The sequence below is a fragment of a genome, unplaced genomic scaffold, assembly GCF_019419815.1.
Source record: "Pyrus x bretschneideri cultivar Hongxiangsu unplaced genomic scaffold, Pyrus_bretschneideri_v1 Contig14, whole genome shotgun sequence".
NCBI lineage: Eukaryota > Viridiplantae > Streptophyta > Magnoliopsida > Rosales > Rosaceae > Pyrus > Pyrus x bretschneideri.
This window is the reverse complement of record NW_025999435.1, coordinates 1,298,333-1,369,971: the sequence shown is the minus strand read 5'-3', so window position 1 is coordinate 1,369,971 and position 71,639 is coordinate 1,298,333. Positions and strand designations below refer to the sequence as shown.

Below are 71,639 nucleotides of genomic sequence, written 5' to 3'. Positions count from 1 at the left end.
AAAAAGAAAAGAAGATTGATAAAAGAAATAAAAAGTAAAAAAATAAAAAAAGACGAAAACCTAAGGCTTCAACAGCCGTAGCGATCAGAGGCAGCATCCTTCCTTTCGTCGTCTTCCTGCACAAAACGCCTCCCTCTCTAAACCAAAACCAGAAACACCAAACCAAAAAAGCAGCCTCCCCCTCTCTCTCTTTCTCTCTCTAGAAACCCAGAAATGGGTAAGCAGAAAATCCTACAAGCTCTCATTCTTGCTTTCTCTCTCCTTCTCCTGGTCGCCACCGCCCCCACCGCCGCCGACGACTCCGACGTCATGTCAAAACTCGCAGCAGGCCTCAGACCCGCACCCAAAGGCTGGTCCACAAGCACCGCCTACTGCAGCTGGGACGGTGTCAACTGCGACACTTCAAAGAGAGTCACCTCCATCAACTTAGCCTCCAAAGGTCTCTCCGGCTCTCTGCCTTCAAATCTCAACTCTCTCTCTCAGCTCACCACCCTCTCTCTCCAGAGCAACTCTCTTTCCGGCGCCTTTCCTTCTTTGGCCAACCTCTCTTCCCTCCAAGAAGTCTACCTCGACACCAACAACTTCACCTCCATTCCCGCCGGCTGCTTCACGGGCCTCTCGAGCTTGCAGATTTTGAGCATGAGCCAGAACATCAATCTCGACTCTTGGGTTTTCCCCTCGGAACTCACTGAAGCTTCCAGCTTGGTCACTTTTGCTGCAAGTAATGTGAATTTATATGGGTCGTTGCCTGATGTGTTCGATTCGTTTCCGAACTTGCAAAACCTAAGGCTTTCTTACAATAACTTTACTGGTCCTTTGTCCAAAACGTTTTCTGGATCTGGGATTCAGAACCTCTGGGTTAACAATCAGGTACTTGGGTTGTCTGGCACCGTTGAAGTCTTAGCAAACATGACCCAGTTGTCCCAGGTTTGGCTTCAAAAAAACCAATTCACTGGTCCGATCCCAGACCTCTCAAAGTGTGAAACTTTGTTCGATCTTCAGCTCCGCGATAACCAGTTTACCGGCATTGTGCCCGCCACATTGATGTCCATATCTTCTTTGAAGAACGTTTCTTTGGACAACAACAAGCTGCAGGGTCCAATGCCGGCTTTCGGATCCACTGTGGAGAAATCCACAGTTGATGGTAATAGCTTTTGTCAAACGACTCCAGGGACTTGTGATCCGCTGGTCACCACGCTGCTTGAGGTTGCAGGGGCTTTCGGATACCCGGTTTTGCTTGCTGATTCGTGGACAGGAAACAAGCCTTGCAGTGGATGGAGCTTCATTGTTTGTGATCCACAGGGAAAGGTTTTCACAGTGAATTTTGACAACAAGCATTTCAATGGGACCATTTCTCCTGCTTTTGCCAATCTGACATCTTTGAAAAATTTGGTGTTGAGTCGTAACAATTTGGTTGGGTCGATACCGGATAGCTTGTTAAGCTTGACTCAGCTTCAGCTTCTTGATGTTTCCAACAACAATCTAAGTGGGGCAATTCCGAAATTTCCATCTACGGTGAAGTTAGTTACAACTGGTAATGTGTTGATTGGGACAACTCCGAGCACTGGAGGTGGAGGAGGTACTCCTTCGGGTACTGGTTCTAATGGAACTACACCTAGTGGGAGTCCGGCTCAGGCATCAAATGGTCCTTCGGTATCCCCTGGTATGATTGCTGGTATAGTTATTGCCGTTGTTATTTTCGTTGTGGTAGTATTGTTTGTGTCCTACAAATGTTATGCTAGTAAAAAGCATAAGAAATTTGGAAGGGTGGCTAATCCATTAACTGGGATAGAAATTGCTAAGAGTGATGTTATGAGTAGCGCAAATGGGTACAATGGAGTTACAAGTGAACTGCAAAGCCAGAGCAGTGGTGACCTTCATGTTTTTGAGGGTGGAAATGTTGCGATTTCGATCCAAGTTCTAAGACAAGTGACAAACAATTTTAGCGAGGACAACATATTAGGCAGAGGAGGATTTGGAATTGTTTATAAAGGCGAATTGCATGATGGGACCAAAATTGCCGTCAAACGGATGGAATCTGTGGCAGTAGGCACTAAGGGATTGAACGAGTTTCAGGCAGAAATCGCAGGTCCTTACTAAGGTCAGGCATAGGCATTTGGTTGCGCTTTTGGGATCCTGTATCAATGGCAATGAGAGACTTTTGGTCTACGAGTACATGCCACAAGGGACTTTAACACAGCATTTATGTGAATGGCGCGAGATTGGAGTGCCTCCACTGACTTGGAAGCAGAGAGTAACAATAGCATTGGATGTGGCACGAGGAGTGGAATATTTGCACAGCTTGGCTCAACAAAGTTTCATTCACAGAGATTTAAAGCCCTCAAACATACTTCTGGGCGATGACATGAGGGCCAAGGTTGCTGACTTCGGACTGGTTAAAAACGCGCCCGACGGGAAGTATTCTGTTGAGACAAGGTTGGCAGGGACATTCGGGTATCTCGCACCAGAATATGCAGGTAAGAGAAACCCTCTAACTTTAGATATTCATCAATTAATTGAACAATCGTGCATTTACCTAAGCTTCAATCATTCCAGATTTCCAGCTTATCAAGCTAACTTATATATGTACGCAGACCTGCAAGTTAATATTGCCACTGAATTGCATTGAACATGTCAACCAATTCCTTTGGAGGAGGAAATAGTATTTGTCTCCACTGCATGTTTTGTTTTGTTTTGACTAGATTCTAGAACTCAAAAAGAGTAAGGAAAAGAGACAATATAATACCCTTACGTAATTTGTTGACTGGACTTTTGAATTCACTGGGAACAGATGCTACGATTTTGAGAGTTTTGTAAATTTGTTGTTCACTTTTGAAATTGTGAATTACGTTTTTCTCTATGATTTAATTGTCGTTGTGTCGTTATTCTAGAACATTGATGTTATTTGTGTTCCTATAATCAGCTACTGGCAGAGTCACTACAAAAGTAGATGTTTATGCTTTCGGAGTGGTTTTGATGGAGTTGATAAGCGGTAGAAAAGCTCTAGATGATACAATGCCAGATGAGCGGTCTCATTTGGTCTCATGGTTCCGCAGAGTCCTTGTCAACAAAGAAAACATTCCAAAGGCTATTGACCAAACTCTTGACCCCGATGAGGAGACAATGGAGAGCATATACAAAGTTGCTGAGCTGGCAGGATACTGCACTGCTCGTGAGCCGTACCAGAGACCAGACATGGGACATGCTGTCAACATCCTGGGTCCTCTTGTTGAGCACTGGAAGCCTACCACCCATGAAGAAGAAAACTCTGGCATCGACCTGCACATGAGCCTTCCGCAAGCGTTGCAAAGATGGCAAGCCAATGAAGGTACTTCTAGGATGTTTGATGATATGTCCTTCTCTCAAACTCAATCAAGCATCCCTTCAAAACCTTCCGGATTTGCTGACTCATTTGATTCAATGGATTGTCGATGATAAAAAAAGAAATAGACTATAACATTTTGGAACCAAGAAAAAGAAACTCGAAAGAGTTGGGATGGGGAAGATATGATCAAGTAAAGCAGCAGGTATCACAAATTTATTGTATTTATTGTTTTTTTTTTTCTCGTTCTTTCCGCGATCTTTGTGTCACTAAATCTCATGCGTGCCTGAACCTTCAGTTATTGATCCTTCTATTGCTAACAGCTTGATTGAGTTGCTACTGATCGTGAGAAAGAAAAAAATTAAAGAAATTAAAGAAAGTTTGTTGTATGATATTTCACATACTCATTAGTGATTGTTTAATGATATTCCTCATTCCGTTTTGCTTTCTTCTTTTGACAATTCATTCATTGTGTTTGGTATAAGGCTTTGTTGGCGTTCTGGGATTCATAAGCCCTGACGCTATTAAGTGGGATAAGACTTTGTTGACGTTGCATTCATTGTGTTGGGTATATCTGTTTAGATGATGCCCGAGGTTTCTGGCCATTATGCTTGCAAGATTTCATCAAAATAAACAAAGATTTTGGTTATTAATGGGGTAGGTTGATATGATTGGATTTAAAGCTGGAAGAGAGAGAGAGAGAAAGAGAGACAATTGCACATGGAAGAGAGCACGTTAGATGGAAACATGTTAGGTTGGTTGTAAGGGTGGACCTTTTGTTTGAAAATGACTTTTGTAGTGCTGCACATGCATACGGACCTTATATATACATGCATGTGTACAGAGCCTTAAAGAAAAGTGACCGGAATGAGTAGTGGAGTCCAACGACATCTAACTTCATCGATTTGAACTATCCATTTTTCAAATTGCCCCATTTAGACCATTCTTGCAAAATATTAGTCAAATCAGAAATATTCGAAGCATTTAATTGAGTTTAAAAAAAATTGACAATCAGTGTGATCTAAGAAACATTGAAATTTTATCGTGAAAATTGAATGAGTAAATGGTTTCGGATTGAATTAATTTTTGCAAGGATGATCTATGAATTGAGATTTATAATATAAACGGTTTGAATCATTGACATTCGATGTGGAGTGGGTCCTGTAATTAATCCTTATTCTTTTTTTTTTTTTTTGAGTAATGTTATTCATATCATGTTTTTATATCATATTTCTATACCAACTTAGGTGGCATCTGATGTGGATAGCCACATCATTTGAAAGATTTGCAAAACCCATGGAAAGAAAGGAGAAAGACCTTTCGTATACCACAATCATCATTTATTAACTAGTTTTTCTTAATTATTAGTTTATTAAATAATGAACTAAATTTAAAAATATGATTAATTGAAATGATGTGGTTGTCCACATCAAATGTTACTAAAGGTAGTATGAAAATGTGGTAAAAAACATGATATGAATAACATTACTCTTTTTTTTTTTTTTTTTTCAAAAATGTAGATCCCTTCCCTAAAAGGCTTGTACACACACATACACATGTGTGTGTGTGTGTGTGTGTATTCTTTCATGTCTATCAATTGTTAATAATTTAGAAACGTAAGGAGGAGACAGACCATGAAACCAATCTGATTGATTGTTTACGCGGAAAGATAGTGAACGATTTTATATACGGTTGAATGTCAAAGCCGAATTAGGAGGTCATGTAATTCAAATTGCAGTGGTTACAGCTAGATGATAGGCTGGGCAAGGTGCCTCCTTCTATATTCTTGCTCAAGTTGTAATAATTAGTGTTAGGTGCTTTGAGTGGTAGTGTTGTCCTTGAGTGTAATGCCCCGCTCGAAAAAAGCAACCACTTTGACGATGTGAAAAAGTGCACACATACTGAAGAAAAACCGGCTGTTGGGTAGTATGAGTTGATGAGCAAACAGAGAGATGCGAAAAATCACTTCAAACACTACTACAAGTAGGTTCGTGCTCTTATCATGTCCCTTCATGACTAACGTCTCTCTAAGTCAAACACATAATTAAGCAACCATCACGGGTGACTCAGTGGTTTGCGACTGAATTTCTGATCATATCCCACAAGCTATATTATGGGCTTGATTTCTGATGCTGATGAAGCACACGATGGTGGCCAGGGGATGAAATGCCTCTGTGAGTCTTTCAACTACCTGAATAGTGGAGCGCTATGACAAAGTCACCAGCTAGTCTTTTAAAAAAAATATAATTAAGCAACCCATGCATAATAGCATGCTTCATTAGGTGATGTTGAAGCACGTACGGTGTGGTCCCTCAATACGTAAATAGCATATTAGAACATGATCATCCGACTCAAACCCTAACATGTTTTTAAAACTATAATGCAAGACTTAATTTCCGTTATGTAGAGGTTACTAGTGTGGACATGTATCGAAGAAAAATTGTACAACAGCGGATAACAGCTCATAGAGTTAGTTTATTCAGTAGTTAGGATTGTTAATTTATTGGTTAGATTGGTAAGCTAAGTTGATAAGCTGTCACAATTAATTAGTACTTGTGTGGTGAATAATGTAAACGTCTATGCTTTATTTTATACTAATACATAATAATCGTTCCATTTACTGACCTGATAATTGATTTTGGATTAGATACAAATCTAATAAGGGAAGTGTTATTGGCACTCCAAAAATCTTATTCTACACTCCTCACAAGTATTTTTTTTCCTTCCAAATATAGAAAGTTTAGAGTGCAGAATGAGAATTTTGGAGTGTCAATAACAATTCACTCTAATAATAAGAGTTTGGTTTGGAGTGCTCTTAAAATAGCTAAAAGCGCTTCTCGTGAAAATATTTTTAAAATCAATTCTTAATAAAATGGAAGTGAATTTTGGAAAAAAAAAAAAAAAAAAAAAACACTTAAAGTGCTTCTGGTAAGAAGCATCAACTATGTACTTCTTATATGAAGCACTTTAAGTGCTTTTCAAAACCAAAATTTTTTTTTTGACTAGTGCTTCTTGCAATAAGCACTTTAAATGCTTTTTAGAACCTAAAAATATATTTGCTAAAAGAAATTTCAATCATTTTAGAATGACTTCCAAAGGAGTTCTAAATCAACATCATAACCACCGACACATTATTATGGATAATACTTAAGTACGCACTAGTGAGTACCATATATATGCACTTTTTATTTGACTTGATCAAAAGATGACACGTGTTTCTTGTTTTAAAAATCTAAGAAAAATTAAATAACACGTGAACTATTTTTTAAAACAATAAAGCATATGTAAAATATCTTTGGGTCAAATCTAAAAAGTGAGTATATAAGATACTCACTAGTAAGTATATAAGTATTATCATGTTATTATTGATAGAGCATATTTATGCGACTTTGTTAGCTTGTTTCTTTGCATTTAGTAAGTTAGTTTCTATTTATTATAGTGTTTTAAGCTATTTTCGTATGTTTGTAGGTTTAAATGACAAAGTTGGCAAGAAAGTGCAATTTGGAGCATTTTAGAGTAGTTTTGGGCTTGGAATGGATTGCACATGCATGGAGCAAGGTGGATGGACGAATTTGAAGATCAAGAAAGGCTAGGAATGTGATTAACATATGGAAGAATTAAATTGAAGACTTGGAAGATAAGGAATCAGCTATAAAGAAGGAATATTATCCAAATTTCCTTATCATATCCAAACCTTATCCAACCTTATTTTATCTTTTCCTATCCTAATCTTTTCCTACCTTAATTCAACTTCAAAGAGGACTCCTTTTCACATTAAATCACCTAAATATCAAGTTCTAGAAGCCCTATTTTCGTGCATTAAGTTTATGTCACATGTAACCCTTCTAGAAGTTCTAGAATCTGCCATAAGGACCATTCCTTATCCTCCTTGGAATTTAATTGAAAGTGTCCTTGTTCTTTGGTGATTTGGAGTCCTAATTCCTCTCATTTTCAGCCCAATTTTGTGCCTCCCCTTCAGCCCTATAAATACATGATGCCACAACACTCAAAAACCACCACCCTCTACCCCAAATTCACACCACACCATCCACCACACCTCAGGAGCCTAAATTCACACAAATCCCCATTGTTGGCAGCAAGGAAGAAGGAGGTGCCACTTCGAGTGTTTTAAGGTGTATTCTATCTTTGTTTGTAATGTTTAAGTTTAATTATCTTTGTTTTGTGAACATGTGGAACTAACTTCTTTTTAGTTAGAGGTGAATTCGAAGCCATGATTATATGTTTTATATGAATTGATTACGTCCAATTATTATTTCTTAAGGCATGAATGTGATTTGCTTATTTAAGTTATTAAAACTTGTTTATGTATGTGGGTCGGGGGTCGACACTTAATTTGCATGCATAAATTTGATGCTAGAGTATAAGGGGGTTTCACGTAATAGTTATTCACTTATATTCACAAGTAGTGGAGGTTGCTAGTCACAATTATGTTAAGTAAATCATTGGTATGAGTCTCATGCGTTTCATAGTGATGAATGTCTTGTCAATGCTTATGATTTTCATAGAACTTAATGACTTTTGACATGTATCTCTATCATGCATTTCATATAGGGAACTTGAGAAAGATAATTTGGTTTAGATGCGTATTCTATCTAATTCAATGAAATAAGGAAAATCTGATGGTTAGTTGTGCGATGCAACTAACTTAGGGTGTTGTTATTCATGGTTTAAAGAATAATAACTGGAAATCAATTTGTATGCATGTGTGTCATGTGTGGAGATAAACCCTCTAGCTAGCCATTCACCCATATTTGTCCCCAATTTCGTCCAAGTTGTTTAAGAGTCTTTAATCTGCTTGTCTTTACTTTAATTTCGTCCAAAATCCAATCCCCCTTTACTTGGTTGTGTCTTTTAGTTAGAATCTATCCAAATTTATGTTGTTAAGTGTTTTGAGTCCAGTTAAAAGTAATTTTCGTCCAAATCACCCTTTAGAGTCTAGTTTGAGTCTATTTGATTGTTTTGTGTTGCTTTGAGTCTTTGTAGTTTGTTTTGAGTCATATAAGTCTAGTTAAGTGTTTTTAAGTTTTGTTTTGTGTTTTTAAGTCAGTTTAGAGTAGATTAGCATCCCTTCTAATCCCCGGCCTAAAATGATCCCTACTTTCATATACTACAATCATAGGGTTTTAATTTGAGTGTTAGAATATTTCACATCAATTATTAGTAACCCTATAACTTTTTCCATAACTTTGTTCTTTATGGTTTATTTGTTGTTAGATTGTTGATTTATGGTTGATTTATCATAAACTTGAGAACTTTCTTGAAAATGGTTGGGTTAAGTTTATTTTAACAAAAAATCATGTATAACTTTATTTAATGAAAAAGACTTCAATTTAAGGAAAAACTCTTAAATTTTAATAAAAAATAGGATAAAAAAATTATGTCTTTTTCTACACTGTTTATGAAACTTAACGGTACTACATTGTTTATGAAACTTGATAGTATAACACTGTATATATGTCTCGTGCGTCCTCACACATTCTGTTTATGAAATTTATTACACTATTTATGAAACTTAACGGTACTACACTGCTTATGAAATGTAACGGTATTACACTGTTTATGAAATTTAACGGTACTACACTGTTTATGAAACTTAACAGTATGACACTGTATATATATGTGATATGCCCCACGCGTCCTCACACTTACTGTTTATGAAACCTAACGATACTACACTGTTTATGAAATTTAACGGTACTACACTGTGTGTGTGTGTGTGTGTGTATATATATATTATTTCTTTTGCCTTAAGTAGGTACGAATGAAATCTACATAATGTTTGAGATTGTTATACTCAAACAGTATAAGTAAAATTAAAATTATGCAACCAGTCAATATTAATTTATGAAATTGGACATGTCTTTTGGATCATCAGTCTTAATAAAAGTTGTATATCTTCAACCAAAATGAATGAGTGCTTGTAATGTCTATAAATACCTGTTGTAGCATAATGCTTCATACACAATTCAGAAATTTGTTATCTACACAATTTCTTTGCTCTCCCCTCTCTCTCCATCACATTCATACAATTTCTTTCTAGTTATTTCTAAGGAATATAATTCGGTTTTGCTAATCGAATATTCCATACTTTGTTGTATCCTGAAAGTGATTTGCCAAGAATCCTTTAACAAACTTATTCGAGTGGGAGCAAATAACACTTTAAGAAAACAATTCAAGTCGTACCTCAAAGTCATTCTTTGGATTATTCTCTATATTTCTACATTTACTCACCCAATCTTAAAGTGTTATTTTCGTCATGGAGAACAAGTCTGATAACATGGTTTTGAAGATTATCAATCAAGATGTCTACAAGTTAGACAAATTTGATGGATCAAACTTCACTCGATGGAAGCACAAGATGAGTTTCATGCTTACTGTTCTAAATATCATATATGTGTTGGACCCGAAATTGGAGCTTATTTGTAAACCAAGTGACAAAGACTCGAACAAAATAGTTGCCAATCGAAAGAAGTGCGAAGAAAATGAAATGGTATGTCAAGGACACATCTTGGGCACATTATCTGATCGCTTATATGACTTGTACGCACCCATTCAATATCCAAAGGAAATTTGGGAAGCACTTGAACACAAGTACACAATGGCGAAATGAGGTACCGATAAATTTTTAATGTTCAAATATTATGAGTTCACTATGTTTGATAACAAACTCATCCTAGACCAAGTTTATGAATTATTGGTCTTGGTCTCAAAGTTTCGTGAACTTAAATAGTTATTTCGGATCCTATGATAGCTGGAGCTAGTATGGAAAAATTACCCCAAGCATGGAATAACTATAGAAAGAAACTTCTACACATGATGGAAGATATTAGTTTGGAGAATTTGCAAAAGGGTATTCAAATTGAAGAGGAAACTCGAAATTGTGATAAGAATTTTGCAAATCAAGATTCCTCTAAAGTTCACATTGTTGAAGGAAACAAATACAAAAAGAACTTCAAAGTCAAAATTGAGAAATGGAAGTTTAAGAAGACCAATTCCAACAACAATCAAAAGAATGCAAATGGTGTCTGCTACCATTGTGGAAAGAAATATCATTACATTTGTGATTGTAGACATAGAAAAACGAGTGAGGAATATGCCAATAAGACCAATAGCGCAAATATGGTGAAAAATTATGAAATTGATAACATTGTTGCAATGGTATCAATGATGCATATTGACATGATTACCGAACTAAATATGGCATCGGCAATAAAATCATCTGATTGGTGGCATGACTTAGTGGCAACTATACATGTGTATAATGACAAGGCACAATTCATGACAGATGAAGTATCAACGAACAATCAAGAGGTTTTAATGGGGAATCATAATTCTGCCAAAGTTCTAGGAAAAGGAACCGTTGAACTTCAATTTACTTCTGGGAAGAAATTGACATTGCTTAATGTACTATATGTTCCAGAAATTAGAAAGAATCTTGTTCTGCAAATTTATTGTGTAAGAACGGTACAAAGACTGTTCTAGAGTCTGACAAGTTAATAATGTCGAAAAATTGGATGTTTAAACTAAGTATTAATAATAAAGTGAATTCTTCTGCTTATATTGTTGAATCTTCCTCTCATTTATGGCATTTACGTTTAGCACATGTAAATTTTAGATCTTTAAAATACATGTGCACACTTCGTTTAATTGCTTGAAATGATGATTACAATGATAAATGTGAAACACGTATTCAAGCAAAAATGACTAAGAAACCTTTTCTAAGTGCCAAAAGAAATACAAATTTATTAAATTTAATACATTCTGACATATGTGAATTTAATGATGTTTTAACAAGAGGAGGAAAAAGATATTTTATCACATTTATAGATGGTTGTTCTAATTTCACTTATGTTTATTTATTTTCTAATAAAGATGAAGCTTTTGAGTGTTTTATGTGCTATAAGGCTGAAGTTGAAAACCCAAAAGGAAGGAAAATTAAATGTCTTCGTAGTGATAGAGGTGGTGAATATTGTTCACATGAATTTGATATCTTTTGTGAAACGCATGGTGTTGTACATCAAAGAACTACACCTTATACACTACAACAAAATGGTTTGGCAAAAAGCAAAGAGGACACTTACTAAAATGATTAATTCTATGATGATTAATGCTAATACTCCTAAACATTTATGGGGAGAAGCATTGTTTACTGCATGTCATATACACTGATAGAATTACATTTACGAAGACACATGTGTCACCATATGAAATTTGGAAAGGAAGAAAACCAAATATGTCATATTTAAGAGTATGGGGTTGTGTAGCCTTTTACAAGGCACTAGACCCTAAGAGATCCAAGTTGGATCCAAGAGGAATTAAAAGCATAGTTGTAGGATATGCAAAAAATTCAAAGGCATATAGGTTGCTTAATTTAGACTCAATTACAATAGTTGAGACTAGAGATGTTGAATTTATAGAAAATAAATTTTATAATGACTACTCAATGTCTGGAAAAGAGAATGATCAAACACCTTTCTCAAATCCAACTACTAGTCATTCTCATGGTGAGAGAAGAAAACAGTCTGAAACTATTAATGAACCAAGGAGAAGCCAAAGAGTAAGAAAAGAGAAGACTCTAGGCTCTGATTTTATTTCGTCTCAATCTATTGTATTTTTAGTCAAAGGAAATAGAAAAAGGGTTCTAAAAAAATATACCCATATTGTTGAATATTAAGGATGATCCTAAAAGTCTAAGCGAAGCATTGACTTCAAGAGATGCAGCTTTTGGAAAGAGGTTATAGATGATGAATTTGAATCATTAATATCTAATTAGATATGGGTTTTAGTAGACTTGCCCCAAGGATGAAAAGCAATAGGTTGTAAGTGAGTGTTTAGAAGAAAATATAATACAGAGGGGTCTATTTAGACATTTAAAGTCAGGCTGGTTGCCAAGGGTTTTAAGTATAAAAAAGGAATAGACTATTTCGATATGTATACACTAGTAGCTAGGCTCACATCAATTAGAATATTGTTTTCGTTGGCATCTTTATATAATTTGCATGTGCATCAAATGGATGTGAAAATGGCTTTTTTCAATGGTGATTTAGATGAAGAAGTCTATACAGAATAACCAGAAGGGTTTGTTCTTCCTGTGAAAGAAAGTTTGTAAACTAGTCAAGTCGTTATATGGGTTGAAGCAAGCACCAAAACAATGGCACGAAAAGTTTGATTGTGTAATTTTATTGTAACATCTCACATCGTCCAGGGGAGTGGATCCTATAAGCCTTATATGTATATTCCCATCTTTACCCAGTATAAGACCTTTTGGAAGCTCACTGGCTTCAAGTTCCATCAGAACTCTGAAGTTAAGCGATTTTGCACGAGAGCAATCCCAGGATGGGTGACCCACTAGGAAGTGCTTGCGTGAGTTCCCAAAAACAAAACCGTGAAAGTGTGGTCAGGGCCTAAACCAGACAATATCGTGCTACGGTGTAGTGGAGCCCGGGATGTGGTTGGGGCCCGAGCTGAGATGTGACAATTTGGTATCAGAGCCAATCCTTGGCCAGAAGTGTGCCGACGAGGACATCGGGCCCCTAAGGGGGGTGGATCGTAACATTCCACATCGTCCACGAGAGTGGATCATGTAAGCCTTATATATATATATTCTCATCTTTACCTATCACGAGGCATTTTGGGAGCTCACTGGCTTCGGGTTTCGTAAGAACTCCGAATTAAACGAGTTCACGCGAGAGCAATCCTAGGATGGGTGACCTACTAGGTAGTTCTTATGTGAGTTCCTAGAAACAAAACTGTGAGGGCATGGTCTGGGCCCAAAGAGGACAATATCGTGCTATGGTGGAGTTAAGCCCGGGATGTGGTGGGCCCGAGTTAGCATATGACAATTAATTTGGTATCAGAGCCAATACCTGGCCGGAAATATGTCGACGAGGACATCGGGCCCTTAAGGGGGGTGGATTATAACATCCCACATCGCCCAGGGGAATGGATCCTGTAAGCCTTATATGTATGTTCTCATCTCTACCTAGTATGAGGCTTTTTGGGAGCTCACTGACTTCGGGTTCCATAGGAACTACGAAGTTAAGCGAGTTCGCGCGAGAGCAATCCCAAGATGGGTGACCCACTGGGAAGTTCTTGTGTGAGTTCCCAGAAACAAAATCGTGAGGGCGTGGTCGAGGCCCAAAACGGACAATATCGTGCTACGGTGGAGTCGAACTCGGGATGTGATGGGGGCCCAAGCCGGGATGTGACATTTATCATATGGATTTAGACAGAACAATGCTAATAAATGCATATACTCAAAATTCACAAATGATTATGGTGTTGTTATATGTTTATATGTCGACGACTTGCTATTTTTTGGTACAAACATGAAAAATGTATCTGAAACTAAAGAATATCTAAATTTAAAATTCAAAATGAATGACTTGAATGAAGTAGATACTATCTTGGGAATTAAAGTAAAGAAGTAGAATAGGGGTTATGCTTTGTGTCGGTCACATTATATAGAAAAATTGCTTCTTAAGTTTAAGCATCTACAAATAAAATAAGCAAATACCCCTTATGACTCTACTGAGACTTTGCTTAATAATTATGGTAGGTTCGTTGCACAGCTTGAGCATGCTAGTGTAATCGGAAGTTTAATGCATGTCATGCATTGTACGAAGCCAGATATCGCATTTGCAGTAAGCAAACTTTCTAGATACACTAGTCATCCATATACTACTCATTGGAAAGAAACAAATAGAATTTTTGGTTATCTTAAAAGAACTATTAACCTAAGTTTAACTTACTCTAAGTTTCTAGCAGTACTTGAAGGATATTCAGATGCAAGTTGGATAACAAGTGCGAATGATAATAAGTCTACATCAGGGTGGATTTTTACAATTTCTGGAGGAGCAATTTCTTGGGCTTCAAAGAAGCAAAATGTATAGCACATTCAACTATGAAATTTGAATTTATAGCATTAGCGGCAACAAGTAAAGAAGTGGAATGGATTAGAAATTTGTTATTGGAAATAGAGTTGCGGTCATAACCAATGTCATCCATTTCTTTATATTGTGATAGTAAGGCTATTTTGTCTAGAGCATACAATAAGGTATACAATGGAAAGTCTAGACATATTAGCTTGAGACATGAATATGTCAAGAAATTAATAACTGATGGAGTTATTAATATTATTTATGTTAAATCAAGTAACTTGGCGGATCCATTAAAGAAAGCACTTTCATGAGCTTTGGTTGTTAGTACATCTAGTGGAATGGGGCTAAAATCCGTTATTGTAACCCAACTTTGTCTAGAACATCACTAGTTTAAAAAGTTTAATGAGTGATAACAAGTTATTGATAAGTGGTTGTGAAAGCACTTTTAGTTCATTCTAGGATGATCAATGCAAGGCTGCTACGTTTAGTAGGTTGAGTTTAATCTCTGAATGAGGTTATTTATAGTTATGTATATAGTAGCAGGGACATGAGAATTAACCTCACCTATATGAACATGAGAAGTGGTGCCGCTTCTACCAAGAGTTGGGTTTTCTTTTGTAAATGTTCATGAAACCAGGATGAAGCACAAGGCCATAATGGTGCTTAATTAGTTCAGAAATTTCTTTAAGGAAATAAGATATAGTCATGTGTGTAATGATTCCGGTTTTAACATAAGAATAGTTAGTTTAGACTTAGTTCACCATCGCATTCGTTATAACTTTCAATTACTTACACTAATTAAAGGTTTAATTTGAAAGACACATTTATTGTATGCATGATTATATCAATACGTTTGTGGTTAATTATAAAAAGAGAATTGTTATTATATCATTTACCATATTTTTTAAATTTAGAAGGATTGTTAGAGATTTCAACAATAAATTTAAAAAAAAAATATATATATATATATATGTATATATAATGGTGCGGCGTGCGCAGTATGTATGTGGCAACCTTTATAATTGTTGTATAATCCACCCTTTTACTCTTGTACCTTTCGGTTGAATTGTTGCTACGTTTGATTAAAAGACATAATGTTTGAGAGCGTTATACTTAGACAGTATGACTAAAATTAAAAGGATGCAACCAGTCAATATTAATTTATGAAATTGGACATGTCTTTTGGGTCAACACTTTTAATAAAAGTTGTATATCTTCAACCAGAATGAATGGGTGCTTTAATGACTATAAATACATGTTGTGGTATAATGTTTCACACACAATTCAGAAATTTGTTGTCTACACAATTTTTTTGCTCTACAATTTCTTTCTAGTTATTTTTTCAGGAAATACAATTCGGTTTTGCTAATCGAATATTTCATACTTTGTTGTATCGTGAAAGTGATTTGTAAGAACCCTTTAGCAAACTCATTCGAGTGGGAGCAAATAACACTTTAAGGAAACGATTCAAGTCGTACCTCAAAGTCATCCTTCAGATTATTCTCTATGTTTCTACATTACTCAAACAGGACGCGCGTTGGGCATCCATGTTTATAATTTTTTCATTTTTTATTTTTGTCATTATTATTAAATAAAGTTATTTGATAATTTTTGGTAAAATGCAAAGTTTTGAAATCCTTTTTATTAATTTTCCTAAAGATTAAACCAACAACAAGAGAGTCAATCAAAATAAAAGAAGAAATGAAATACGGCATCACAAATAAGTTTCACTTCTAGCGAGACGACTTGGAAGTCTGTAAAGTATATAAAATAAAACTCCTAATTCTCTCATCTAATCCAACCTCAGCTCAGTCTACCTCTTTGCCATTCTTGTTCCAAATCTGTAAGGTCTAGTGAGCGAAATCATAACTCAATAAGGACATAAGTCTTATCAAAGATCATTGTCAAGGCTAAGCTCAATGTCACAATCACGTAATTCAATTATAGCATGTTATCATCATAAGGGATACATATTATATTTCATAAATGTAGCTTAACTTCACAAATAGATATGCGTGTCTCCTACCATGTAATTTATACCACCATAAGAATGCTCTATTATACAAACTTACCCTTATAACTCAATAATCCTAATTTCCCCTTTTTGGCTACCATTGATCTCCAGCCTAAATCACCCAATAATCCACAATTATTTGACGATATTCTAATATAACGTGGTGTATCAGATACAGCACAAGAATTTATCAATATGGTGGGACCTACTTATTAGAGATGACTTTGAATTTATAAAGAAATAACTAGTAAACAAATCAATGGAACCAAAGATAGGCAAGAAGGCTCCACGTCGTCTACATAATCTTTTATATCATAACCTTTGCCTTTTACCTTATCAATCAGTATTACTTGACTACTTATTTGTATGGTTTGCGCCCCTTCTTTGACCGCATATTAAACAAGAGTATTAAGATTTCTTTTCCAAACCCTCACAAAGATCACTTAGCAAATATAGCAACCCAGAATATCTTGCATGGACCTTTAAACTATCCAATATTCTTAACTCCATTCTCCAAGATATATATAAGAGAGATCATGCTGCAAAACAGCACATATCCCTGCAATTGCATTGATCGTAACGTCAACCTGCTGAAATGGCACCTTTCCTTTTATTTCTCTTCCCTCTCCTTGGTCTTTCATGTAAGTATACGAAACCATGCACCTAATTAGATCATCACCTTGCTATATAGTAATAAGTTAATAACCCTAAATTTCATGTTTCACTACATTTTTTTTTTCTGTATTTGAATACAGTTGCAGAGATCTCAAGCAAAATTGGCATAAACTATGGGCGGCTAGGCAACAATTTGCCGTCTGCAAATCGGTCTATCGAGCTCCTCATGGCCATGAACGCAGGGCGTGTGAAACTCTATGACGCAGACCCGGAAATCCTAAAACTCTTATCTGGAACGAATCTCCAAGTCTCAATTATGGTCCAAACAATGAAATCTCAACCATTGCATCAGATCAAACCAAAGCCGATGAATGGGTCCGAAACAATGTCCTCCCCTATTACCCCGAAACCATGATCCGGTACCTCCTCATAGGCAATGAAGTCCTTAGTTACAACTCCTCGGACCAAGATCGCCAAATGTGGTACGATCTAGTCCCTGCCATGAGTAAAATTAAGTCCTCCCTCAAATCACAAAACATCACAAACATCAAAGTAGGTACCCCATTGGCCATGGATGCGTTGCAATCAACATTTCCACCATCAAAAGCCACGTTTCGGGCTGATATATCTGATACGGTCATGGCTCCGATGCTGAGATTCTTGAACCGGACCAAGTCCTTTTTCTTCATTGATGTGTACCCTTTTTTCCCATGGTCTTCAAACCCTGGCAACATTAGCCTAGACTTTGCATTATTTAGAGGAAACAGTACCATGGAGTACACTGACCCGGGAACTGGGTTGGTCTACACTAACCTCCTAGACCAAATGCTTGACTCATTGATCTTTGCCATGACCAAGCTTGGGTACCCCAACATCCGGCTCTGATCACGGAAACCGGCTGGCCTAGTTCTGGGGACATTGAACAACCCGGTGCTAATATACACAATGCCGCCACATATAACCGCAATTTGATACACAGAATGGTTGCAAAACCACCTCTTGGAACACCAGCTAGGCCTGGTGTTGTCATACCTACATTCATATTTTCATTGTTCGATGAAAATCAAAAGACAGGACCAGGGACGGAGAGGCACTGGGGTTTGTTGCATGCTGATGGAACTCCCATTTATGACGTTGACTTGACAGGTATGGTCCTCAAATTCCTCGAGTAAACCAATTTTTATATATGTTTTAAAGAAGTGATTTCTATACACCCACACTCTTGTTTATTTCTTGCATTTAGATTAAATAAATCAAACGAGAATGAGAGAAAGAAATAAACAATGACGTGCAAAATGAAAAAGTGTGGGCATAAATGGTTTTCCATTTTTACATTTTACTCAAAAGTTTCACATACTTTCTTTTTTTTGGTTCTATTTTACATACTTTCTTAAATGAAACTTTCAATCGCATGTCTAGTGTATACCCTTTCTCTAGTAAAGGTGGAATAAACTTTTTAGATTGTTTAGCTGATAAGGTACAAAGAACTGTGTTCTTTCTACATTTTCAAACTTTTTGATATTTCTCTTTAACGACTTGATTATATATGTATATATATTGTAGGGAAGCGGCCGTTGGAGGACTACGAGCCCTTGCCGGAGGAGGAAAACAACAGGCCATACAAGGGCGCGGTGTGGTGCGTGGTGGCGAAGGGTGTGAGTGTGAATGACGAAGAACTGGGGTCGGCTGTAAACAATGCGTGCATTGCAGGGAATGCCAGTGGGGCGTGTGATGCTCTTTCACCAGGAAAGGAGTGTTATGAACCGGTTTCGTTGACCTGGCATGCGAGCTATGCTTTCAGCTCGTACTGGGCCAAGTTTAGGAGCCAGGGAGCTACTTGCCATTTCAATGGGCTGGCTGAGCAAACATCTCTGGACCCAAGTAAGTTTTTTTTTTTTTTTGCTCTTCTCCGAAGGGAATGCCAATTAATACGAGAGATTTTTGTTTTTTATTTTTTGTTTACTCTGACGGGAATCGAATCATGAATTTATTTTAATTTTAATATATTACTTTACATTTGTGACTATTTGAGTCGGGTTCAAATAAAATTTCCAACCAACATCTTCTTAATTAAACTTTTTCTCACGCTATTTTCATGGGAATTAAGATTGATTAACTAGTATTCTTCTTGCAGGTCATGGATCTTGCAAGTTCCCTAGTGTGATTTTTTGAAGATTATCATAAAATGCTGCTCTTAAAAATAAAAGCAGCTGGTCAGGCTAAAACAATATTGCAAGAGATGGTGTCTCAATTGTTAGATTTGAAAGCATAACTGTAACAGATGAACGTTAATTTGCTTGTTATTAATTTATATGTAACTGAGAAAATGTTGCTTTTGTTCAATGCAACTCTTCAATTATCCGTTTTTGTTCAATGCTGATGGGAAGTGTCCCAGCCCCGCAAGTGTCAAACACTTCTAGTTTTGGTCTCTATGATGACACTATGCCTCTTTTGACAGCCGAGGCCATACAAGTACGCTATACTCATGAGGGTAGATCAATAGAACCAATTTTCATTTCCAACGTTAATACCAGTCGTGCTGGAAATAAAATATAAAGAAAGAGATAATAAGAGAGAATAGAGAGAAACAAGAGAAAGGTTGAGGGGAGAAATAAAAAAGTGTCATTTCTTCTCACTAGAATGTCTATATATAGATATAGAATTTACATAGAAATGATCGTAACTAATTAGATATAAGTAGTGTTATTCACACTTTTTTTTTTTACTTCTCACATATTCTTATTAGTTTTTTATCCATTAATCTTCTTTAATTAATTTTATCATATGACCAAAAATTCATACGAATGTGTAAAAAATAAAATAAGTATGTGAATAGGATCAACCTGGCATATCACATATATTGGCCCCAGCCGTATATTGCGGACAACCACATAATTGACAAACACAGCTACTATATAATGACATATGGAAATTAATGGAGGGTCAGGGGCCACAATGACGGTGACAACATCAATCAATCAATGAGTAATAAGACCATGTACCTAATAGCATAATGTGACTTAGTATATGATTTGGTTGTATTTCTCTTCGTTGCTAAATAAAAAGTTTTATGTTCAATTCTATTCAATGATGAATTTGAATCATATTATTACTAATTTGTTGTAAGATTTAGCTCACTCTCCCACCCTCTTAGTGTACTATCAATTGTCCAAAAAAAAAAAAAAATCAACATGCGCTAGTCAAGTGGTTGGCAAAGGCCTAGCGCCAGGCGTCTAGCGAGAGACTAGGCAGTTTTTTAATTTATATAACGTATAAATAAATGTCTACTTATACTTAAATAAAAATACATAATTGTATTAAAATAAATAAATTGCAAATAGAATGACATAGAGATTATAAAGTATTAGAAAATATTGAAAAATATGGGAAATGTTCATCTAAGTATTTAACAAATCTTTTACAATTTCTTGAAAAAATAAATATAAAATAAAATTTATTTTCTATCTAAATGAGAGTTGCGTGCGACTTAGCCAATGTTTAAGTGGACTAAGCTAGCGTCTAGTCGTCTTTTTATTTTAATTTTTTATATAATTTTCAAATGTTTAAGAATTAATTGAGGCAGTCGATCACCTGCCTAGCACTTAAGCGACAAGAGTGAAAGTTGTGTTACTTTTTTTAGTAAATTGTAAAAATGGTCTCTCAACTTTAATTCAATTAGAGCAATGGTCGTTCAACTAAAAATCCATTAGTATTGATCCCTCAACTCATCAAAACAGTGCAGATATAGTCCATCAACTAAAAATCTATTAATAATAGTTCCTCAACTTTAATCTAACTGGAGATATGGTTTATCAACTTTAACCTAATTAAAGAAATGATTCATCAATTTTAACCCAATTGTAGCAATAATCATTTCAACCTAACTCATTTTGGTAAAATTTTAATGAAGTTGACGAAAATGATCCTAGTTACACGTTTTGATGAGTTGAGGGACCACAGCTCCAATTTGATTAAAGTTAAAAGAACATTTCTACAATTTACTTTTTTTTTTTTTTTTTTAATAAAATGTTTGCTGGTTTGGACTTGGTATATAAAGGTACAAGACAAAACGTAGATAAAGGTACAAGACAAAACGAACATCTAACGTGTTTTGATAAAGTATGGCAATTGATGATCTCACTATCAAAACCAGTTGTGTTGCAAAGGGGCGAACACTTCAAAGATCCCATCTAATCGTCCCACTTTTTTAGTACTTTGGTCGACTAAAGATCTCAATTTCCACACTCCGACGAACACTATGAAGCTCGTATCGTTGTTCTTGTCGCTGTGACATCTCTCCTTCACACTCTCAGTATATTACGCATAAAATCTGTAGAAAGTCAGAGACGCACGATTACAAAACACACAGAGATATCAGCTATGCTTTCTTCATCTGCTGCTTCTGCAAATCAAATTGGCGCCACCTTTTCCTTGAGGCCCAACTTCTTGTTGGCAAGCTCTTCTGATTGTGGGGGTGCCCTTCAATTCCTGTTTTCTAGCTACAGTTTCAGAAGCAGAAGTGTTTTTCTTCGAACATGGCATGGAAGGCGAGGTGGGTTTCTTCCGAATCGCGGGTTTCGAGTGTTTTGCGAATCAAAGGTGATTCTTGAACACCCTTTTCTGAGAATTTCATGAATTTTTTAAATTTTGGTTGGTTTATGTTGAATTTGTATCATTTCCGCTTTTTTTAATATGTTTTTGTTCATTATGTTACTACTTTTATAATTCTATTAGTGCTGGTGAGATTGTGACTGCATTTGATAGTATTCTGAGATAGGAGCTGTGTTGAGATTTCTAGACATGAAATCGGGTTTAGTATATTAGTTTCGGTTATTGTTGAATGTACTTCTGACTCTGGGTGCGTTACAAACTGAGTAGGCAATCATGTTATGTGCTCGTTAGTTAGTAATTTGAATTGTTTTGGTTTGTTGCTGGTTGCACCGCCGTTTCTGTGACATTCTTACCACTATTCCTAATGTCATGTTTTAAATAGGGAATCAGACACCGGTAGGTAATTCACCTTGCAATGTGGTCTAACGATCCCGAGTATTTGGATTGAAACACAGCCAGAAGGTACTGAATACTGACATATATTTGTATCTGAAATATACAGTTACAGACAGAGGAACTGCTGATAAGAAGGTATTCACCGTTTCTAGAAAGTGCGTTCCTAAACAGGAAGGGTTCTTCTGTATCTGATGAGTGGCAGGCAGTTCCTGACATTTGGAGATCTTCAGCCGAGAGATATGGTGATCGTGTAGCATTGACAGATCCATACCATGACCCCCCTTCAAGTATGACTTATAAACAGGTTAATTTTCTTTTCCGATTCTAATTCTCCCGTACATATTTGTTTTACCTTCACTGTTTGTTCCTTTATCTTCTTTTGCGTGCTTCATCCAATTGTCTCTATATCCAATTGCCTCTATATCGCGTGGTTCAGGAAAACCGATACCGATTTTATCATTTCTTCTTCCGATGTTAATACAAAGAAATGATAGTACTATGTTTATAACTTTTGTTTTTATTCCAATTTTGAAATTGCAGCTGGAAGAGGAAATTTTGGATTTCTCTGAAGGCCTAAGAGTTGTTGGAGTAAAGCCTGAAGACAAAATTGCACTTTTTGCCGATAATTCATGTCGTTGGCTTGTAGCAGATCAGGGTACAGTTCCATTTTTGGCCTACCAAATGTGCTATTAAATAAATTTTGTATTCTTCTCTATGTATGATTTATGGATTTTAATTATCCTCATGTTTTATGTTGGTTTAGGTATAATGGCTACTGGAGCTATCAATGTGGTAAGAGGTTCAAGGTCTTCAGTGGAAGAGTTGTTACAAATATATGATCACTCTGAAAGGTGTGGACAAAGCACTTTCTTACTTGCTTGTTCTGCTTATTCGAGTCAATTTCCACCACCTTTGTTATATTAATATATGAATTATTAGATGTATATTTTACATTATATTCACCGGTAAAATTCATTTCCAATCTTGACACTCTACATGGTTTGTCTCATCGGTTTCTATTTGATACTCTTCTCATAATTGTGCAGTTGTAACTTTTTATAGTAACATGATTTCACAGTCGATCTTTTTTTAAGCCTTAATGAGTGCAAATGTGTTCTTTCAAATAACCTTAAGCATTTTTAACACATGTTTCCTTCTCTTTTTTCCTTGATGACTCCATAAAATAATCTTAAGTTTCATCACTACTACAGTGTCGCACTTGCTGTGGACAGTCCTGAATTGTTCAATCGGATCGCAGAAGCATTCTCTTCCAAGGTTGTCATGAAATTTGTAATTCTGCTTTGGGGGGAGAAGTCAAGCCTGGCCAGTGAAGAGGAGACTCCTGTTTTTAACTACAAGGAGATTCTGGATCTGGGTCGAGGGAGTTGTAAGAGTATGCTCGACTTTAATGATGCCCGTATGTCATCCCTCTGTCTTTGCTAGCAGTTTCTTTTATGCTTTAAGATAGTACCAAAGATCTAGGATGCTAGGGCGGCAGTAACCTTAGTTTAAATAGTCTATTAGGAGACCTCGTATTCAGTCTATTACTAATTTCATGCCAGTAACCAGATTATAGAGTTTCTCTTGGGTGTCTTGCCGTTGAACTCAATCATAGTTGTTCACAGTTCGATTTTATTTCTCTATTTCTGTTGTTTGTTTCTGGGAATTGTCTTCTATTCTGGTTTTCAATCAATGTAGCGGCTGGATGGCAGCTTATCACTACTGCCCTGCATCATCGTACTTTGGGAATACATATGCTCTTTGATAGTATTTGTTTAACATGGAAATTGCACTGCTTATAATTTCTGTTTCTATGCACTTCTTCAGCAATATAATATTCCTCTCTTTGGGTAAATGAATGCAACGCCCATGTGGCTTAATTTCAGGGGGAAAGTATACGTATGAAACTATCAACTCAGATGATGTAGCTACACTAGTATATACAAGCGGAACAACTGGGAACCCGAAAGGTGTCATGCTAACTCATCGAAATCTGTTGCATCAGGTTTGTATGTTGAATACTCTTGGTATGATCAACAAAGCACTAGTATCTAGACTGTAACTTCACTGGATTAATTTATTGTCATTTAACCTTTTCTGTTTGATACGTAAAACTGCACTGACGAAAACATGCATCTCCCCGTTATATCAAAAGTACTACAAAAGCCATTTAAAGAATAAGAAAAAGGTCATATTTGATAATCAATGTGAATGTGCAATATATGGTGTACTACCGAAGAAGTTGGAAAAGCTACCAAGTACATAGATTTAGCTTGTTTTCAACTCATCTTGTCCTCTCTAGAGCTCTAGCAATTCGAATACATGATGAGCCCTACATCATAGGAAGAATCTGACATTAAAATAAAATATACAGACGCAAACTCTAATAAAATGGGTACGTATAATTTGCAAACTTTGTGAGTGATATGGAACTCATATCACGGCCAAGAGGCCGTCCAACTTATGATGTATGGCAAGATGTACTAATAACGCCTTTGTCTCTGGAGACTTCTAGGCTGTTGCAAAGATGGATTTTGGCTGCCTTCCCTTTATGTTTAATTTGAACCATAAATGATTGTTAGAGGTAGTTTAATTCTTCCTTTGTTCCCTCTTCTTCCTTTGCATTTTGGATGACATTCCCCTGTTTCTTTTTGTTATAATTGGAGCCAATAGATGTGTATAATTTTTAACTTGAGGCTATTTTCTATGTGCTTTTTTCCCAGATAAAAAACCTATGGGATGTTGTGCCTGCTGAAGCTGGGGACAGATTTCTCAGCATGCTTCCACCTTGGCATGCCTATGAACGAGCTTGTGAGTATTTCACATTGACGTATGGAATCGAGCAAGTATACACAACTGTCAGGAACTTGAAGGTATTACTGTTTTGAACTGTTTATTTTCATGGATGTTAAGTTGCTCTGTTTCCAACTTTCCAGCATATTATAGTCTGAAGAAATTTATTTCTAGAGCTGGACAATGTTCTCTCGAGAAAGTACATGATAGGGAAGTCATGCATGTGGCTTGCACATTGCCCCAACCATTTTTTTTTTCTCAAAGGAATAACTTTACCTTAACCTTCTCCGGTGATTCGACAATTTATAAGAATATTGTTTGTGACAGAAAATGACAAACTATTTGTTTCACAGCCAGTTATTCGATACCTTTTCTTGCTTTTATGGTGTTCTAATTGATATGATTATTGGTTTATAGGAGGATTTGCTACAGTATCAACCAAATTTCATAATTTCAGTTCCTTTAGTGTATGAGACACTTTACAGGTATGTCCTTTTTCTTGGAAAGTTTGCTACTGCAGAGGTATGGTTTTAATTAATGACAAAGTAGAAAACTGTCTTATGAGTTTCCCTTTTTTTGTTGTTTGAACATGTGTCGATTTTTTCTTTCACCTTGTTCGCTTTGTTTTCTTCTTCTTTTTGTATTCATTTACAGAAATATGTTTCAACATTTAGGGTTATCTGTTAGTCATTATTGTTCATTTAGGGTTCTAAAGAAGTTTTCATATTTTCATCATGCAGTGGGATTCAGAAACAGATCTCTACGAGCTCTACTGCTCGTAAGTTTATTGCACTTACATTCATAAGGATCAGTTTGGCATACATGGAGTTTAAGAGGATTTATGAGGTTCAACCACTGAGTACTTTGTCTTGTTTATGCTATTTTCTATTTGCACAGGCCATAATATACTGATGAAACAAAAGGCCTAAACATAAACTGGATTTGTTCTTCTGCCTACTTTAACGCACCTTGGGCCCGGTAGCTGAATGAGTACATGTGCATCCACAATATAGACATCACGTCTTCATAAATGACTTAAGTTCCATGACGTGCCTCACTGTATTAACAAGTTAGGCATCACGTGTCTCAGACACAGCAACCGTCCTCAACACTTTTTGCTGTCAAAACAGAACATATAAAGGAGAACAGACCCTGTTGATAGAAAGCTTATGCCCCGCCCTTTATAGTAGTGAAAGGAATATCAATAGAAAAATTTTCAACGGCAATTTGATCATTTGGGTCCCACATCAGCTATGCATTGAGATTTAGAGTAGTTTAAATACAGCCTAGGAATTCAAATCTCAGCTGGAGATAACCCTTTTGGAGGATGTTGTAGAACTGAGGCTCTAATACATTAATGATAACCCTAGAAGGGTCTAAATAGAATGGTGATCACAACAGTTATATAACTCTTTTATATTTAAACTATTTGTTCATAATCTTGTTTACCGTCCCATAAAAAAGAAAGTTTTTTAGACTGAATGCATTTGAATCTTCTGGTAAATTTTTTTTTAGTGGCATCTTGTTTTAATTGCCTTTCTTGTGCCAAACTGATTAACAACTGATTTCACATTCAGTTATTGATCTTATTATGTCTAATGTGTTATTAGTTAACAACTCGTTTCCCACCCAAACTTATTGGATCGATTGATTTGAATTTCGTTTGTAGGGAACATATTTGACGAGGAACCAGAAGCAAGCATCTTATCTTGCTTCACTGTATGATTGGCTATGGGCAAGAGTTGTTGCTGCGATATTATGGCCTTTGCATATGTTGGGAAAGAAGCTTGTCTATAGTAAAATTCATTCTGCTATCGGAATATCAAAGGTCATCTTTTTTCAAGTCATTTATTGTAGTCACAACTTCTTTTTATTAGAATTTGACAGTGTGAAAAGTGGGTATTTTGTGGTTTTCTTTCGTGGATTGTGTGGTTTGATTTGTAGATCATCATTCACAAGCCAACTGAATACGTTGGTTAAAATATCTGAAGGATCAGTGTTTTAGTCAGGAAACTTTTAGAGTTCTTGTAACTACTTATTTTCTACATTTCTTTCTCATTTGCAAAAGTCTGTGTGTGTGAGAAGATTTAGATTGTCTCTTCATTTTTTTGGGTCTTCTAAGTATATCTCATGGATGCTTTTAACTGGAATGAAGTGAACTAAGGAAATCTTTCCTTGGCTTCCTGCAGGCTGGTATTAGTGGAGGAGGTAGCTTGCCGTTACATGTTGATAAATTTTTTGAGGTTAGACTCTTACACACATATTACTGGCCAAAGAGAAGTTTTGGGCAATCAACTCTCATTCTAGCGATGTGCACTTGCAGGCAATTGGTGTGAAAGTGCAAAATGGATATGGTTTAACCGAGACTTCTCCAGTTATTGCTGCTCGCCGGCCAAACAATAATGTAAGAACAACAATCTAATTTACATATAAATAAACGATACGTACTTGTTGGTTAATGGCACCTATGACAGTGCATGTGATGGCAGAAAATAAAATAAACAGGTAATATTTTGAAAAAATTATTGTTGCTTTGTTAGGGAAAAGTTCAAAGTTATATGTAAGAAAAGGTTCAAGGAATTATGACGATAACGTAAAGTGTTTGTATGTGATAAAAGGCCCAAGGTTTTTATATGTTTTTATTCACGGCTGTGAGTTTCATATGTGGTACATTGTATGATAAAGTCACAGATGTAAATTTTTGAAGGTTCTTGGTTCAGTTGGGCCTCCAATTCGACATACCGAGTTCAAAGTTGTAGATTTGGAAACTGGTGAAGTTCTCCCACCAGGTTCAAGTGGCATTGTAAACGTTCGGGGCCCACAAGTGATGAAGGGATACTATAAGGTAACATTAACTTTTGTGGATAAGAATGAGCTTTTTAATTTTTCAGTCGCTGATAAGATAATGCTAAAATTTTGTGGGTTTAAATAGTAAAATCTGATAAAAGTTGGTATGACTAATAACATAAAACTTGGGGTACTGTAATATTGGTGAAGAAAAAAGGGTTAGTAAAACTCGTTTTCCCCATTCTTCTCGAGACTCCATTATAAATAGATTACACGAGTGTAATTTAGAACCATGGAAATCTTCAATAGATGTAAACTAGGCATTATTCGTGATCCTTATAACCAGGAATTGTCTTCTTAGCATCTTTATCCTCACAGAAAAGAGGTTCAAAACTTCTAGCTACGGAGCCACCCGTTAAATGTTTTAAACTGCAACTCTTTTACAATATGAGGAACTGAACTGGTTAGTATTATCACATGGTAGGTGTCTGTTATGCACCAAATATTTGCAGGCATAGATTCCATATATATTTACATTTATATGAGTGTATGTGTACACCACTGTCATTAAACCGAATCTACCCCATCAAGATATATCTCAAGTCCAAGCAGGGTTAGCACAGTGTTTCATACAGGATTTAACACAAGATTCCGTATCATGATTAAATTGTTGGTTTACCACTGTCCCAGACGCTTTTAAGAAGAAAAGCTTAAGTTATTATAATGTGAGACCAATATTAATTTATGTTCCACACTAGCCTTAATTTTCCCCCATCTACTTGCAGACTTTCTGAACATATTTACTCTTGTAGACACGTTGCTTCTTTGTACTACTTATCCAAGTCCATAAGATAGTATTTAATGGTTTTACTCTGTTGAATTGGTGAAAATGTTGAGGTGCCCACTAGTTAATGTGTTTAAGTGCTTGGAAAGTGTTCTTGCCAATGTATCTTGGAGATTGGTGCCATTTTGCTGCTGCTTTCACCCAAAATAATCAGAATTCATATTATTTTTTCCTTGCGTGAGATGTCAATTGACCTTTTTGTATTCACATTTTGAACTAGAATCCAGCAGCTACAAAGCAAGTACTAGATGAGGATGGTTGGCTGAGTACTGGAGATATTGGTTGGATTGCTCCTCACCACTCAACAGGGCGAAGTCGTCGTTGTGGAGGTGTTATTGTCCTGGAAGGACGCGCAAAGGATACTATAGTCCTTTCAACAGGTATACAAACATATTTTAATTTTCTTCTACTACACCGCCATGTATCTTCTTGCTAAGAAGTGAAAAGAATAGTAGCAGACCGTTTAGGCCATAGGCCTATGGGGACACCCTCAGAGGCCGACCAGGTGCATTTCCGCTTCCCCATCCTCCCTCTCACCCCCCCCCCCCCCCCCGGGGTTTTTTTTTTTTTTTTTTTAAGAATTTCCCGCCATTTTTCTTCTTTGTCTGAAATCTAGAGAATTTGACGAGTATCTTTATGCTAACTTCTTGTTAAAAAAGTCTCTTTATCATAAAAGAAAGTTAATGTAGTGGATTCCGATTTTATAACTTTGTAATAAATTTCTTCTCATCTCCTTTTCCCCTTTTTTCTCCTCTTAATACCCTACTTGCCGTCTTTTGTTCTTTAATTTTTGTTTGCTTGAAAAATCAGGTGAAAACGTTGAACCAGTGGAGCTTGAGGAAGCTGCCATGAGAAGTAGTCTAATTCAACAAATTGTTGTGGTTGGCCAGGTCGAGTTTCAGCAGCTTTCTTTTGTTCTTTTTTCTTTTTCTGCATTGGGCTTTCCAGAACTATAGTTATCTATATTCTGCTACATTTGAGACGACATGTACTGATTTTGTGTGTCGTATGGCATTTCTTTATGTAGGATCAACGACGACTTGGGGCAATAATTGTTCCAAACAAAGAAGAGGTTTTACTTGCAGCCAAAAAGTTGTCCATTGTAGATGTTAATGCCTCTGAGCTCAGTATGGATAAAATGAAAAACTTGGTATATGAAGATTTAAGAAGATGGTAAGATTTCTTTTTAAATTATCTTTTACACAACGGATATGAATTAGTTACCACCAAAATAAAAACTCATGAAAGAAATTGTCATAATATCGTCGTAAAAAACTTCAAGAACAGAGGCCATTACCGTTAAAAACTTCAAGAAACATACAAGGAATACAGCCTATGAGGACAACATCAGAGGCCATTACAATCTAATGTTTTCTTTTTCTTATAGTTTCCTATCTATTTCATGCAGGACTACAGGGTGCTCGTTTCAAATTGGACCGATTTTGATTGTGGATGAACCCTTCACGGTAAAGTATCTTTGCCCGCGTCTTCATTCAAGTTGCAGACGTGACTGGTAATTGTCTGGTTAGTAATACCTTCTATTGTGCAGATTGATAGTGGACTAATGACTCCAACTATGAAAATTCGAAGGGACCGAGTCGTAGCTCAGTACAAGGATCAAATACATAACCTGTACAAGTAAACATCTTATCCCGAAATTCACCGAAGCAGTTTAAAGTGCATGTATATTTATAGGAAATAATAATTGCAAGGCCTAGCGTGTAGCCAGTCCAATACTTTTTCGAGTCTCTGTAGTGTAAGTTAAGTTCCTTGCTCTCTTGAAACACAACATTATAAAGTTTGTAGATTTGCATGTTGTACCCGAAAGAAGCGTATCTTGACCTGCCAACATAGCCTTCTACGTTACGCTGGAAAGATAATGTCATGATATGAAATTATTCATCTGAATGCAAGCCTAAATCTTCAAGTTTATCAGATTCTACTCTACTTAATAATTTTTTTTCGATTTTGGTTTAAGTAAATTTGTCGTTATAAGATCTACTGTGATACATTTGTATAATTCATAATCTTTTTTTTTCTTTTAGTAATCGATAATTAGTTATTATGAGAAGGGAAATTAGAGGGGTTCGAACTAGCACGGTTTTTATTTTATTGTATTGGCACCTCCATATTATGTTGAACACACTATTTAAAAATCTAATATTGAAGGTGATGAGAGTTAAAAAAAATAATCATCATAAAAACCCTGGAGATTATCACTTTAATCGGTAATTACGTACTGTGCTAAACTGAACCAGACTCGCACAAAACTTACTCGTTATAGAAGCTCCCACTGTGCATGTACTCGGAAAATTACAACTATGTAGTGTGTTTCTTTAATTTAAGGCTTATTAGTTGGATTGTATATGAAACTCCCACTAAGTCTCAATTTACCTTTTAAAATTGGTTTTGTTTTATTTTACCCACTGAAACCCATTTTCAACTCATTTTGTCTCACTTCACCTCATCCCGTTGAAAAGGTAAAATTCAAATCCAATAAATCATTAAATTCCTTTCTTTTCTTTCATGAACCCTAATTTGTTTTGTCAAGATGATTAGTCGACTAAACCCAAGCACAGGATGGAGAGAAAGCAAAAGCCAAAAGGTGTTTAAAAAGTGAAATGTCTAAAATACCTTTGAATTTAACATTAGGTGAAGTGAAACCAAAAGAATTGAAATTGGAATTGGCAGTTTCAGAGGACAGAATGAGACTAAATCAGTTTCAAATGATAACTTGATAAGTGGAGATAGCTTTAGGGGAATTCAACTAGTAAACCTTAATTTAAGGGTTGTTTAATTGGTACCACCCATATTGATGAATACACCTCACATAAAATTTAAATATCAAATGCCTTGTATGCTCTAATATGAAACGACTTATATGCCCTAATTCTTATTTCTCTCACCACTTTGACTTTTGGGTTATTCTAATCATCCGTTTCTGAAAATTTTCCAACAATTTCATCCGGGTTTTGTTCAAGTTGATTTAAAACTTGCTTAATTTTTGGGAAATTTTGGTGCTTGAATCTGTGGGGTGCTATCAAAAATGGTGACAATAAATTTGGGTCTTTGCATGCACTATGTATTGAACTTTGTTAATGGAGCATTCGTGCATATAAAAAAAGACAAGCCTCAATTTTTTTTCCTAGAAGCTACTCGATGTAATCCAACCCACTTGGAAAACAGAGTGGGAGAGCAAGACGGCTTTTCTCAGAGAAAGGGTTTTCAGGAGGGACTAGGATTCCCTCCCCTCTTCTTTTCATCCCCTTCTCTCCCTTCTTTTTGCATTCTGTATTTTGTCTTTCTCTTTCTATATAAAATGTTGATGTTGCTTAACCGTGTCCGTTCAAATATGAGAATAAGGAATGAGAGGGTTCCAAAGAGGGGAGATAATCCTAGACCTTTCAGGAGGCCTTGAGATGAGCAGCTCCTTAGTGCTTTGCCTCATGAGAGTCAAGAGTGTAAGAGTTGCATTTCTAGTTTCGAAATGGGTTTCTCCTCGGATGACCTCTCACTTACAAATAAAGAAGAATACTACCAAATCGTAATAAAAAATAAAAAATAAATATTAAAAAAAACCTAATTTAATTGCTTTTATTTTCATAAATATTTATTAAATGCCTAGATAACATATAATTAGTAGACACGTGTGACGTGGCCCAATTATATAAGGATTAGGAGTAGTGATACATCACGGTTAAGAGAAAATTTTAATGAGATGGAACACTAGATGTTATTATATAAGTGGATGAAAATTTTATTTTTCAAGTGTCCCTACGCTTATATGATGACATATATTGTACCATTTTGTGTTCCAAGTATGCTAAATAATCTCTCCAGGTTAACTGGTGGAGCTAAAAATAAGCAGAGAATCCTTATCCGTAGCAAAATAGGACTCTTTTTCGTTTGTAGTTTTAAATCCATTCTAATACATATATGGCCTGAATCACTGAGAAAACAACAATTTTCTCCATACTTTCTTCTTCCTCTCCTCGCTCCATAACAATCTACCGTCTCCGCAACTCAACGACACAACAACCCTAAGTGGGGAGGTCATGCTGATAAACACTTCTCCCTCCCTCTCTCTCGACGATGAAGAAACTTAAAGCGTGCTGCAGGCACCCACCAAGCAGCAGCGACGGATCCCTGAAACTAAAAGTTAATGAAGAAGAAGAGCACGATCATAAACCCTACATCCTTCAGTTACCAGACGATGTAACAGTGCAGATCTTCTGCAAACTCCCAATCAAAACGCTCGTCGAGTGCAACCGTACATGCAAGTCCTGGCGTTGTTTGCTATCGGACCCTCAGTTCACAGAAGACCTATTTTCACGAACGCCGGATTGCCTTTTGTTCAACAAACTGAATCACCCCAACTGGAAAGGCCAGTTTCTGGTCGACTTCGACAGGGCTTCAAACCGAAACCAGGTCGTGCTCAAGCGCATCAGTAAAATCATCTACCCAAATGTCAAAGCTAAGGTACATGAATATTCCCTTGTGGGTTCGTGCAATGGCTTCCTCTGCTACCGCGAATCTCTCAGTGTACCCTTCGATGACAGAGGTCCATTGTTTTTACTTGTCTAATCCTGTCACCGGTGAGTCTTTAACTCTTCCAACACCTGCCGAACCTGCAAAGAGAGATTGTTTCGGGTTTGGGTTTAGTCCCGTTAGCAACCTCTATAAAGTAGTCCGGATTATGAGTCCGTTTGAAGGGTCTTGTGATGTAATGGTTTTGAAAGTTGGCTCTGGGATTTGGAGAAAAACTGGAGAATCCATCTACAGTTTCCATGGAAATTGTGGGGTTTATCTCAATGGATTTCTTTATTGGATTGCTCAAAGTCGTAACAGGGACTGTCCTTTTCTATATGCATATGGCATCCCTGTTTCTCTATGTGCAGGTGCTCCCTTTCTATATGCATTTGATGTCGAAAGAGAGTGCTTCCAACAGTTACCACTACCGCCTTGCCGTTTGCATCTGACAGTTGCTCCGCTCAAGCTCGGAGTCCTCAATGGTTGTCTCTTCCTAATTCTTAGATCAACATCTAATATGATTGAGATTTGGGTGATGAAGGAGTCTTGGACTAAAGAGCATGAGTTCACATACTCTTCTAAGTTTTGTGTTACTAATATATTGAAATTCACAAAGGAAGGGAAGATCTTGTTTACGCATGATAATCAATTGTGGGCTTACACTCCTAAGAGGGTTGTAAGAGTTGACAATGATGATTTACCTTCAAATCTTTCAGAAGGATTTCTCCATATTCCCAACTTCGCACCGCTCTGGCCATCTTTACTAAACAGAAATCAGGTCAAGCAGGAAAGTGACAAGGAATCAGAATGAGCAGGCCCTTTCTGCATATTCCAAGCTTTTTTAGTATTGTTTAGAGTTTGAGTTGACGACGTCTCATTACGAGATTTCGTATTTTAGTAGCTGATAGATATGTATCCTCTTGCTAGTAGAGGTTTGATTTTCTTCTGAGATGCATCGTCTTCTTTCTTTTTACCGTGTTTCTATTTCATATTCCGATCATAATCCTCAGAGTCGCAGTTTGCTCAGCTACCAGACACTTCTCGTTGTTTGGTCACTGAGACAATGGGAATTAAAGGAAATATATTTTTTAATTTTTAACAGTAAGTCTTTTACTGAGCTTGGCTTATACAAATTTCAACCAATATTGCAAATATATCGACATTACTTTTCCCTTCTTTATATGCTCTCACAGTGACAAGTGAGCCTTTGAGGTTTGTTCGTCTCATATAGTCTTTCTTTGTGAGGAAAGAACTCCTTAGTTGATTAGTTTGTTAGAATTTAGATTGCAATTTTCTTATGTGCGTGTTAATTTTTTAACACCATTTTGTTACGTGATAAAGGTTTTAAAGATTCAGAAGTAGCTTTTTCTGCAGAGTAATGCTAAGACTAAATTTATAGACAAAATTTTGGAAACTGAAGAACATGAAAATTGATGATTGAGTTATTACTTAAATATTGATTAACGTGCTTATTTCTATTGATGACACATAATTTAATTTGCAAATTTAGTCTCCAAACTTAGTCTCTCTAACATTACCCATTTCTGCATCATGCCATTCATATTTGAACCTTTCTTTTTCCATTAGTTTTGTGGATTATTGCAACAGTGGAGGAGTTCGATTGAGCATCCTCGTCCGCTGAGTGAGCGTCGTGGTAAGGTCTGCAAAGAAAGAGCTTCCAGATGGCTAGAATCCCTAGCGGTATGCTCTGTCGCACGTCTGCTAGCAATGACGTGATACAATGCAGTAGAGTCGTTAGAGGCTGCAATGATGGGCCTAGGCACATGAGAGTTAGGGTTTTTGAATCAATGGGCTCTGGCCGCGAAATTGATTCAACATGGACCGTCTATTGGGGGAGGGGGGGGTTATTGTTTCTCTGTAGATGGTGGCCGAGCTGATGGTTGCTTCTCAGCAGGAGGCGGCTGAACTGGCGGTGGACTGTTTGACAGGAATCGGCTGAATGAGGTAGGGATGCTCCGATGGTAGTTGTTGTCGCCGTTGTTTTTGTTGTCGGGGCTGTTGCGGATGCTGCTGTTTTTGCGTCGTGGAGATTCTTGACGGCAATTTGGTGCCTTCACGTAGCCACGTCAATCCCAATTCGCGGCGAGAGTGCCTCCAAGCCTCGGATAAAGGCTGCGAAGGGTGGTGATCAACGAAAACTTTGGATCCACGTTCCTTGACCATGGAGAATTCATGACAATTCCAGATTGCGAGAATTGGCTGTTGTTGTTCTTGCTCGTGGTTTTTCACGTGTTCACCATTGTTACTTGATGTGAACAAGGATGATGAATGAAGGATAAAGAAACGAGGGAAGATAATGAAATTTACTCTCTTCGCTTAAATATCTAAGCACACGTTCTATAACTCAATTTTACTCTCAATAAAAACACTAATTTGTGGATGCAAATTTCGTACACAGTTGACTTGACGAAATTTCACTAACAAGAGAGCCTAGAAAAAATGAGAGGGTGTCAGCCAAAGGGCCTCCCAGATGCGTAAGTCAAAAAGGTAATTTGAGAGAAAATAAGAACTTGAAAAGTTTAGAGTAGTAAGTGTCGATTACCTATTTTCTGGTTTGATTTAGCTATTTATAGACCTGAACCCTAGCAGAAAGCTGGGATGAGAGGTTACAAACCATACTAGGTAGACCTTAAAGTTATGCTAGTGTTGGTGCACACCAATTCTTGCAGTGTCCATGTTGGTAAGATCGTTAGCGCACTTGACACTCAAGTGGAGACTTTGTAGAATCGGCTTTCCACAATCATTGGTTCGGGTATGGCCTGATGGCAGGACATATCATGGCCCAAAACACCTTTCATTTTTTGTGCCTCAAAGGCCTAATACTCGCAGGTTAGACAGGTGTCACAGTATATCATGTAGGATAAATAGATGTCACGTTTCCTAAAGTGGTTTCTGATCTGCTCACAATGTCAAGAGTAAAACCGTCATAGTGAGCGTATAATCCATGTATTCTTAATTCAATCGAATTACCCATCTAAATTTTGATACATTTTGTCTCTGCGTATCATTTGTAAACGGGAAACTATCATTTTGACACTAATGCAACTTTAGAATAGTAGTCCTCAAACGCGCTTATATATATTTGGGAGCGGCGGCAAAACCAGAAAACCACAAAAATATCTCTTTATCTGATATATTTCTCACTCTGTCCATTTGTAATTTGTATAACTTGAGTTTGTAATTTTTTATTTGAATAGTAGCCTTCTAATTTTGGATTAAGTATTCGTTTGAAAAATAAAGTGGTGTGGGGGTCGTAATTCGTGATTGGCATGGGCACTTTGTGGCGGCCAGTGCTTGGAGAAAGAAGGGCATTTCGTTTGTCGCACACGAGATATTTTTTATTGTAACCAGAACATATGGAGTACATTACGTATTTTTATATAAGTGGTGAGAAATTTTATTTTTAAGTTATTAATTTCTTAACACATATATCCACTATTTATAGAATAACACGTAGTATACCATCCTATATACCGATTATACTAATAAATTTCTCATCGCACACATCAAATTGCTAGAAACTTGGGAAGGTATCCGGTAGCAGAGCGTATGGGTGTACTGTGTACAACAGATTATGGTCGAGAGTAATTTTACTCATGCTCTCGTTGCGATTTAACGACCGGTCTAGGGACATATCTGCTATTCGTGCGATTGCGGGGGACGTGGTGTACTGGGCGGCTGTTTTTTAATTTAAACAGATCATGCCTGGAACTAGAAGTTGTAATGAGGTTGCCCATGAAGCTCAGTTTTCCGTGTTAATTGGCAACGAGATAGTTTGGTTCGAAGATCAACGTGACACTACATAGGATTCACTCGTCCAAGATTTGATATAACTCTCATTTAAGGTCATTAATATATTGTTTGTTTAAAAAAGAAAATTTAAAAGATGATTTGAAAATTTTGAATTTTAATAATAAGAACAAAATAAAGGATAAAATAAATAGTATTATGATTGACTTTTTAATGTAAAAATGTAATTTTTTATTAAAGTAAACAGTACAATGAGCTTTTCGTTAAAATTCCTTTAAAAAAATCGTTTAAGAAATTAAGAGTCCCTAATTAATTAAGCAAGGGAAAGATACCCCGTCCCTCCCTCCCTCCAATTCATCATCAATAACGTTAGTAAAAGTAAAAGTAAAAAATAAAATAAAAATAAATATATGCCATTATCTCCTCAAATTCATGTTCTTGGTCCGACGTGAACAACTTCCATCGACTCGGCACAGAAAACGTTGTCTTCTAACTCTTTGCTCCGCACTCTTTCACACAACTTTTGCATTTCCTTCACGGCTTCACCTTCTTTTCAACTTCCTGCAATCAATCACCCACACTTCTCTCTTTCTCTCTCTCTCTCTGTCTGTCTATAAATACATTAAAAGGGAGACGCACAGAAGAAGCTATTCTGGGAGCTCTGATGAACCCAATTTCCACAGTTTCTGCTTCTGCTTCTGTCAACCAAATGGCCACCTTTTTCTTAGCGCCAAACTACGTCCTGGGCAGCTCTTCTGATTGCGGGCACACCCTTCAGTTCCGTTCCAACAATAATTCCAGAAGCGGACAACTTTTTCATAGAAAATGGCACGGAAGCCGAGGTGGGATTTCTGTCAGTCGTGGATTTAGAGTGTTATGCCAGTCCAAGGTGATTCCTCAACACCCTTTCGAGAGTTCTATATGTTTTCTTTGAAAACGGATTCCTTAATGGCGGTATCTGTAATTATTCGTACTATTCAGTTTATAGTTTTGTGTTCATAGTATATTAGTATTGCCTGTAACGTTAGTAGTCTTCAATTCTGTCATTAGTGGTGAGAATTTATGGTTCCACGAAAACATGATGAGACGGTATTCTGAAATTGGCTGTTTTGACGATCCTGGACTTCTTCTTTTTGTCAAGATGATATTCTCAACTACTCTTATCTACGAAGAGTGGTATTGGAACTTGGGGTGCAAGAGATTGGGCACACAGTCTCATCCACCTGACCTAACCCACGTCTGTGGCATTCATGGACTTGTAAAACAAGGTTTAGGATATAACTTTTCGTTTGTGTGGAATATATTGTATTGTAAAATTCTCATAAAAGTACTAGGTGATCAAGTTAATTTGTTGATCATCTTTGGCTTCATAAGGTTTTTGTGTTCTATGCATTAGTTTTGTTCCTTTGTTGGTGTCGTCTATGCCCTATTCATACCACGAGTTTTTCTGTAGGGGAATGATTTTGCACACCCTTTTTCACATCCTGCAAACCCCTCTCCTTTTTCAGCCATTGGATTGAACAATCAAGGGAGAATCAAGGGCTAGAATTAAGGGGACGTGGTGTAGAAGGTGAAAAAAGGTGTGAAGAAATCACTCTTCTTTATGATGTTATAGTATGGATTCTTCTTGATTACCAGAATTCTGATTCATATTGGGCCAGAGTTTTGAATTGGAGAAAAAAGTTTTATTGGCTTTGAATTTGAATTTGAATTCTTACTGAAAAGCTGCTAACTTGGACATGCTTTGAATTTCAAATACTAGATGTTACCTCCAGGCTCCGGCTAATACACAACTGTGTCTGTGGACACCTGAACAAAAGCTGTATATGCCCATCATCTTCGCTCTTCACTCTTTTGCAGATTTCTTTTCAAATATGGAATTAGAACCTGATATATGCATGCTTCCATTGTTTATAGAGCTAGTATTTTTCCAGCTAGAGGATTTGGTTTGTACTCTCATTCCTCTATCTGCTTGATTGCTTAAGATCATGCCACATCCATATAGCTAGTGTGTGTCGTCTTCTAACTTCATCACCTTATATTCGGAACTATCAAAGACTCTTTTGATCTTGTTGTAATGGTCTATTGAGTATATATTATAAAGTCTGTGTTTGTTTTCTCTTAGCTGTAGAAGCCTTGGAATGTCTGATATACAGATGGTCACACCTATTTGTATTTGTAAAAAAAAAACTATGTTACAGACAGAAGAAAAGCAGATACGACGGCATTCACCTTTCCTGGAACGTGTGTTACTAGATGATAATGATGCTTCAGAATCTGATAAGTGGAAAGCAGTTCCTGATATTTGGAGATCTTCAGCTGCGAAATATGGTGACCTAGTAGCATTGGTGGATCCCTTTCATGACCCACCTTCGAGTATAACTTATAAACAGGTTAGTTTTCTCTTTCATTTCTGACTTATCACTTTCATACTTATTTTATCATGGCTACTTTGCTTATTTTGTTGGTCACTGACTCATCACGATGGGAACTTAATGCTTTTATTAAGGGTTCATGTTTGTTACTAGTAGATGTAATTGGAGACTAGGAATACAATGAACAGAAAACGAAATTCCTCTCTTCTTTGTTGGGTTTAACAATATTCTTCGTTGATTTGAAAAATTAACTTTCATTGAATAAAAAAGATTGCCACCAACGTTGTTGAGTCTACGCTACTTTCCTACTACTACTTTTTTCTTTCATTGTTTTGTTAAGTCGTCTCTGGTTTTGTACCAGTAAACATCAAATCTTTTCTTTTATGGGTTTCTGTTGTTGAGTCTACATTGGGGTTTTCACTTTCAGGTTATGATTTTGGGTGCTGTCTAACTTAACAGTTAACACTTTCAATGTGAAAAGGGTTTGAGTGTTGTGATTTGAAACCTTTTGTAATTTTTTTCTTGGCCATCAACTTGGGTGATTATATCAATTTGTTCTTGTATAATTTTTATGATCTCATACTGTCACTTATGTTTCACTTAATCTACTTTTGTGTTTAGAGTTTTACAGATCCATTGAGTGTCTTTCCTTTGTTTTCTTCAAAATTGCAGCTTGAGCAGGAAATTTTGGACTTTGCTGAAGGGATGAGAGTTGTTGGAGTAAAGCCAGACGAAAAAATTGCACTGTTTGCTGATAATTCATGCCGTTGGCTTGTTGCTGATCAAGGTATGCAATTTTTATTCACATTAGTCATCTTGTAGTACCTTCTCTAGGATGTGGTATGCTCATTTTCTCTATGGCCATGCTATTTCTCTGATAGCATCACTTTTGCTATTCAGGTTTGTTGCTTCACATCCTGCTATTTACTATTCGATTATAAACTGAGCACGTTTTTATAGTAAATCAAGTGTATATTCCATTCATAGCAAAATATAGTTGAAAATTTCTACAGATAAAATACATTGCCTGACACGGCCATGCTTATTACTTGTAAAGGAATTATATTCTCTCTTAACTTCTGCCACTGCTGATAGATCCTCCACTGACTGTATATTGTAAACCCCTCTTTTATCGATAAGTTGACAATGCTTAGCTGATCAATGTTAATTTTGGGGCAAAGTCATTGAAAAATGTTAATCTGCTGTACATGATTCTGTTTGTGTTAATTTATCGATTTATCTCATTGGGGGTTCCTGTCAAAATTTTAAAGCTGACTGTTTTGATTTGTTTTGATTAGGTATAATGGCCACTGGAGCAATCAATGTGGTAAGAGGTTCGAGGTCATCAGTCGAAGAGTTATTGCAAATATACAATCATTCTGATAGGTTCGGGTCTACACTCATCTTATTTAAAGTATATTACCAATGTTTATATAACTATATGATTGATAAACCTTAATTACTGTTTGATAATACATGTTAAATCTGAAATTTCCATTCTATGAAGTTAGTAGTGGGGTTTGGTTGGTTAAGATCATTGAAAGTACTTGGTCCGTAAAGACATGAATTTATTTATTTACAAAAGCATGTTTTCCTTTGTATCTTAATGAATCATGGAATAATGTTTTACTTCATTGCTCCGACAGTGTTGCGCTTGCTGTGGACAGTCCTGAGTTGTTCAATCGGATATCAGAAGAATTTTGTTCCAAGGCGATGAAATTTATTGTTCTGCTATGGGGGGAGAAGTCAAGCCTGAAAAATGAAGGAAATGTTCCAATTTTCGACTACAAGGAGATTCTAGATTTGGGACGAGAGAGTCGCAAGAGTTTACTTGATTCTGATGATAAACGTATGTCAACTATCTGTTTGCGTTATGAAGTTCCTTTTTTGTTTTACTGGAATATATGAGCACTCCTCTCTTAATCCTGTCCATTAATTGTTCAATCCTCTTTCTGTGAATGGACTACAAAATGCTTGGTGTGTTTGCAGCCTCTGATGTGAATATTCTGATTGCAGAACAGTCTGATACGTATGAAGTTATCAATCGGATGATGTTGCTACATTAGTATATACGAGTGGAACAAGTGGCAACCCAAAAGGTGTCATGCTCACACATCGGAATTTGTTGCATCAGGTTGGTTTTGCTTGTATTGTTTTTCGCGTATGTTCCTTTCATAACTCAATGAGTGTTATGAAAACGGTTTTTTGAAGAAGCTGTTCTAGTATCTATCTTTTGTTTTCTGCTCTGCTTACTCACGTTACAGTTTAACCAACTGTTTTTTGCTTTTTGTGTCTCAGATAAAGAACCTATGGGATGCTGTACCTTGTGTGGGTGGCGACAAATTTCTTAGCATGCTTCCACCATGGCATTGCTATGAACGAGCTTGTGAGTATTTCGCTTTTACGTGTGGAGTTGAGCAATTTTACACCAGTGTGCGGAAAATGAAGGTATTATTATCTCAATGGGAAACAATTTTTTTGTCTTTCAAAATTAACTTTATACTATTCTCCTGTGATTTTGAAGAAGAATTGAAAGAATTGTTAGCGGGAAATGGAGAAACTATTTGCAGCACATCTGTTTATTTACTATCTTGTTTGATTTTATATGTTCAAATTGATCAGTATTATTTGACAATTTTCATTTATTTGATAGGATGATTTGCGAAAATATCAGCCAACCTATATAATTTCAGTTCCCTTAGTGTATGAGTCACTTTACAGGTATGTCTTTTCTTCATGTTGTCTATTTGTATATCTAGACCTCTTTTTAGGTATTGTAGACTAGTTGATTTTTTTTGGTAACGTACTTATTTCTCTCTGCAGCGGTATTCAGAAACAAATTTCATCCGCCTCTACTGTTCGTAAGCTTATTGCGCTTACATTCATAAGGATCAGTATGGCGTACATGGAGTTTAAGAGGATCTATGAGGTTCATTTACTGTGAATTTATTCTCTGAATAGTTCTGTTATTTTCTATGTTCATCTCCAAGCTGGAATACACTGCATACAGTGATTATATGAATGTGGCAATGGATTTTGTTGTTTCTGTTGTGTTTTGTTGTAACACCTACTAGACCACCTAAGCTTGTAGCGTTATCAATATGCATTTACGAATTCATTCTCGTTTATAGGGAAAATATCTGACGAGGAACCCGAAGCAAAGTTCATATCTTGTTTCAGTAGCAGATTGGTTATGGGCGAGAATAATTGCTGCGTTTTTATGGCCTTTGCACTTGCTGGGAAAGAAACTAGTCTACAGTAAAATTCAATCCGCTATTGGAATATCAAAGGTCATCTTATTTTGACGTTACTATTTGTGTCTTCTTTGTTCTGTGACGACTTTTTTTATTATGTTGATTAGAAAGAGCGGGACTAATTGGGAAATTCTCTGGCTTCCTGCAGGCCGGCATCAGTGGAGGAGGTTGTCTGCCTTCACATGTTGATAAATTTTTTGAGGTTGGATTCTCACCCGTAATCTCCTCGCCAAGTATAATCTTTGGATAATCATTCTCATTGTACTGTAGTATGCTTGCAGGCAATTGACATGAAACTGCTGAATGGATATGGTTTAACGGAGAGTTCTCCTGTTGTTGCTTCTCGACGACTAAATTTTAATGTAAGAAGTACAATTAAATTGTTTGTTAGTTTGTATTGTTGAGTTGTGCTTGACATACATCGGTTGGTATTTACCTCAAGAACAATAGCAAACTAAATAAGTAAACTACTGCTGATGCTGTTATGTTTAAATTACGACTAGAAAGATTCTACAGCTAGTGCAAAGTTATTGCTCATTGACCATGTATCGACTTTATCTACTCTGACAGACATTTCTTGTTCCTACTTTTCTGAAGGTTATTGGTTCTGTTGGGCTACCAATTCGACATACTGAGTTCAAAGTCGTAGATTCTGAAACCGGTGAAGTTCTTTCTCCTGGCTTGAGCGGAATTTTGAAAGTTAGGGGACCTCAAGTGATGAAAGGATACTACAAGGTACCATATATTGTGTTCATCAAATGTTCTTTCTAATTTTTAAATTATTGAAAGATCTGCCAAAACCATTTGCACTCATTTTGTGTATCTGCCACAAAATTTCAGTATCGAAGGGTCTCTTAGTTATCATCCTCGTATTTTGCTTCTATTTTATGTTTACGTTATACAATTTTGAATTCGATTTTAATATTACTACCGGAATTCAGCATTTCCATTACCTAATTATATTATTGTGACTTTTTCTGTTCATGTTTGGACTAGAATCCAGGCACTACAAAGAAAGCATTGGATGACGATGGGTGGCTAGACACTGGAGACATTGGTTGGATTGCTCCTCACCATTCAATAGGGCGAAGTCGTTGTTGTGGAGGGGTGGTTGTTCTTGAAGGACGTGCCAAGGACACTATCGTTCTTTTAACAGGTATACAGAAAGCTTAATTTTCTTCTGCAACGTTGTCATGGATCCGCTAGCTAACAACTTGAAATGTCTTCCTAGTTTCAGTTCCATGGACTATGTGTAATTTCTTAAACACAGCGCTAAAGAAACATTTTTTGTCACAAAACTAGTGAGTCCAAACTACCGGGTTGAGGGACATGTATTTAATCGTATCTTGCCAAACATCTCGATCATATGAGTTTATACGCATGTGTATTTATTTTCTGTTGAAATCTACTCCTATGAGTCTGAATGTAATTTCATTTCCCTAACGCTGTGCAAGTCGGCATTTTTTACAGGGGAAAACGTTGAACCAGTAGAGATTGAGGAAGCTGCCTTGAGAAGTAGTCTAATTCAACAAATTGTTGTCATCGGCCAGGTTATGCCTCAGTTCATTTCCTTTATAGCTGTCTATGTTCCGCCATTTTACAACTGATGTACCGATTCTGCATGTGTTTGCATTCATATATGTAGGATCAGCGACGCCTTGGTGCAATTGTTGTTCCAAACAAAGAAGAGGCTTTACTCGCAGCCAAAAAGTTGGTTGCTGTAGATGCTGCTGATGCCTCCGGCCTAAGCAACGACAGATTGACAAGCTTGGTTTATGAAGAATTGAGAAAATGGTGAAAAATTCTTTATAGGTCAACAAATTGTTGTAGATGTTCTTGGGAATTATCGGGTTTCAATGATCGATAAATTTAAACTTCGTACGAGGCCTTTAAGATTCAGTTGTCTCAAGAATGGTATCTGTTTGCTACAATGCGACTGTCTCTCATGATCTGTCCTCCATTTTTGCAGGACTTCAGGGTGTTCATTTCAAATCGGACCAATCATAATCGCGGACGAACCCTTTACGGTAAAACATCCATCCATCCATCCCAGTAGTTCCATCAGCACTGCCTTTGGCTGTACAGATGTGAATGGCTGACAAATTATACTTTCCTGTTGCAGATTGATAGCGGCCTAATGACTCCAACCATGAAAATTCGACGGGACCGAGTCGTGGCTCAATACAAAGAACAAATAGACAACCTTTACAAGTAAACCAACAAACTTGTATCGATTTTTCCATGCGCATGGATCACATATATCATAGTAAAAAAACTCTTCATCAAAATTGTGTTGTTTTTATAAGATATAGAAATTCTTTCAAATAATGAAGGGTGGTCCCACAAGGTTCCCCATGACACACCTTTGACTCACGACAATGATAGAGGTCATAGATAGACCACACGCAAAATGGGGGCACAAGATTTCGTTTTTCTTTGATGCAGGGCAAGTAAAGCATCGGACTGATTAGAGATAGACTCGTTACTGGAGCGGATTTTGATGGGAGTTTTAAAAATTAATAGGATATTCAGTAAAAAAAAATCAATACAATATAGATGATAGTTCAAATCCAATAATATAATTAGTAAGATAAGGTTTGATTGTTGTGTTATTTCCAACATGATCGTCTCCGGTTTCTTTTGGTGAGGATCCTAGGGATCCGTAAAACGTATTCGTTCATCGTACATCTTGCGGTCAGTTTTTATCAGGTATTGTTTGTATTTAATTTTAAATAAAAATAATTAAAATGATTTTTGACCTCATGATATACGATGAATAGATATGATTCACGGATCATCAAGATCCTCCCAAAGAGAATTTGGCGAGGATCCGGATTCGCGTTATTTAGTTTGGTTGCTATTTTAGCAAATTAAATATGAATTTTTGTCATTTCGTCCAAATAAAGTATCCTACCAGCTTTTCTGCACGAGACATCCTCATAGATGAATATGGATCCAATTGTAAAATGACGAATATACGCATGCCACGACTTCAAATTTGACAAAATATTAGATTAAGTTAACGGTACAAGGTAAAGTAAAACATTAAACATCAGTCAAGGGGAAAAGTATGTCACTGAAACTTCAGAGAGTGAATTGATATTGACCATAGTTAAAAAAACTAATAAAACTCAATGGTGGACCGATGACCAATAAGAAAAGAAAGCGAGAAGAGAAGGTGGTTTTGAAAAATCGAGCTTTACCTATTAAGACAAAAACACAAGATACGTGTTATAGAAATTCATTATCTTTTGAATCATTTCAAGAGAGACAAAACTCAAATCGCAACAAACCTAACTAAAAAACAAGCAAAGCAAATTAAATATCTGACCCCGTTTGTAAAAATTTCAAACTAATTTTGCATCCACAATAACTAATATCTGCACTTTTGCAAGCTCACAATTCATGCACTTTGCAAGATCAATTTTTAAATTTTATGCACTCCTGCACGAACAGTTTCAAAATTTTAGTATTTATACAAGATTAGTTTCAAAATTTTATACATTTCTGCAATATCAGTTTCACAATTCATGCACTTTTACAATATCAGTTTCAAAATTCTGACATTTCTGCAAGAACAATTTTAAAATCCTAGCACCTCTACAATATTATTTTTAGAATGCTAGGAACCAAATTTCTAAACCAAATGATGTTTCTCCAATAGAAAATAAATACGCTAATCAATACTTAGTTAACAATCCAATCATCACCAACATCATTTGGTTTACAAAATTTAGTCTTCTTAGCATTACTCATTCACATTTTAGTTTATTAAATATAGAATTTATTAGAGATGAAAAATTAAATACGTTGTTAAAATAATTTTTTGACGTTGTTTGCTTGTTAGATTTAACAAAATTTAGAGTTTCTCTTAGAGATGATGTAAATAGTATACACGGATGGAACTATGGACTTGGACATTGTAACTTCGCAAATAGAACTCTAACGAACACGGTGGGGCTTTGTATAGAAGTAGGTGATGAATGCCAGCGTCTCACTTCCTACACCAACTGCAACTCTGCGCCCGACGCCGCGTGCCTTTTACCGCCAAAAACCTCCACGCCCAAATCATCAAAACGGGCCTCCATCTATGCGTGCCCTTACCCAACACCCTCTTGGATGCCTACGGGAAATGCGGTCTAGTCGAAGACGCGCGCCAGGATGTTCGACGAAATGCCTCAACGAGACCTTGTCTCGTGGGCTTCAATTTTCACCGCCCACAACCTAGCCAACGTCCCCCACCGAACCCTCTCCATGTTCCCTGCAATGTTCGAGTCTGATGGTTTGCAGCCGGACCATTTTGTGTTTGCTTGCATTGTCAAGGCCTGCTCTGGTTTGGAAGCTGTTAGACAAGGCAAGCAAGTGCATGGCCGATTTTTGGTGTCCTCATTTCGTGATGACGATGTGGTTAAGTCGTCCCTGGTTGATATGTATGCGAAATGTGGATTGCCCGATAATGCTCGTGCAGTTTTTGATTCAATTGTGTCCAGAAGTCCGGTTTCTTGGACTGCTCTGATTTCAGGGTATGCCAGGAGTGGAAGGAAATCAGATGCTATCGAAATGTTTGAGAGGGTACCTCTTAAGAATTTGTTTTGTTGGACTGCTTTGATATCTGGGTTGGTACAGAGCGGACACGGCGTTGATGCGTTTTATTTGTTTATTGAAATGAGGAGAGACGGGGTTGATATAGTGGACCCATTAGTTCTCTCCAGCATTGTTGGAGCTTCTGCTAATTTGGCAGTGTTGGAGCTTGGAAAGCAGGTTCATGGTCTAGTTATTGGTCTTGGCTATGAGTCTTGCTTGTTTATTAGTAATGCACTAGTTGATATGTATGCAAAATGTAGTGACATTTTAGCTGCTAAGGATATTTTTGCTCGAATGCATCGAAGAGATGTAGTTTCTTGGACTTCTATAATTGTTGGGGCAGCTCAGCATGGGCAAGCTGAGGAAGCTTTGACTTTATATGATCAGATGATTGCAGCCGGAATGAGGCCAAATCAAGTGACCTTTGTTGGATTGATTTATGCTTGTAGCCATGTTGGTTTAGTTAGCAAGGGACGTGCTCTTTTCAGATCTATGATTGAGGATTACGGGATTAGCCCCTCCCTGCAGCACTATACATGCTTTTTGGATCTTCTTAGTCGCTCGGGGCACCTTGATGAAGCTTCAAATGTTATTGATTCAATGCCGTTTGAGCCGGATGAACCCACTTGGGCAGCTTTGTTAAGTGCTTGCAGACATCATGGAGAAACCCAAATGGGAATCAGGGTTGCCGATCATCTTTTAAGCTTAAAACCGGAAGACCCTTCAAGTTACATACTGTTGTCTAATGTCTATGCCGGTGCACGTATATGGGAAAACGTAGCAGAAGTGAGAAAGTTGATGGTTGCTAGAGAAGTTAAGAAGAAGCCTGGTTATAGTTCCATTGGCATTGGAAAGGAAAGCCAAGTCTTTTACGCCGGAGAGACATCTCATCCTATGAAGGATGAGATTTTCGGTTTGCTCAAGGAGTTAGATGCAGAGATGAGGAGAAGAGGCTATGTGCCTGACAGTAGCTTTGTTTTACATGAAATGGAGGACCAAGAGAAGGAAAGGCAGCTCTTTTGGCACAGCGAGAGGTTGGCTGTGGCCTACGGGCTGCTTAAGGCTGTTCCGGGGACTGCTATTCGGATAGTAAAAAATCTTCGTGTCTGCGGAGATTGTCATACTGTATTGAAATTCATAAGCAGCATTGTGAAGAGGGACATCATTGTTCGAGATGCCAGCAGATACCATCATTTTACTGACGGGAACTGTTCGTGCAATGACTTCTGGTAACTCTATATATTTTTGGTTTCCCTTTCTTTTACAAAGTTCTGCTTTCTAATTAAAGAAGGTAGACCGAAGGTGTGGAGATTGAAGCTGCTTTCGCTTTTGCAAGTACTTAATTGAAAAGCCTTCGAGTTATAATTTAGAACATGTTCGGTGTTCGCTGTGGTTATCGTACCAGAAAAAAAAACTTCAATACAAAACTTCGCTTTGTGTCTCGTTTTACACTTCTAAAGAAAAATTGACTTGCTTAGCGTCGCCTAAATCATGATTTTAAGGGACGATAACCACACATTTTTTTCCTCCTTCTATACTTTGTTTAATTTTGATCGTTGTTTCGGTTTTTTTTTTTTTTAATTCAATGAAAAAGAAGAGCGTTTATGAGTAAAAAATAGTTTGTCTTGTTATCGGCATTCTGAAATGATTTTGTGCACTCCAAATTTTTTATATGTAGAAAGAAAAATACAGTGCACAATAAATAGATGGGTGCCTGGTGAATTCACACGATTCAACCTTCGATCGCCCTACATGCCTAAAATTCAAGGGCTTCACTTCGTGAGTCGGGAATGACATCATTTATTAGTAAGTGCTAGCGTTATTTTATTGCAATGTAGGTATGTCGTTGAATTTCATGTAAACTAAAGTATTATGAGTGAAATTTAGAATATTTAGGCAGAGTTAAAGGGAATATCTAATTGCAACAAATTATAATTTAGGGAATTTTAACGAAAAGTTTCAGATACTGTTTATTTTAACAAAAAATCATATTTTTACACTAAAAAATTAATATTCATTTTACCATTTATTTTATTTTTATTGTTAAAATTCAAAGTTTTCAAATTTTTTTCATTAATTTTTCTTATAATTTATGGAACATGTGCTTTTGCATCATTTTAATATTTTCGACATAGCGATCTTATTTTATGGAACATGTGCTTTTGCATCATTTTAATATTTTCGACATAGCGATCTTAATTTATGGAACACGTGCCTTGGCATCATCTTTTTCTTTTGTTTTTTTATTTTTATTTTATTTTTATTTTGGACATAGTGATCTTCGCAGCTAGGACTTTGAGATGTGTGGTTATCTGGTGCTTAATAAAATAAGAATAGTCGGAAGGCTTATAAGATTCCTATAACAAATTTTCTAATGCAATCCCATTCCCACTTCGGTCCTATCTTCAGGATAAGGATGGATCCTTTTTGTTCGAATTCAGGAATCAATCAATTGTGTTCATTCATCTTCAAGATAAGGACGGGTACGTTAAGCCTCACAATAGATTAACAATAATATGATTCAAATTCAATTTTGACGAGAATCAAATCTAAAACCTCTCATTTAAAAACAAAAAGAATGTAAAACTAACTTGAAAATATAGCTTATTTCATGAAAACGTAAAAAGTCTGTTTTTAAAATTTTTAAAACTAAAGGCCCCACTCTTATCCTCTTTCTTTCCAGATCATTTTTTCTTCATCCACTCTCCTGTGTCGTATCTCTTTCTCTCTCTCCCCTCTCTTTCTTACGAAGAGATTCGGCAACAAAGACCCTGCGATATCTTCCAATTGCTTCTATCTCTCTCCCTTGTATCTTTCTCTCTTATCTCATCTCTTTTGATCTCGATCTGCCTTCTTCGGCTCCAACAAGGAGCTGCTGAGCAGAGAGATATGTTTTCCTTTTAAAAAAACTTGTGAAGACTTAAAAACAATTTTGTGTCATACCAAACAAATTTTTGAATTTCATAAAAAATTGTTCTTAAGAGAAAAATATTTTCGGTAGAATACCAAACAAGCCTTAAAATTCCTACTTAACTTCTTCCGTTGTTATCTTATCTTCATGCCACCCATCCCCTCCATCCATTTGGTCAAGATTCCCAATACCCTAAGACAACACACTCTTTGACTCCTTGACATAAAAACAAATCTCTTTGTAACCAAAGTCTGGCTTTTAGTTTTCCTAGTACGCAATTGGGGTGGGATTCTTTCTCTTTTTTTTTTTTTTTTTTTTTTCTCTCCTCCTAATTGAACGGTTACGATTAAGCCACGTCAACATGTTATATTAATTTTTTATAGCAAGAAAAAAACAAAATAAGAGAATGTAAGAGGAGGGGATAGAAGATGATAGAAAGAGGAAGAAAGAAAATCTTAATCCTACAGAATTTGGTCATGCACATATCTTGTCATTAATTGATCTCATAATTATTTTTAAATACTCGTTAATTAAAAGTAGTTTTAAAAACACTTATTAATGAGTTCTAAGACAATCGATGACAAAAGTGATTTACTTTTTGTATACGTGACAAATATTTATTTCAAATGTGACTATTATGGTAAAAAATTTATATGATATGAATACAGAGTAGCAGAATACTCGTGTGGTTATTATTTTGTATCCAATTCTCTTCTGACACGTGGTGTGGTTGTTACCGTCCTGATTGAAACCGAGCAGTGAAATACGGAAGGGGATCCTCTCTGGAACCCTTCCTTTTAATTCACTAAATGAGGGGATTCGTGCCATTGAAATTTGATTTAACGGCTACAAACAGAGATCCATTTTAACAATTATAATAACTTCAACTATTATTTCAATTTTCAACAGTACGAATCCTTTAATTTGATGCATTAGAAGAAAGAGATCCAGAGAAAATTTATTTGTGTGAAATACCATACACTAGAAGAAAGGGATCCGAAGAAAATGCATTTACGGGAAATACCATGCGCATCAAGACAAAAATGTAGACCACATACGGATAAAACCGGTTTATAGAACTCTGCCACGTCATTGGAAGAGTTGTATATGTATTTGCCCATCCCAATGGCTTTGTTCACTCCGTGAGTATTCCTGTTCATCTTCTTCATCTGATACGGGCTGCTTAAGGCTGTTCCGGGGACTGCTATTCGGATAGTAAAAAATCTTCGTGTCTGCGGAGATTGTCATACTGTATTGAAATTCATAAGCAGCATTGTGAAGAGGGACATCATTGTTCGAGATGCCAGCAGATACCATCATTTTACTGACGGGAAATGTTCGTGCAATGACTTCTGGTGACTCTATATATTTTTGGTTTCCCTTTCTTTTACAAAGTTCTGCTTTCTAATTAAAGAAGGTAGACCGAAGGTGTGGAGATTGAAGCTGCTTTCGCTTTTGCAAGTACTTAATTGAAAGGCCTTCGAGTTATAATTTAGAACATGTTCGGTGTTCGCTGTGGTTATCGTACCAGAAAAAAAAAAACTTCAATACAAAACTTCGGTTTGTGTCTCGTTTTACACTTCTAAAGAAAAATTGACTTGCTTAGCGTCGCCTAAATCATGATTTTAAGGGACGATAACCACACATTTTTTTTCCTCCTTCTATACTCTCTATTTAATTTTGACCGTTGTTTCGGTTTTTTTTTTTTTTTTTTTTAATTCAATGAAAAAGAAGAGCGTTTATGAGGAAAAAATAGTTTGTCTTGTCATCGGCATTCTGAAATGATTTTGTGCACTCCAAATTTTTTATATGTAAAAAGAAAAATACAGTGCACAATAAATAGATGGGTGCCTGGTGAATCCACACGATTCAACCTTCGATCGCCCTACATGCCTAAAATTCAAGGGCTTCACTTCACGAGTCGGGAATGACATCATTTATTAGTAAGTGCTAGCGTTATTTTATTGCAATGTAGATCTGTCGTTGAATTTCATGTAAACTAAAGTCTTATGAGTGAAATTTAGAATATTTAGGCAGAGTTAGAGGGAATATCTAATTGCAACAAATTATAATTTAGGGAATTTTAACGAAAAGCTTCAGATACTGTTTATTTTAACAAAAAATCATATTTTTACACTAAAAAATTAATATTCATTTTACCATTTATTTTATTTTTATCCTTAAAACTTAAAATTTTCAAACACTTTTCATTAATTTTTCTTATAATTTATAGAACATGTGCTTTTGCATCATTTTAATATTTTCGACATAGCGATCTTAATTTATGGAACATGTGCTTTTGCATCATTTTAATATTTTCGACATAGCGATCTTAATTTATGGAACACGTGCCTTGATATCATCTTTTTCTTTTGTTTTTTTTTTATTTTATTTTTATTTTGGACATAGTGATCTTCGCAGCTAGGACTTTGAGATGTGTGGTTATCTGGTGCTTAATAAAATAAGAATAGTCGGAAGGCTTATAAGATTCCTATAACAAATTTTCTAATGCAATCCCATTCCCACTTCGGTCCTATCTTCAGGATAAGGATGGATCCTCTTGGTTGGAATTCGGAAATCAATCAATTATATTCATTCATCTTCAAGATAAAGAGGGGTACGTTAAATCTCATAATAAGTTAACAATAATGTGATTCAAATTTAATTTTGAAGAAAATCAAATCTAAAACCTCTCATTTACAAACAAAGAATAATGTAAAACTAACTTGAAAATATAGCTTATTTCATGAAAACGTAAAAAGCCTGTTTTTAAAATTTTTAAAACTAAAGGCCCCACTCTTATCCCCTTTCTTTCCAGATAATTTTTTCTTCATCCACCCTCCTGTGTCGTATTTCTTTCTCTCTCTCCCCTCTCTTTCTTACGGAGAGATTCGGCAACAAAGACCCTGCGATATCTTCCAATTGCTTCTATCTATCTCCCTTGTATCTTTCTCTCTTATCTCATCTCTTTTGATCTCGATCTCCCTTCTTCGGCTCCAACAAGGAGCTGCTGAGCAGAGAGATATGTTTTCCTTTTAAAAAAACTTGTGAAGACTTAAAAACAATTTTGTGTCATACCAAACAAGTTTTTGAATTTTATGAAAAATTGTTTTTAAGAGAAAAATATTTTCAGTAAAATACCAAACAAGCCTTAAAATTCCTACTTAACTTCTCACGTTGTTATCTTATCTTCATGCCACCCATCCCCTCCATCCATTTGGTCAAGATTCCCAATACCCTAAGACAACACACTCTTTGACTCCTTGACATAAAAACAAATCTCTTTGTAACCAAAGTCTGGCTTTTAGTTTTCCTAGTACGCAATTGGGGTGGGATTCTCTCTCTTTTCTTTTTTTTTTTTTCCTCTCCTCCTAATTGAACGGTTACGGTTAAGCCACGTCAACATGTTATATTAATTTTTTATAACAAGAAAAAAACAAAATAAGAGAATGTAAGAGGAGATGATAGAATATGATAGAAAGAGAAAGGAAGAAAATCTTAATCCTACGGAATTTGGTCATGCACATAACATGTACTCTTGTCATTAATTGATCTCATAATTATTTTTAAATACTCGTTAATTAAAAGTAGTTTTAAAAACACTTATTAATGAGTTCTAAGACAATCGATGACAAAGTGATTTACTTTTTGTATACGTGACAAATATTTATTTCAAATGTGACTATTATGGTAAAAAATTTATATGATATGAATACAGAGTAGCAGAATACTCGTGTGGTTATTATTTTGTATCCAATTCTCTTCTGACACGTGGTGTGGTTGTTACCGTCATGATTGAAACCGAGCAGTGAAATACGGAAGGGGATCCTGTCTGGAACCCTTCCTTTTAATTCACTAAATCAGGGGATTCGTGCCATTGAAATTTAATTTCGGCTACAAACAGAGGTCCACTTTAACAATTATAATAACTTTAACTATTGGATCAATTTTCAACAGTACGAATCCTTTAATTTGATGCATTAGAAGCAAGAGATCCGGAAAAAATTTATTTGTGTGAAATACCATGCACCAGAAGAAAGAGATCCGAAGAAAATTCATTTACGGAAAATACCATGCGCATCAAGATAGAACTCTGCCACGTCATTGGAAGAGTTGTATATGTATTTGCCCATCCCAATGGCTTTGTTCACTCCGTGAGTATTCCTGTTCATCTTCTTCATCTGATTAGAGCCACAGAGAGACAGAGAGAGAGAGAGCGCGTTTTAGAGAGAGAGAGAGAGAGAGAGAGAGAGATGGCAACGGACGTGGCGGTGCTGGAACAAGGAGCGGTAGGGAAGAGCCTCGGCAATGGAGGAGCGTGCTGCAAAAGTGGGCCCGGGTACGCCACCCCGCTCGACGCCATGGCTGGTCCGAGAGAGGCTCTCATCTATGTAACTGCCGTTTACTCAGGTACCCGATTGCAATTTTGCCCTCATCACAAATATTCAAGCCTTCATTTCTTCTCCGTTGAATCATGGGTAGAAACTTACTCCCCCACCCTCGTTGTACATATATCTTGCATACAATAAAATTAAAAAACAAATTAAGAAACTTACCCCTCCACCCTCTGTTAGAAGTGAGTCTTTGATCCGTCTCTTTGATAGCGGGTCCGAACGTACACCGTCCTCTTGACCCCGCGCGCGATGATGGTGGATCCTTGGGGCCAAGATGGTGGGTCCTTGGGTCCCTTGGTTCCGCGTGCCTTGAGGGCGTGTTCGATGGAATTGGATCCTCTCCGAGGCAATGCCTCGGGATCCTCCTGACAATTCCGTGTTCGATTATAGTAAAAGCAAATTTAATAGTTTAAATATCCTTACTCCACTCTAATTAACACCGAGGCTTTTTACGATAAAATCCTACACCTGACGGATTGGGCGAGTGGTAATTACCAAGTTGTTTAACTGACGAATTGGGCAGGTGGTAATTAGCAAGTTAGGGACAGTATCGGTGTTTGTCGGAAGTGGGTCTTTAGCCTGTCTCTCTGATAATTCTACAAATTTTATTGTTTCTTTAAATTATTGCTTATAAAGATTATATACATGGACTGTTTTTCTGCTTACATTTGGCAATGACGATGTAAAATTGATGTTAATTCTTCGAAATGCTATTGCAAATTAGGAACGGGAATAGAGAAGCCGGATTACCTTGCCACAGTTGATGTCGATCCAAGTTCGCCTACTTATTCCAAAGTAATCCACAGGCTGCCCGTGCCGCATTTAGGTGATGAACTGCATCACACTGGCTGGAACTCATGCAGCTCTTGCCATGGAGATCCATCTGCAGAACGGCGTTTCCTTGTACTACCTGCATTAATGTAAGATACTAAATTTCATGTTGCATGGACTGTTATACTGTTTGGTCTTAATTGGAAAAGTAGTTCTTATGAAGTTAAGCAAGTGAAATTTCTTGTTAGGCAGCCAATCTGAAATGGTTAAGGATAAACGAAAAGAAATTTGAGAAGAACACGCACAGATCAAAATTTTCAAGCTGGAACCTCCTCAGTCTTAAAATGTTTATTAAAAGCACAATTGACGTATGATGATGTGGTGCAACCTTGGTGAAGGGAAAGATCACAAATAGTTTGGAGTATCACTTATTTTTCATGATGTTGCGATTCACTATGCTTAATTTCATCTAAAACTGAGGCTTTACATGTAATCGAGCAGTTGAAGCTGTTCTACTGAACATTTTGTCATCTGCTACCTGTGATTCCTTTACCATTTCTCATAGTACAGGAGATAGAAATTTCATTAGATGATTAGGTATCTGGAGCATTTTTAAGATTGTTTGTCTAGGAATGACATCCTTGGTTGAAGTTTTGAAATTTCCCTCGAAACAAACACAAGCATTTCGATCATCATGTTTGGCCTGACCGGAGTGTCAAAATCAACTATCCGAAAGTTTAAAAAATCAGCATCTTCTTACACAGAGACCAGTGTTGTGAATTGATGGAACATATGGTAATATAAGTGACATCAACTAATGTTTATATATACTTGCTACTCCCTAGTATTTGACAAGTTCTGCATTCTTTGAATATCACTTAAGCATTACCGGCTCTTTTCTGTAAGATTCTGAGTGAGGTCTTTCAAGCTTGTATATATGTGTAGCCTAAGTATTGGACTTCTTATTAATCCTATTTTATCTTTCAGATCTGGTCGTATATATGTGATAGACACAAAAACAAACCCGAAGGCTCCCTCTTTGCATAAAGTTGTTGATCCTGCAGATATTGTTCAGAAGACTGGATTGGCATATCCACACACATCCCATTGCCTTGCTTCGGGCGATCTACTGGTTTCGTGCCTAGGAGATAAAGATGGCAATGCTGCAGGAAATGGATTTCTTCTCCTTGACTCTGAGTTTAATGTGAAGGGCAGGTATGAACTTCTGCTGGAAACCTCAATTCATTTATTGTAGATTTTGAAGAAACTGTCATATAACACCATGTGGAATTGACTGATTCCCACACACATCAATATCATAAAATTTGAGTTTATATATTGACAATATAAACGTGGAACATGAGATTGATCATACCTAACTTTTATGTGCATCCTTATTAAACATTTGAAAGAGATCGAACCCCACTTCTCTAGGCTTGGTTGCATGGTAGATTGAAGACATCTGCCATTTCCACAGTTTTGATTACATATAGCTATCCTAACATCTGACAGGTGGGAGAAACCAGGGCACAGTCCACTTTTTGGCTATGATTTCTGGTACCAGCCGCGACACAAGACAATGATAAGTACATCATGGGGTGCCCCTGCTGCTTTCACTAAAGGTTTCAACCTTCAGCATGTCTCTGATGGACTGTATGGGAGGCATCTTCATGTATACAGCTGGCCAGAAGGCGAATTGAAACAAACGTTGGATCTTGGAAATACAGGACTCTTACCCTTGGAGGCGAGTTGTATAAACTTAATCAACATTCAGCAATACTCATTATTTTCACAGTTTATTTTCCTATATAAAGACATCATGCGACTCTGGATCTGTTTTATAACTGAATCTCACTGTTTGCAGATAAGGTTCCTGCATGATCCTTCTAAGGACACTGGATTTGTTGGGTGTGCCTTGACAAGTAACATGGTGCGATTCTTCAAGACAGATGATGGTTCGTGGAGCCATGAGGTAATTCGATTCATTCTTACTGCCTTTTGAATCCTTATTTTATTTTTAGTCTTGGAGAAAATTAAAGTACTAGGTCCGGAGTACCCAATAAATCCTAATACATTTTTCCAGGTTGCAATATCAGTGAAACCATTGAAGGTGCAGAACTGGATTCTTCCGGAGATGCCTGGGCTTATAACTGATTTTCTGATCTCACTTGATGATCGTTTTCTATACTTTGTGAACTGGCTTCATGGAGATGTGAGACAGTATAACATTGAGGACCCCAAAAATCCTAAGCTGACGGGCCAAATATGGGTCGGGGGGCTAATCCAAAAGGGATGCCCGGTTGTTGCTGAGGTTGAAGATGGTACAACAAAGCAGTTTGACGTCCCAGAGATCCAGGTCTGTGTGATCTTTCATCTGATAACTTTTGGTATCAATTAGTATTCCTTACTATCACTTAAGTCTTTTTTTTCTCTGGATTAAGAGTTGGTTTGGTTGCTGTGTCTTAGCAGTCCTGTACCAAAATTTGCTCACCATTTTACATGCTGTTGTCTAATAAAAGGCATCAGAATATTGTTGATATTGTCATTCTCTCCTGTCCAATGTAGAGTGTAATTGCTAAGTAAATAACATGTACTCAAGATCCTAAGTTGATGTCTTTCCGCACCAACTCTCTTGGTTTTCAGTTTTGAACCGAGTAAGGGGTGAATAGCCGGTGTGAATTATAATGCATAGCCTTGACATGAAATGTTATCATCTCTTTGCAGCATTTCCCATGCATCACATGTTCTATCTTCTTCTCATGTATAAGTCTCGTTCACCACATGATTGTAGTATAAAAAGATAGATACAGCTGGCTTTTATGAGGCATAAGTACGTTCATAGTTGCCATACTTGATGGTAGTTCTCAAAGATATTTCATGCCGGAAATTTCGTTTTACCATTTAACATTGATTGATGAGTTCATGTCTTCCATTCAGGGGAAAAAGTTGAGAGGTGGTCCTCAGATGATCCAGTTAAGTTTGGATGGGAAGCGGCTTTATGTCACCAACTCGCTTTTCAGTACATGGGATCGCCAATTTTACCCCGACCTTCTGGAGAAAGGATCTCACATGCTACAGCTCGATGTTAACACTGAGAAGGGTGGTCTTGCATTAAATCCGAACTTCTTCGTCGACTTTGGAGCTGAACCGGATGGTCCTTCCCTAGCCCATGAAATGAGATATCCTGGTGGTGACTGCACTTCAGATATTTGGGTTTAATCGTTCTCAAAGTTTCTCTTGCAATTGCTGTCTAATTTTATCATCTGGTGCTTAAAATAATGTGGTATGAACTTATCTTTCAATAGAAATAAAATAAAACCATCCAGTGTGTGAATTATGACATCATATGTATGGCATGACCGCGATATCCATCTTTTTTTACAAGCACAGTATTGCTAGCCTCTTCGCACGCTCTCATGCGCAAGCTAGTTGGCTGTCTCTCGTTTTCATCGGATGTGTATGTTCTTTAACAACAAACATTTCTCTGTTGTCTAAATGAAAACCGTAAATTTGAAGAAAGAAAAATGTGATCCTAGTTCCTAACCTCCCTCTTAGCAATGTGGATACATCTAAAAAGAGAACGTCTCTTTTAAATTCGATAAGTTTCTCAATGTGATTGTCACAACGTAAACCCTAAACCCACTCAATCCACCCGATCGGAGTACAGCACAGGGGATTTAAACGTATTGTATCTACTTATTTGTCGGATTTTTTCACAATCATATTTGACACGTTCATTTCCTTGACTCTCAAGAAAAAGAAATGTTGTTGCCACTTCTTGTTGCATGCACCAGGATATGCCATATCATATACGCCACTTGCATTTACATAATATTGGTGAACTTTTTACCGCATTTTTTACAAGCATTCCAGAAATTAGGGTTATCTGCCTCTTTTGTTTAACCTTCTACAGAACACAAAATGCACTTCCAGTAATTCCACATATGAAATATTGCAGATATGAATTTTTGGATTGAGCGAGCATGCATGTTTAGTTTTTCCTGCCTCTAATCTGAACGTAACTTTTAGCGTCAAGTTTTAGATTATAGTAGTTGTTGTGTAATTTTTTTGGGTTGGAGTATTTTCCATTCAGTTGCTGAGTTTGATGAGGTTCAGTAAGGGATCAGTACAGACAATTTGGGTGCAAAATCTGTCACTCAGTCGCATGAAACTGCTTTCATTGATGTAAATGTTGGAGAAAAAAGTATCTCAAATCACCCCCCTAACTAAGGCAATTTCACAAGTGTTTTGTAGCTTAGACGTTACGAGCATTCACTTATGCACTTGAGATCCCGTGTTTGAATGCCATCCTTGTAAGTTAGATAAATTTAGTGTGAATTATTCCATTATTTAACAAACAAACAAAAAAAAAAACCGAACAATTTCATTTATGGTACTGTTATTGGCGCTCCAGAATATTTGTCCTGCATTCCTAATTCCATACTCTATTTTTATAAACTTGGAGGAATACATGACGACCTTTTCCTTCGCTTATTATCTTTTTATATCGTTTAACATGACGACCTTTCCCTTCGCTTACTATCTTTTTGTATTGTTTAATTGGCTTGTAGTTTTATTTTGCTCCAGAGCATTGAGAAAACCACCAACACTAACAAACCGGAAAATTTGAAAAAAATAACCAAAACTGACCTCTTTTTGAATTCACGTTAGTTTCATCTTTCAAGTGTTTGACTAATGAAACTAACTAGACATCAAATCCAGATTTGCATCAACTTCATCATAACGTCATTTGCATAAGTTGTTTGATTTCGATGCCACAAGGTGAAGACCTCAGGAGGAGCTGCCACTTTGTGAAGACCGAAGGAATCCATCTCGTGAAAGGTAAGGTTCCATAAAGGTACAAGCTGCTCCGGAGACTAGGATCTAGAATTGAGCCTGTGTGGTGACCTTGCAAGAATCTTGATTTCACTAGTGGATTGGATTCAGTGGAGAGTCCTCGGTTTTTTAACCTAGAGGTGGGTTTTTCCAACCAAAAACTTCCTACATTCTTTGTCTCTTAAGCTTGTCCACATATCTTATTTACTTGCTTATGTTTCATGCATCCTATGAATTGTTATTTGATATGTGTTAGAGACTAAATTTACATTGCATATTATGAGCAATGAACTGATTTGTTGTTGACTAAGATAAGTTGTACTAAACTAAGTTTGATTCGTAGATTTGCGTTTGATTAACTGACGAATATGTACTTAGTTGAATGATGAGCTTGACTAGTCAACACAGCAAAAGCAAGCGGAAAATGTCGAATAAGGGGCACAAAGCCCAAATATGAGACAAGCTCAGGGGATAGTTCAGTCCCGTCTCAAGGAAAAATAAGATAAAACTCAGAATGAAAATGAAGGAAAGAGATGAGAAAGGGAGAAGGAAGAGGTGTATGCAGGGAGGGGAAAGGGCAGAGGAGATGAGAGGGGAGGAGAGGAAGGAAAGGAGAAAGAAGAGAGAAGGAAGGAGTGCCTTTTGAGTGATTGCTGCCAATTAACCGTGAAGCCGCTTTCACATGGTCTAAAGGCCCACATAGAAGGAGCCACAAATTCAACAGGTTGATCATTAGTAATACTCTCCTATTATATCCCCATGTGAACTAGGATTAATCTGGTGATCCCAGATGAGAACACAATCTTGTTATGATTAGTTCGAACTGCAAGTTAGTAATTCATGGTAAATTTGTGCGATTTTGTCTGGTTTTGCTTTAAACTTTCGGTTCTGCCAAATAAAGTTCTGAATTTTAAAGGGAATTCATACTATTTTGCTTTGATTTTTGGACGATGACTTCTTATTGTTATTATTTCTAGATGATACTTATTTGTTCTTTTGCACTAAACAGAGAAATCCTACTACTTTGGATGATGACTAATTGGGATTTTATCAGTGTCAAAATTGAACCTTCTTTTGGTACAACAATCAACATCCATTTTTGGAGTGAGATTATACTAATTGTTTCATGATAAGAGATCTTATTGTACAGGCGAAATTTGGTGCCCTCTTCTTTGTCCTATGGAGTTGCTTTCAACATTGTAATTTGTCGAGATTAAGAGTCAACAAGGAAACGAAATCAAATGGAAAACTAACCTTAAGGTTCTATTTATAGTGCATAAGACTTAGGTTACAATGAGAATCGTAATCCCAATTGGAAGTAAGTTCAAATCAAATAGTAATTAACAAAATTTTTGCATCAAGCAAGGAATCCAAGCTAGAAATCAAATCCAAACCCAAATAGGACACCCAAACGAAATAGGTAACACAAACGTAGTTTCATCATCATCTTAATTTTGAGCAGTAAGTCATCAAAGATTCGAAATCAGGGCAACTTGGGAAATTCAAAACCCATTAACCAGTGAGCTACATGCTCATTATTGTAAAAGTTGCATGCAGTATATAGAAAGAACAATGCTATTCATACCATATTTTTGTATCACATTTTCATACCACCTTAGGTGGCATTTAATGTGGACAGCTACATCATTTGAATTAATCATATTTTTAAATTTAGTTCATTATTTAATAAACTAATAATTAAGAAAAACTAGTTAATTAAATGATGATTGTGATATACGAGGAGTCTTTCTCCTTCATTTCTTTGGGTTTTACAAAATTTTCAAATGATGTGGCAGTCCAAATCAGATGTCACCTAAGATGGTATAGAAATACGGTATAAATAACATTACTCATATAAAAATGGTGAAATTCATGGTAGGATCAGGCCTATTCTAGCCTCCTTGTGGCTCTGCCACTGTTGTTGATTCTGAAGTCTTCCACTATTTTCCTAAATCTTATCTAATGTGCCTTAAATTTACTTTGTTGTGGAGATGGTGGTAGATTGAATTGAAAAGTTTTATGATTTAACTAGCCTAAAAAAAAACCGCATACTAAATTATTAAAACGTCATTTTATTTTCGTCTTAGGATTAAGTTTGCATTGAGACCGCTCTGCAATTTAGATTATGTACTTACCGCATGCATGTAGTTTTTCTTCAAACATATGAAAAAAAAAAATGTTATGTTTGCCATACAATTATCTCTTCCAGCCTTGGAAAATCAACATGCAGAGACGTTTATTGGGAACCCGATGGGCACGGGGGTAGCTGTCTGCAATTTTCAGTCTCAATCAAAATTAGAGACGGATAAATGAAGAACCTGAAGAGAAATAGAGACAATGAAGATTGTAATCAACAGCTGCGGGGCACAATCGTGCCTGGTACCATGAAAAGAATGAAAAAACCGAACTGATAAGAGTGTTTGGATACAGAGAAAAGTAGGAAGTCAGTGGGACGTTAACGTAATCAAAATAATTCCACTGCTGACTTGCTTATGTGGCCCACTAAACTGAGGAAACCTATCTTCTAAGAATTCTCTTAAAGACACAACCATACACTTTTTTTTTTTTTTTTTTTTTTTTTTTTTTTTTTTTTTTGTAAAGACGGATTAGGCGAGATTAGCTATTCGTCAACAGTTGCATACGAGGCACCAACCCTCTCCCAAAGAAGAAAAGACCGTTTGTCCCCACTAAACTAAGGAAACCTATGTTCTAAGAATTCTCTTAAACACACAACCATACACTTTTTTTTTGTAAAGACGGATTAGGCGAGATTAGCTATTCGTCAACAGTTGCATACGAGGCACCAACCCTCTCCCAAAGAAGAAAAGACCGTTGCACCCAGAAACCCCCCGTTTTCCTTCATCTTCCTTCGCCTATTCCAATCACCACCATGGTTGCCATTCATCGTAATTGCAAATTAAAAAAAAAAAAAAATTTCTTTTCAAGATGAACAAAATAAGACCCATATGGAGATGGGAGTCGCCATCTTCGTTATCTTTTACACCTTCGACAACCATCCTCACCCACCACCACGAACACCACCAACAGCCACCATCGTTCATCAGCTTTAGAACCGATGATTAATTGTATCTTATGAAATCGTTGAGTAATCAAATTCATGGCACCTGTAAAAATTGGTTTTGGTCGGTGCACTAGTTTGGTCGAATTTGCAAAGTAAGGGCGATAGTTTGGTTGGGTTTGCAGAGGAATGACGATGACGGAGGAGAGAGGTTGGGATTGACGGAGTGGCTGGCACAGGGAAGGAGGAAGAAGATAGGTGTTTGGTTATCAAGATAGCAAGAATTTGGGTGTGAGTTTTAAAGACAGGCGGTGATAATTATTGGGCCACCTAATAAGTTAGTAATAATTTGGTACTGATAAGGCATTCCCTAAGTTTTATCACCTTTGTTATATAGAAAAGTTAATGCTTTGTCTAACAGACTAACTAGTTAAACGAAATCATAACAACTACAAAAACGCTACTCTTATCATCTAATTCTATTATCATTTATACTATCTTGCTAATAGAGATGAGACCTATATGCGTTGGCGGATCTATCGCATATAGGTCTTATCTCTGTAATCTATCTCTATTAAAAAGATGGTATAAATAATTATACAACTAACGGTAAGTATAGCATTACTCAACTACCATACTCATCTAAATAGCAATTGGCGCCTGGTGCTTGGCGGCGTAAAGTGACAAATTCTCAGTCAACCGGAAAATGACCCTCCCCGATTCGATTAGTATTTATTTCTTTGAACTAGCAAAAGCCCAGTTACGAGCAACATACATATTTAGATTCAGGGCATTTCCACGGATCCAAATTATTAGGCCTGGTTCATTGACATCCTATATTAGGGGTGGTGCGGATTGGTATGATTCGGTTTGACATAAGGAAAAAAAAAAAAAAAAGCCGATTCAATTAGTACTCAACAGTTCGGTTTGGTTTTGTACCTCCAATACTGTCATTAAAACTAAACCAAACCTAACCATAGTTAATTAGCTTGACTCTGTTTAGTTTGGTAGGTCTAAATCTATTCAACACAAATAAAAAAGTTCAAGATTTCAAGAATTTTAACCTTCTAAACATTCATATATCTCACGCATTCTAATTCAATTGAATGATTTAGGTTTTTCATAACGTAAAAAAGTTCGTCAAGTGGGATAGAAATAAGTTTCAATTTGGGGACTTTAACGAAAAGCTTCTGGCACTATTCACTTTAACGAAAACTCATATTTTTACACTAAAAAGTCAATCCTAATACTATTCACTTTACCTTTTATTTTATCCTTATCGTTAAAACTCAAAGTTTTCAAGTCCTTTTCATTATTTTTCCTTTAAAAAAAAGGGTGATTTTGTATAAAATCAATAAAAAGTTACAATATTGACAATATATCAACAATATTTATGTTATTTATATATAGATCAATCATGTATTATGGTACTCAAATGCATTTAAAAAAATAAAAATTAAAAAATATGCCACTGCAGCTGTTACGACCTTCAACTAACACTAGGGGTGATATTGATACGATTACCGTACCAAAACTTATGTATCAATTACCATACCCAACTTTTGCTATGACAAAATCTATTACCTTTATCGTGCCAAACTTTCGGTATACCGAATTTTGGCATGCCAAATAGTTATGTTGGCATGGTATGGTAATGGTAATTACCACTTTGTTTTGGGTCACTCTTTTTGCCCAAAAGTTGGAAAATTTTCCAACCCAATTCAAGGCGCAAATGTATTTTTTTGTGATAACTTATCCCTAATTTTATGTTTTTATAAATTTTAAACGAGTGAATTAATGAAAATGCCCTTAGAGACCGTCATTTCGTGAAGCGTATAGGTTGTTATTTATCATATTCCTGAAGTACTCAACAATACGGACTCGTAGGCACAAGCAGAAGCGAATGTGGAGTTACGGTTAAAATTTTATTGAACTACAAATCCAAAAAAGTACCTTTGTAAAGATTACTATTTATTATTTTATATATTTCTCATAATTATTATATTATTATTTTGAGATTATTTTGTTATCATATTATTATTTTATTATTAGTTGAGAGAAAAGAGTGGGAGTAATGGCCAATCAAAAAAAGAAAGAGAGGAAAAAGATGATTGCTGCCCAATTGGAAGAGAATGGCGGAAAAGAGGGAGAGCAACCAGAGAAGGGGGAGAGACCAATCGGGAAAAGGGAAGAAAAATGAGTGACCAATCAGAAATGAGGAAATGAGGGAAGGGAGAGAAGAAAGGAGACCACCCAACTTGAACCCTTACCTGATTAGGGTTTTGATCCGATTTCTGGCGACTTTTCCGTTGTTTTTCCGTCGAATTTCCGACATGTTGAAGCCATCCAACACCACCACCCGACTCATCAATCTTCCTTATTCAATTCCCATCCAAACTTGATAGCGTATAGCCCCAGTTTCATGAGGAACCGAGTGAATGGCGCCGAGGGTCTCACGGCGGCAATTTGCCATTTCTGAAACAAACTTCGTCAACCACCACCATGGGTCGAATTCTCTTGAACCCATGAATAGTCCTAAGCCTTGGTTGGAAAGGCGAAGCACTGGAAAAGCCAAATCGACAACCACCATTTTCTAGGGTTTCTGGTAGATTCGTGGAGATTTGAAGCTTTTCCTGGTCAAATTGGACTTGGCCACAGGAATAAAACTTGTTCTACTCATTGAGATCTTCATTCTGGTAAAATTTGAGAATTTTTGGAATTAGTTGAATTTTTCGACGAGTCGGGGCAGCCGACCGCCACGTTCGGTGGCGAGTGGCCAGTGAGTTGACGCTGTCTTTTTGAGTTAAATTTGATGTTCTTATGTCAATTTGATAATTGTTTGTTATAGTTTGATAGTTTGAACCTAGTATGGAATACTACGTCACTTGACCATTTTATGATTCGATGATTCGACCGTTAAATTGTCACCAAACTTTAATATGTTATAGGACGTAATATTTAAAGACATTAGAAACTTATGGATCGGGAATCCTACGTATGGATCTTCCCAAATTAGATTTGTAAGTTCATAACATCAAATGTTGGCCGCCACTTAATTTTAGCGATTGGTCGAGATCCGACCATTGGATCGTTCCGAAACTTTAGGATGTTGGTTTAGAAGCTTATTGAAACTCTTGGGAAGTTATGGATTGGAAATCCGGAGTGCGGATCTCCTTGATCGAGTTACGTAGGGTTGTGAACCCTACCGTTGACCTTTGACTGACGATTGACTTTTGGTCAATGGGTTACCAATTTCTAGAACGTCCTTGGGGATGCTTTTTATGTAAGTTACGTGTTCTATCGATAAGAATTCTGATACGTGATTTGATAATTGTTCTAAGCGCTGATCGGTTGAGATGCCTCGATATTCATGCTAGAGAGTTGTACCGCGGACTTCAGGTGAATAGGTCTTTTCCTTTTTATAGTATATATATGATCGATAGTTTCCAATTATGCATTTGAAAAAGAATTTCTTACCTATGCCTAGATTAGACTAAAGTTTATAAAAATTAGCAAAATGATGGAATTTATGAAACATGCTACATCCTACGAGATGCATAGGTATGCTTATAATCTTTGATGCCATAATTATATATGTGGCTATGAATGTTATTATGTTGATTAGAATTATTGCATCATTATGGCATGTTTATATTCATGTAGTTTGCTCATCATTGCTGCATCCCGGTGTTAGTGCTCGCCCCGGGCCATGGCAAATCCTTCATGTGTATGTTCACCTCTCGCACCGCACACTCACCTTGGATCCAAGTAGGTGCCAGTCCTGTCGTACAGATCGTATTAGGAGACTCCGACTCGTAGGTGACTGCGCATAGTGCTAGTCTTCACATGATCGTAGCACTAAAGTGTATATTATGATTAGACCTAGTCCTGTCGTACAGGTTGTATTAGGCGACTTCGACTCATGTGTTAGTATAGATTGATGAGCAATAGGTTCAGTCGTACAGGTCCCATTAGGCGACTCTGACTGGTGTGCTTGCTTAGGTTGTTGAGCACCTGATTTTACTTATATTACTGTTGAGATTTTGTGATTTTGGGATGTCATGCCTTATTTATGTTTTGCAGATTATGGTAAGTATTTTCATATCATACGTAGTATGTATATTTTGGAAACTATACATGTTTTACGATTAGGGGTTATAACATTTTCAAAGGTTTTTATTAAAACTTTATTTTTAGGCCCACTCACACTTGTTTTTTGCCCCTCCGGGTTTTAGTAGCTGAGCTTTCATATCGACGAGGATTCTTGGCAAATCTTAGGGTAGACGGTTATCTTCAATGGTATAATTTCTCACCCTATTTTACGGTACTTATACTCTGACATCACGTGTGAAATGGATTCATTCCCGCTCACAGCGCACTCTTATATTTAGGCACTTTTAGGTTTAAATTTATTCACATATTCCACCACACTACACTTTATGGCTTTGTCACCTTCCAGATGTCAGTCATCACGGCTCGATTTGGAGTCCAAGTGGACATTCCGAGTCGGGATATGTCATTTTTGGCCACTCTTTTGGGTTTCTAAAACCTTTTTGTTTAATTATGAGAATTTATACAGATTCATTTAAGAAAAAAGATGTAAGTGGATGGAAGAATTGTTGAAAGAACTTAACATCCCTTAAAAAATTGTACGCAGATTCCTAGACTCTATTTTTACATTCTTTAAAATTGTACATAAATTAACTTGATAGACAAAGTCAGGGAGAGACAACCCAATTTGATGAAGGATAAGATGAGATGGAAAATGAAAAGAGAGAGTCACCGAAAAGGGAGAAACGAAGATGAAGTCGACGACAAGATGAAAGAAAAGATAACGTCGCAACGGCTAGAAGGCTTAGGTTTTTTTTTATTGAGAAAGCAAAGGTCAAAGGATGAGAGAATGGTTTTGGATAAATGACTAGGAAAAAAAAATATAAAGTGCATAATATAATGATAATAATACCTAATTATATATATATATATATAAACAAATAAATAAATAATATAATATTAATAGTATTAGTATGGCCGGAAATTGGGAAACAAAGGCAAGAGCGAGACTTGAACCCTTTTGGTTTGGCTGGAAACTGGGAAGCACCACCACGGTGGTTCTGAAATCTGATTCCTGTGCAGCTCCCTGCGCGCAGGGTTTTTTTTTTTTAATTTTTATATCCAGGCCAAAATGACGTTGTTTTGGGCGTGGCATTTTTTATTTTATATAAACAATGTCGTTTTGCGGCTGATCAAATAAATAAACAATTAAACGCAGGGACCACGGGTCCCCATCTCGTTTCAATTATACCCCCCGTCTTTTTTCCCAGATAACAAATCCCATCCCCCCACCTTTTACCCCCTTTTTCCCACACGACATAGCCCCTCCAAACTTTACTTTTCAAAATTGTCCCAAAACCCAGCACGAAAGCATGGTAGTCACCCCGTTCTATTGGCCACCAAGCTCCAGTTGCAACTCATCATGCCAGCCGCTCCAATTGAGGTAAATTTTTAATTTTTTTTTAAATTTATATTTATTTCAAACCCTAATAGATTATTGAATATGAATTTTTGTTTAATTGATAGAAGATTATTGGGTAATACATTATATGGTTATTGATTATGGATTATTATATGAATACTATGATGATAGAAGCTAATGCAATTACCAACAACTTGTTTGGTTGTTATCTCTCTGAATCAGTTTACTAATTTCTGCTACTTTTATCAATATGATGTGGGATGCTAAAAAGCCTTTCTAAATTTGGATTTTTGAGGTATGGTGATGTTTTAGCAAAGTTAGTTGTTTTTGGTCTCGAGGGAGATGGGGTTTGTAACGAAGAATAAGGATCATATTAGGTAGTTAATGCTATTTGGTAATTTGGTCTAATATTTCCTATGGTTGATCCTAAAGGAGTGAATCTGTTTGTGATGGCTAGGGCTGATGAGGAATCGGGAATAGATTCCTATTTTCCTGGTGCTGGGGTTAGAGAGATAACTTAGGCGGTAAAACCGTCCATAGAATTAAAGTTGCGGAAATAGAAGATATATAAAGATCCTAACAATTCAATATATTGAGCGATAAAGAAATGAGGCTGATTAAAACGGAATATCCATGGATGACAGATGATAACGTAAATACATATAATTAAGTTGAACATATATGATATATTCATGAAAATAATGAATTAAAATTAATGATGCAAGTAATTAATGAAAATAAGTTTTATTAAAACTTACTACAGTTTACAAACTGTTTTTGCCTAATGGCAAATGATGAACATAGACAACATGGAGTTCGCAGGCATCTTTAATAATATGACTTATAAGTGTTTGGTTTTCTACTGAATATTTTCTTCTGTTCTTTCGAATGCGCAGAAGTTTTTTCTCGACTAAAGTCCCCTTCTTCTGAGAATGAGCTCTCCTTTTATCCTGCTGAGAGAAATGATTAATGTTGAGAGAATTGAGCCGGGAATCCCGCTTGCATGTGCTGCTAGCTGTTAAAGGCTGGCGAATGATGAAATTTTACTGTGGATTCACGTTCTGTTTTTAGAAAAGCTGGATGAACAGTAACTTGTCTGTTGCTACTGTTGATGAATAGTAACTTGTCAGGAATCTGAAATGATGACTGCTACTGCTGATGATGCTTTTTAAGATACGATCACATGGGAACTTATTACGAATTATTACAATTTTGAATTTCAAATTTCATATGGGTCTTGGGCATCTGGATAGTCCGACCATTTGACCGGATGCTGGGACGAGACGTCTGATGAGTCTGAGTATGAGTCTTCATTTTTGTGAAGCATTGCTGCTTCGGCCATTAGTTGTTGAGCTAGGTCAAGGAGTTGGGAAAATTTTGAAGATTTCTCTTTTTTCTTTGAACTGGAGGATTTGGAAGATTTAGTTTTCCCTTTGAGAGAGGATGAAGGACTAATGTCTGATAGTGATTGAACTTGTTCCTGGGGTTTTGGGAGTTCAGGAAATTCTGGGTTTTCTGGCAAAGCCTGTTTTGAAGGTGTAGAAATTTGTGGGGTTGGAAGAAGAGGAAATTCTGATTTTACTAAATCTATGATTTTTTTTTATGGTTGAATTTGTCCCACCATTTCACCCATCAGTTTCTGTAAATACCGCCACAGTTTGCTTCAAAATTCCATTTCAATATCCACGAGATTTTGTACTTGGCCATAAATAATGAAAAGAGGGAAACCTTGCTGTCGAAACGGTTGCGATCAAATTTGTTCTGGAAGCCAGTGATGAGGGCTTGACGAAGGTCATCTGGAATGAGATTGACATTTGGGTCATGAGAAGCCCACCATTCTGGAAACCATGCTGGAAATTTTAACTTGAAACCTTTGTCAAAAGTTATGAACCATGAATGACTAAAATCAGCTGTTTGGTGAAGAAAGATATTAGTCCATGCTTGGATATAATCATAATAATTATAATGATTGTTTGGGATGAGAACATGTTAGGTATGAAGGGGTTTGGTTTGGAAGAGAGGAATTCCCCATTCTTGTTCAAAAAGAAATCTTCCGATATGGAGGGAATGGTATAATATTTTATTTTCCTGAGTGGTGCTAAAAATAGGTTTGATAGCAATGCTTTCTGTCTCAGCGAGAATGGCTTGGTAATATTTGAGGCTTTTGAAAGATTCAGTTGGAAGATAATGATAATTTGGGGGAAGGAGAATTTTGGCAATGCGTTCTGGTGATTGGTTTTTATCAATATGATGTGGGATGCTAAAAAGCCTTTCTGAATTTGGATTTTTGAGGTATGGTGATGTTTTAGCAAAGCTAGTTGTTTTTGGTCTCGAGGGAGATGAGGTTTGTAACGAAGAATAGGGATCATATTGGGTAGTTAATGCTGTTTGATAATTTGGTCAGGTATTTCCTATGGTTGATCCTAAATGAGTGAATCTGTTTGTGATGGCTAGGGCTAATGAAGAATCGGGAATAGATTCCTGTTTTACTGGTGTTGGGGTTAAAGTGGCTGGAAGCCTTATTTGATCAGTACCCATTCTTCCCCTGCAAAAATTTTCTGGTTAGAAAATCAGGAATGCAATTCTGGCTTCCTTTAATGTATTCAATATCAAAATCAAAAATACTTAATATGGCTTGCCAGCGTGCAAAAATCTATTTTGATGCAATGTTTTGAACATCTTTTTTTAAAACATGTTTTGCAGATTTGCAGTCAACACAAACTAAAAATTTTTGATTTAATAAATCATCTTGAAATTTGCTAATGCACAATACAATAAATAATATTTCTTTTTTAAAAGTACTATAATTATGTTGAGCAGAATTCCAAACTCCTGAATGGAAACGAACAATTTGTTCAGGAGCTTCAGAAGAAGTTTTTTGTTTGAGGATACCTCCATAACCATTGTTAGATGCATCAGTTTCAACTATTTTGAATGAGTTGGGAGTTGGAATGTCAAGGCAAGGCAAAGTCTTGACATGATTTTTTATCTGTTTGACGATAGAAGTATGCATAGGAGACCATGATGGAGGATTGTTTTTAAGACGATCAAACAAAGGTTTGCATTGTTGTCTAAGATGAGGATAGAATTCAGAAACATAATTGAGAGATCCAAGAAAACGTTGAAGTTGGGTTTTATCAGTAATCTGATCTGGAAAATTTTCAGCAAATTGAATGACTTGATCTATTGGTTGGATGGTAGACCTATGGATATGATATCCTAAAAATCTAACTTTGGTTTGAAATAATTTAATCTTGATAGCTGAAACAACTGATCCACTGGTTTTGATGATTCTAGCAAACATATGCAGATATTTCCAATGTTTATCTATTGATTTTGAAAAAATTAGAACATCATCAATATAAACAACTGAAAAATGACTATATGGATTAAAAATCTCATTCATAATATTTTGGAATTCACTTGGTTCATTTTTTA

General features: G+C 36.5%; 7 protein-coding genes across 7 annotated transcripts; all 7 read left to right on the top strand.

Annotated features, from left to right (window-relative positions):
* Positions 1-135: 135 nt before the first annotated feature.
* Positions 136-3,764, top strand: LOC103962575 (receptor-like kinase TMK4). Its single transcript, XM_009375299.3, is given in 3 exon segments — positions 136-2,088; positions 2,090-2,477; positions 2,924-3,764. Coding segments are annotated over 3 exon segments (2,775 nt in total). The 5' UTR covers positions 136-213; the 3' UTR covers positions 3,436-3,764.
* A 12,983-nt stretch (positions 3,765-16,747) lies between these two features.
* On the top strand, positions 16,748-19,225 carry LOC103962608 (probable glucan endo-1,3-beta-glucosidase A6). Its single transcript, XM_018651231.2, is given in 5 exon segments — positions 16,748-17,172; positions 17,175-17,732; positions 17,735-17,998; positions 18,416-18,733; positions 18,987-19,225. Coding segments are annotated over 5 exon segments (1,272 nt in total). The 5' UTR covers positions 16,748-17,078; the 3' UTR covers positions 19,025-19,225.
* A 1,758-nt stretch (positions 19,226-20,983) lies between these two features.
* LOC103962574 (probable acyl-activating enzyme 16, chloroplastic) lies at positions 20,984-30,215 on the top strand. The gene is made up of 18 exons (XM_009375298.3): positions 20,984-21,451; positions 21,966-22,163; positions 22,400-22,514; positions 22,623-22,710; positions 23,071-23,276; positions 23,746-23,864; positions 24,583-24,732; positions 25,070-25,137; positions 25,393-25,498; positions 26,322-26,480; positions 26,842-26,895; positions 26,976-27,056; positions 27,360-27,497; positions 28,504-28,663; positions 29,094-29,173; positions 29,311-29,456; positions 29,692-29,749; positions 29,833-30,215. The coding sequence occupies exons 1-18, from the start codon at positions 21,233-21,235 to the stop codon at positions 29,923-29,925; spliced, it is 2,238 nt and encodes a 745-aa protein (XP_009373573.2). The 5' UTR covers positions 20,984-21,232; the 3' UTR covers positions 29,926-30,215.
* Positions 30,216-32,375: 2,160 nt separating this feature from the next.
* LOC103962607 lies at positions 32,376-33,624 on the top strand. The gene is made up of 2 exons (XM_048580001.1): positions 32,376-32,844; positions 32,996-33,624. The coding sequence occupies exons 1-2, from the start codon at positions 32,376-32,378 to the stop codon at positions 33,622-33,624; spliced, it is 1,098 nt and encodes a 365-aa protein (XP_048435958.1).
* Positions 33,625-37,023: 3,399 nt separating this feature from the next.
* Positions 37,024-44,573, top strand: LOC103962573 (probable acyl-activating enzyme 16, chloroplastic). The gene is given in 19 exon segments (XM_009375295.3): positions 37,024-37,473; positions 38,786-38,977; positions 39,632-39,746; positions 40,258-40,345; positions 40,606-40,808; positions 40,976-40,999; positions 41,002-41,093; positions 41,258-41,407; positions 41,613-41,680; positions 41,783-41,888; positions 42,091-42,249; positions 42,362-42,415; positions 42,495-42,575; positions 42,811-42,948; positions 43,210-43,369; positions 43,684-43,763; positions 43,859-44,007; positions 44,183-44,240; positions 44,336-44,573. Coding segments are annotated over 19 exon segments (2,235 nt in total). The 5' UTR covers positions 37,024-37,248; the 3' UTR covers positions 44,429-44,573.
* Positions 44,574-46,082: 1,509 nt separating this feature from the next.
* LOC103962572 (pentatricopeptide repeat-containing protein At4g14050, mitochondrial) lies at positions 46,083-48,171 on the top strand. The gene is given in 2 exon segments (XM_009375294.3): positions 46,083-46,373; positions 46,375-48,171. Coding segments are annotated over 2 exon segments (1,833 nt in total). The 5' UTR covers positions 46,083-46,196; the 3' UTR covers positions 48,031-48,171.
* Positions 48,172-53,805: 5,634 nt separating this feature from the next.
* Positions 53,806-58,218, top strand: LOC103962571 (selenium-binding protein 2). Its single transcript, XM_048579651.1, has 8 exons — positions 53,806-53,903; positions 53,936-54,118; positions 54,827-55,022; positions 55,861-56,088; positions 56,386-56,617; positions 56,738-56,845; positions 56,957-57,229; positions 57,811-58,218. The coding sequence occupies exons 2-8, from the start codon at positions 53,962-53,964 to the stop codon at positions 58,090-58,092; spliced, it is 1,476 nt and encodes a 491-aa protein (XP_048435608.1). The 5' UTR covers positions 53,806-53,903; positions 53,936-53,961; the 3' UTR covers positions 58,093-58,218.
* The last annotated feature ends 13,421 nt before the right edge of the window (positions 58,219-71,639 follow it).

Coding starts and splice junctions, on each gene's coding strand:
- LOC103962574 (XM_009375298.3), top strand. CDS start 21,233: ATGCTTTCTTCATCTGCTGCTTCTGCAAATCAAATTGGCGCCACCTTT. Junction 22,164..22,399: donor CAAGTATGACTTATAAACAG/GTTAATTTTCTT, acceptor TTGAAATTGCAG/CTGGAAGAGGAAATTTTGGA. Junction 25,499..26,321: donor AGTTTAAGAGGATTTATGAG/GTTCAACCACTG, acceptor TTTCGTTTGTAG/GGAACATATTTGACGAGGAA.
- LOC103962607 (XM_048580001.1), top strand. CDS start 32,376: ATGAAGAAACTTAAAGCGTGCTGCAGGCACCCACCAAGCAGCAGCGAC. Junction 32,845..32,995: donor TGTACCCTTCGATGACAGAG/GTCCATTGTTTT, acceptor GTCCGTTTGAAG/GGTCTTGTGATGTAATGGTT.
- LOC103962571 (XM_048579651.1), top strand. CDS start 53,962: ATGGCAACGGACGTGGCGGTGCTGGAACAAGGAGCGGTAGGGAAGAGC. Junction 56,618..56,737: donor CAGGACTCTTACCCTTGGAG/GCGAGTTGTATA, acceptor CACTGTTTGCAG/ATAAGGTTCCTGCATGATCC. Junction 56,846..56,956: donor ATGGTTCGTGGAGCCATGAG/GTAATTCGATTC, acceptor ACATTTTTCCAG/GTTGCAATATCAGTGAAACC.